The sequence below is a fragment of the Aotus nancymaae genome, unplaced genomic scaffold (assembly GCF_030222135.1).
Source record: "Aotus nancymaae isolate 86718 unplaced genomic scaffold, 86718_ANA_hifiasm-v0.15.2.pri h1tg000033l, whole genome shotgun sequence".
Taxonomy (NCBI): Eukaryota; Metazoa; Chordata; class Mammalia; order Primates; family Aotidae; genus Aotus; species Aotus nancymaae.
The window spans coordinates 9313628-9385716 of NW_026988447.1; the positions used below are offsets into that span (position 1 = coordinate 9313628).

Here is a 72089-nt window from a genome sequence, read left to right on the forward strand (position 1 = left end):
TTGCACAGGAATGGCAGGACAGCTCAGTCTGCTGATCCAGATGAGTGGTTGCTCTGAAATCCTGGAGATCTGTCTGGCCATGAAGTGAAGAGGGTCCCCAGGAACCAGGATCTCTGCACGGAAAGGGTAGGGTGCCTCAGGTTGCTAATCCATGTGAGCAGGTGCCCCAAATGCCTGGAGATCTGCCTAGGGTGAATTAGAGAAGGCCCTGTTGCACCATGCTCTATGCACAGGAAGGGTGGGGATGACTCAGGCTGCTGGTCCAGGGAAGTGTGTGCTCTGAATACCTGGAGTCCCTCCTGTGGGTGGTTTGGAAAGGGCCCCACTGCACAGCTATCTCAGGAGAGGAGGCTGGGACACTCAGCAAAGACACAGGACTGTGTGCAAGTCTCATAGCCCAGGAGAAAGCACAGCAGTAGCAGCTCTTCTTCTGCCCAAGGCACTGATGAGGCACTAAGAGATACATTCTTACACACATGCATGTAAAGTACCAGTGTTATTGGATGTAAAATGAAAATGTTAACAGAAGATATTTCTAGATGATAGAATTATATCATCTTGATTTTTCTCTTTCTATTTTGTGTTTTCTGCAATTTCTTTACTAAATACATATAAGAAAAAAATTAAGTGTGGCTTTTATTGAGGGAAGCTATTACAATCATTTACTTCTAATTTTAGTTCATCATCAATCATTGTTGCAAAATTATCAGACAAACCAGTAATTTATTGCATTAAATTTTGTAATACAGACGCTCAGTGAACGGTCACAGATTCACATATTTAGCATCTTATCTCTTCACTTCTTTTCCAGTGATTAGTTTCAAACTGCATTAGAAAACACTTGCATTGTGTTGAAGTCGGAAAGCAAAAGGGCTCTGCATCCCATTATATTGCTAAAAAATGTAGAATCAAGAAAAAGAAAATTATTTGTGGCATCCTTGGTAAGAAATAGTTAAATACATAGCAATCACAAAAAACACCACCAAGTACATTAATTGCATGAAACATATATAGAGAAGAATTTTCTCTTCAAATATACCATTTACTAAGAGTGTAATGGAAAATTAATGAGATCTGCAATTTTATGGAATTGTCTCACCAAAGTATTAAAGTGGTGAGAATTTTCTGTTCATTTATCAAAAGCAATGCTAATCTGAAGACTTGTTAAGCCTGGCCCTTGTGCCATCTCAGTTTGCATTGTCGGTGTGTGAGTGTGCTGTTGATGCTGCTTTATTAGCCACACGGGACTGGACTGAATGATTATTTCAAGACAGCACAGAAGATCTGGTAGGCCCAAGTAGACATCGCCTTGAACTGTTAACTCACTTTAGAACCGTCTGTGTAATGACAATGGGAATGATGAATCCGCAGAATCAGACCCATCTGCCTAAGTGGTTTGTAACCCGCCACACAAATTTGGGGGGTGGGGCGTTACCAAACTTCTCCAGAGTTTTGCAGGTACAGCACAAATATGCCTGATCTAATTCTTCTTTTGGAAATATTGTGAAATATAGACCATACCATTAGGATCTAAGTACGCTCTTGCAGCATTGCCAATTTTCATATCAAAAGTTTCTACGCCGTAGAATTTCGGACAGCCATCAATGGGTATTTATTTAATTAGCCATAATATTTAAAATTTTTTAAAGATTAAAAAATGCCCTTACAAGGACATTAGTAAAGACGTATATTTATTTACTTGACTGAACTTTTCACACTTAGAAGATGTTATTTTAAGGATCTCTGTGTGATTCCTTTTTTTTCTTAGAAGGACATGTATTGGCCACTGTCTGGTACTCTTGAAAACAGAACTTTTAGCTGACCGTCTTATAATTATGAGATAAAGGTGTATTTTCAGGTATAAATAAAATATTATCTAAAAATGAGCAGTCATTCAAAACATGTCAAGTTAATATTGAAAGTACAACATTCTCTTATAACTGATGTCTGAGAACTGTCAAATGTAAAGATCTCTTCATAGCAAGCTACAAAGTACATTTCCTGAATTATCCGATTGGTTTCATACAAATGAAACTCAGTTTACATTTATTTAATCTCCCAAATTATTGGGAATTTACTTGATTTGCAGCTGAAATAGTGGTAAGAATATTCATCTTATTTAGTTATTATTTAACTCATAACACTAATGCTGTATTAGCTGCTGTACGTAGCAAATTATAATATTCATTCAAGATTCTGCATTTAAAACCACATTTGTTTAATGTAGAAATTGAGATAATTGAATGTTTCTAACTTGCCTCATTTATCATGCAAGATTATAGTCATGGAATCTCAAGAAGATAATAGCCCCAAATAAATTTTTCATCAACTTAGCATTTACAGTCTCCAAAAATAAGATTTTTCTCTCCTAGTAATAATTCTTGCCATTTCAAAATTCAGTATACTAGATTTTAATAAAGAGTCTGATTCTGTTATTGATGTTTGACTGCAGATAGCTTTCAAGTTCCATCCCTGCCCTTCCCGTCCATCCTACATCTGGATAAGCTGATAAGAATATCTAGTTTAGCCCTCCTTTGGCACCAACTGCCAGAAATGCTGATAATTTTTTCTCTTTTCCACATATTTTAGTGTGTGTCTTCTAAAAAATATTTTTATGTAGTTTTAGGAATGAGCAAAATTAGATATGTATGTGGTCAATCTGCTATTTTTATCTGGCCATCTACCTCTTCAGCTGCTATTCTTGCATCAGGTCCTAATCTGAAGTCTACAAGAATACCCACAGCTAACAAAGATTCATTGACCCAAGACTGTGATACTTTCAGATACGCATTTGTGTATTATCAAGACTGGGAGGGGCTACTATAGGCCTAAAATTAACCTGGGAAGAAGAAATCTCTATTTATGACTCCTGTAATACTCAGAACTCATCAGGGAACTTACAATTCTGATTTAAAGTAGGATGTCCAAGTCAGTTGTTAGTTTTGACAACTTTGGAACTAACCATAGGGTGGCTGATATGGACTGAATAATTGTGTTCCCCCACTCCCTCAAATTCATACATTGAAACCCTAATTCTAAAAGTGATGGTATTTAGAGATGGGGTCTTAGGGAAGTAATTAGGATTAGATTAGGTCATGACTATAGGGCCTTCATGAAAGGATGAGTGACTTTATAAGAAGACGATTCTAGATCTCTCTTTCTCTTTTCTCTCTCTGCTTGTACTAATACAGGAAAGGCCATCTGAAAGTCAGGAGGAGGATCCTCATGAGAACTGAATCAGGCATGTACTTTGATCTTGGACTTACAGCCTCCAAAACTATAAGAAATAAATTTCTGTTGTTTAAGCCACTCAGTCGATGATATTTTGTGATGGTAGCCTGAGGAGAGTGATATAGTTGCCAACCTTGTTTGTGAGAATATTTATGATAAAATAAGTCCTTATAATTATTTTTTCTACTATTTCCAGCTCTTTGGCTGAGCTTGGCATGCTGTACTTTAAGAGATAAATACTTAACCATTAGAAACAACTGGAGATTAATTATTAGTAGAATGTGTACTCAGAAAGCCATGTAGGCTTGAGAGAGGAGTGAAAACATTTCTGTCTTGACTCTCTCAGCTGGTGGCATTTTACTGGAGCCATGTGCCTGAATAGTTTTAAGGAGGAGCTGAAAAAACTCATCAAGCAAAATCTTTATTTATGACACATTCCGACCCTTGAAAGAATGCCATGAGATGGACATTGCTTACAAAGGGGTGGGTATATAATTCTCATATCCCTAGTCAGAGAGTTGTACCAAAGAGCTGTGTTATTTGAAAGAACTCAAAGGAAGTGCGGGGCTGAAACCAGACCAAAATGAGTCATGGAATGAGTAGGAGAAAATAAAGCAAATGCATCCAGTAAAAATCATTCTGCCAAGCACTTTAGACTTGGCGGAAACGGGAAGGAAGCAGATTAAATGACAAGGAAAAGACTAGGGAAGGGTTATATTTTTTCTAAGATAAGGAATTTAAATTGTTTGTAAAAGGAAGGGAAAGGTCCAGAAGAGAAGGGAGGTATGAGGTAAAAATAAGTGAACATAATTAAGAGAGAAATTTCTTGGAGCAGACAAGAAGGGATGGGACTCAAAGTATAGGCGGAAGAGATTAACTTTGGACAAAAGTGGAGACAGAACGAAGTGAGATAACAATGCTTCAAGATAACATTGATGTGGAGGGGAGGGTATTTAAAGGAATTTATACCTGACAGCATTTTCTTTAAATTGGAGACTTTGTTTTCTGTTAAGTTTGAAAACTGACGTTTATATTAAATAAAATTAAAATAAAATTGTAACAACTAATATGGAATGGGATGACATGAGTAAGGTTGAATACTATCTGTGTGTAGCAGTATTGATGAACAATACTGAATCATCAGTATTGATGAACAATACCTAAGTCTTATCATCTTATTTTTTCAGACCTAGTTAAACCCTTGGTGGGACTAATCTGAACGTTTTTTTCACTATTTTTTTTTTTTTTGTTGTTGTTTGACACAAAATCTTACTGTGTCACCCAGGCTGGAGTGAAATGGCGTGATCTCTGCTCACCGCAACCTCCACCTCCGGGATTCAAGTGATTCTCCTGTCTCAGCCTCCTGAGTAGCTAGGATTATAGGTGCATGTCATCATGCTCGGCTAATTTTTTGTATTTTTAGTAGAGACGGAGTTTTAGCATGTTGGCCAGGCTGGTCTCAAACTCCTAACCTTGTAATCCACCTGCCTCAGCCTCCCAAAGTGCTGGGATTACAGGTGTGAGCTGCTGCACCTGGCCCTTCACCTTTTTCGTATCTGTGTGTGTGGGTCTAATGCTGAGCTCTCACCCAAAAGTACTATTGAGAAATAGAATTTTGTAATAAATAAGAACTCAGTGATGCACTGGCTATAATAGAGTGATTACTATAATGGAAAGCAATTAAAATTGGAAATAGATCTTTGTTTGCTGGTTACACTATTTGCAGTATGATCTTGAGCATGCCAAGTAGACTCTGAAGCTCAATTTGTGTTTTGTGTATGTGTATTTGTTAATAGTTTATTATTTTGGAATCCATTTTTATTAACAAATTCAGTAACTTTGTCATGTTTTAATATCAGAATAACAAAGGCTTCATAATATTGATTTGGAAAATTCTCTTTTATTCTAATTCCTGAAACAATTTTATTTAACTTATATTTTAAGTTCATGGGTACATGTGCCGGTTTGTTACATAGGTAAACTTGTGTGGTGGGAGTTTGCTACAAAGATTATTTAATCACACAGGTATTAAGCCTAATGCCAATTAGTTGTTTTTCCTGATTCTCTCCCTCCTCCCACCCTCCACCTTCTGATAGACTCCAGTGTGTGGTGTTCCCCTCTATGTGTCCATGTGTTTTTCTCATCATTTAGCTCCCACTTATAAGTGAGGACATGTGGTATTTGTTGGCTTACTAAGGATAATGGACTCCAGCTTCATCCATGTCCCTATAGAGAACATGATCTCACTCTTCGTTATGTTTGAACAGTATTTCATGGTGTATATGTACTACATTTTCTTTATCCAATCTGTTACTGATGGGCATTTAGGTTGATTCCATGTCTTTGCTATTGTGAATAGTGCTGCAATGAACATACACATGCATGTGTATGTAATAGAATGATTTTCATTCCTTTGGGTGTATACACAGGAATGGAATTGCTGAGTCGAATGGTATTTCTGTCTTTAGGTCTTTAAGGAATCACCACACTGTCTTCCACAATGGTTGAAGTAATTTACACTCCTACCAACAGTATGTCAGTGTTCCTTTCTCTCCACAACCTCTCCACATCTGTTACTTTTTGAGATTTTAATAATAGCCATTCTGACTAGTGTGAGATGGTATCTTATTGGGGTTCTATTCTCTAATAATCAGTGATATTGAGCTTTTATTCACCTACGTGTTGTCCGTATGTATGTCTTTGTTTGAGAAGTGTCTGTTCATGTCCTTTGCCCACATTTTGTATGGGGTTATTTGGTTTTTCCTTTTTGTAAGTGTAAGAAGATGCTGAACATTAGAGCTTTGTCAGATGCATAGTTTGCAACGATCCTCTCCCATTCTGTAGGTTGTCTGTTTACTCTTTGATCCTTTCTTTTGCTATGCAGAACCTCTTAAGTTTCATTAGACCCCATTTGTCAATTTTTGCTTTAGTTGACATTGTTTGTGGCATCTTTGTCATGAAATCTTTACCTGTGCCTATGTCCTGATTGGTATTGCCTCAGTTGTCTTCCAGGGTTTTTATAGTTTTGGATTTTACATTTAAGTCTTTAATCCATCTTGAGTTAATCTTGTATATGGTGAAAGGAAAGGGTTCAGTTTCAATCTTATGTGTATGGGTAGCCAGTTATCCCAGCATCATTTATCAAATAGGGAATTCTTTCCCCATTGCTTATTTTGTCAGGTTTCTCAAAAATCAGATGGTTACAGGTGTGTGGTGTTATTTCTGAGTTCTCTGTTCTGTTCCATTGGTCTGTGTGTCTGTTTTTGTACCCAGTACCATGCTGTTTGGTTAGTGTATCCCTGTAGTATAGTTTGAAGTCAGGCAGCATGATGTCTCCAACTTTGCTCTTTTTGCTTAGGATTGCCTTGGCCCTTCAGGCTCATATTTTGGTTCCATATGAATTTTAAAATAGCTTTCTCTAGTTCCGTGAAGAATAGCAGTGGTAGTTTAATAGGAAGAGCATTGAATCTCTAATTGGGCAGTATGACCATTTTCAGGTATTGATTCTTCATATCCATGTGCATAGAATGTTTTTCCATTTGTTTGTGTCATGTCTAATTTCTTTGAAAAATTGTTCGTAGTTTTAGTTGTAGAGTTATTTCATCTCCCTAGTTAGCTGTATTTCTAGGTATTTTACTCTTTTTGTGGCAATTGTGAATAAGAGTTTGCTCCTATTTTGCTCTTGGCTTGACTGTTGTTGGTATATAAGAATGCTAGTCATTTTTGGACATTGATTTTGTATCCTGAGATTTTGCTGAAGTTGTTTATCAGCTTAAAGTAGCTTTTGGGCTGAGATGATGGGTTTTTCTAGATATAAGACCACATTGTCTGCAAACAGAGACAGTTTGACTTCTACTCTTCCTATCCAAATGCTCTTTATTTCTTTCCTTTCCTGATTGCCTTTGCCAGGACTTCCAGTACTATGATGAATAGAAGTGGTGAGCAAGGGCATCCTTGTCTTGTGCCAGTTTTGAGGGGAATGCTTCTGGCTTTTGCCCATTCAGTATGATACTAGCTGTGGGTTTGTCATATATGGATCTTACTATTTTGAGGTATGTTCCTTCAATATCTAGTTTGCTGAGAGTTTTTTTTTTTTAACATAAATGGATGCTGAATTTTATGGAAAGCCTTTTCTGCATCTATTGAATTATCATATGGTTTTTGTCTTTAGTTCTGTTTATGTGATGATCTCATTTATTGATTTGCATATGTTGAATCAACCTTGCATCCCAGGAATAAAGCCTACTTGATTGCAGTGGATAAGCTTTTTGATGGTCTGAAGTTTTCTTTTGTGTGTGTTTGTCTCTGCTAGGTTTTAGTATCAGAATGATACTGGCCTCATAGAATGAGTTAGGGAGAAGTCCCTCCTCCTCAATCCTCAGTTTTTTAGAATAGTTTCAGGAGGTATGGTACCAGCTTTTTCTTTGCACATCTGTTAGAACTCAGCTGTGAATCCATCTGGTCCTGGGTTTGTTTTTTCTGTTGGTTTGTTTTTTGGTTTTGGTTGGTGGGCTACTTATTACTACCTCAATTTCAGAGTTCTTTATTGTTTTACTCAGTAATTCAATTTCTTCCTGGTTCAGTCTTGGGAGGTGTATGTGTCCAGGAATTTATTCATTTCTTCTAGATTCTCTAGCTTATATGCAAAGAGATGCTCATAATATTCTCCGATGGTTGGTTGTATTTCTGTGGGGTCAGTGGTAATATGCCCTTTGTTATTTCTGATTGTGTTTATTTGAATCTTCTTTCTTTTCTTCTTTATTCATCTAGCTAGTGGTGTATCTATTTTACAATTTTTTTTCAAAAAAACAACTACTGAATTTGTTAATCTTTTGAGTGGTTTTCATGGCTCAGTCTCCTTCAACGCTGATTTTGGTTATTTCTTGTCTTCTGTTAGCTTTGGGATTTGTTTGCTCTTGAATCTCTAGTTCTTTTAGTTGTATTGTTAAGTTATTAACTTGAGATCTTTACACCTTTCTGATGTGAGTATTTATGATATAAATATGCCTCTTAACACCTTCTCAGCTAGGTCCTGGAGATTCTGGGATGGTGTATCTTTGTTCTCATTAGTTTCAAAGAACTTCTTGATTTTTGACTTAATTTCATTAATTACCCAAAAGTAATTCAGGAGCAGGTTATTCAATTTACATGTAATTGTATGGTTTTCAGTGACTTTCTTAGTCTTGATTTCAAATTTGATTGCGCTATGGTCTGAGAGGCTGTTTTTATGATTTCAGTTCTTTTGCATTTGCTGAGGAGTGTTTTACTTTCAAGTATGTAATTGATTTTAGAATATGGACCATGTGGCTATGCAAAGAATATATATTCTGTTTGTTTTGGGTGGAAAGTTTTGTAGATGTCTATCAGGTCAATTTGATCCAGTGTTGAGTTCAGGTTCTGAATATCTTTGTTAATTTTCTGTTGCAATAATGTGTCTAATATTGTCAGTGGTGTATTAAAATCTACCACTATTATTGTGTGGGAGTGTAAGTCTCTTTGGAAGTCTCTAAGAACTTGCTTTATAAATCTGGGTGCTCCTGTATTGGGTTCATATACATTTAGGGGAGTTAGATCTTGTTGAATTAAATGCTTTACCATTATATAATGCTCTTCTTTGTCTTTTTTGATCTCTGTTGGTTTAAAGTCTGTTTTGTCAGAAACTAGTATTACAACCACACTTCTTTTCTGTTTTACATTTGCTTGGTAGATTTTCCTCCAAGAATATGTGTGTCATTACATGTGAGATGGGTCTCTTGAAGAAAGCAGACCCATGGGTCTTGGTTCTTTATCCAGTTTGCCACTCTGTGCCTTTTAATTGGGGCATTTAGCCCATTTACATTCAAGGATAGCATTGCTATGTGTGGATTTCACCCTGTCATCATGATGTTAGCTATGTGTGGATTTCACCCTGTCATCATGATGTTAGAAATGGGGCTGGGAAAACACTTAAAAAACCATATTCAGTGCTTCCTTCAGGAGCTCTTGTAAGGCAGGTCTGGTGGTAAAAAATACTTCAGCTTGTCTGAAAAGGATCTTATTTCTCTTTCACTTATGAAGCTTAGTTTGGCCAGATGTGAAATTCTTGGTTGGAATTTATTTTCTTTAAGAATGTTGCATGTTAGCCCACAATCTCTTACAGCTTGTAGAGTTTCTGCTGAGATGTCTGCTATTAGTATGATAGGCTTCCCTTTGTAGGTGATCTAACCTTTCTCTCCAGCTACCTTTAAAATCTTTTCTTTCATTTCAGCTCAGGGGAAGTTGCAGTATGGGAAGGGAACATGCAGGCTGGTGTGTGACCATAGGGACTGTCTTGCTGGAACTCTCCACCATTCAGGCACTGTCTGCCAGTGCAGAAGCTATGGTGTGGGTCCTGGGGGCACCTGAGACTGCCCTGTAAGCAGGCATGGCTAGGCTGGGGTACTGGGAGAGGCCAGCAGACAAAGGGTTGCTTAGGTTGGGCCAGCCCTGTTTGACATGCAAGACCACCCTGCAGAGAGCAGGTTTGATTGTTGCCCTGGGGCCAAAGTCTTTTATGGGAGCAAGTTGAGCCTAGAGGGATGGCAGTCTCTGGCAAGGCTCTGCTACAGACGCTCCTGAACCAAACCCTCTGGGCTCCATATCATCTGGCTTGCTGCTCCACCACTTTGCTTGTCTCCTGGCTGCTTGTTCCACCTCAGAGAGATGTGGGTCAGCAATTGCTCAGTGCAATCAGCCCAGGATGAAAGGTCTATGTCGTGGGCCCAAGACCGGGGTTCTCTGTCTGGTGATGAGCAGTGGGGGATGTGTGCAACCTGTGCAAGATGGACTGGCCTCTTCTGAGTTGACTGCAGCATGTTGGAGGTGTGGAAAAAGCACTTAAGGTCTTTGTTCCTTCATTAGTCTGAGGGTAGCAAGGACAGTTCCACTGCAGAGGCAGTGGCAGAGAGGCTTTCAGTTGCCTCAGGAGGCTCTGTCCAGGCCTCCTTCTGTGAGCTCCATCTCACGGAGATACAGACCTGTGGCTGGCCTGAATGCACCTGTAGGAGGCATCTGGAGATCCTGGTTGGGAGGTCTTGTCCAGTGAGGAGAAATGGGGTTGGGGAAACACTTAAAAAAGCAGTCTGACCATGTTTTTGTAGAGCGGCTGTGCTATGCTGGGGGTATGCATCTCTTCCCAGTCACCTTGGACACTCCAAAGCCTGAAGACTGGAATGACTAAGTCGTCCAAGCAGCAAAGATATTGCCTCCCCGCCCTCCACTGGGAGCTCAGTCCAGGGAAGTTTGAAACTTCTATCAGGTGAAGAACACCAGCAAATGTAGCTGGAGACCCCAGTTGGGAGGCTCCATCTGGTGATGAGGGATGGGATTGGGGACCTGCCTAAAAAATAGTCTGGCCACATTTTTACAGGGCAGCAGTGCTTTACTGGGGTGCCACTTCCACACCTGGTCAGGGCTCTCCAAAGCCTGAAGGTTGGCACAGCTAAGTTGCCCAAACAGCAAAAATGGCAGCCTGCTCTCCCTCTGGGAGCTTCATCCCAGGGAGCATTTAAAACTTTGTTGACTGGATAACACTGGTGAGGTTGGCTGGAGGGCCTGGTTGGGAGGTACCACCCAGTGAGGAGGAATGGGATTGGGAGCCTGCTTTAAAAAAGAGTCTGGCCACATTTTTGCAGAGTGGCTGTGCTTTGCTGGGGGAATCCCTTCTGCCCCTGGTTGCCTTGGACTCTTTAAAGCTGGAAGGCTGGAATGACTAAGTGGCCCAAAGAGCAAAGATGGTGGCCTGCCCTTCTCCCTGGGAGTTCTGTCTCAGGTAGGTGAAATTCTGCTACTGGTGGCTCACTGGAGTTCCAAGCCAGTAGGCCTTATCCTGTGAGGTGCTGTGGAAGTGGGGCCTACAGACTCTGCTGCTTGGCCCCCTGGATTCAGCCCATTTCCTAGGGGTATGTACAGGAGTCTAATCTCCCACTGCTTTTGCTGGGAAGCCTGGAAAGTCCTAGCATCTCAGGCTACCGGCTCTGTGTGCGTGCCTAAGCAGCTGCTCTGCTGAAATTCCACATCGCTCTGTGTGTCAGACTGAAGGCCCTGGTGGAGCCGGTTTGCAAGGGGATCTCCTGACTTGAGGGTTGCATAGATCCATAGCAGAAGCATGAGTTCCCAAGGTCACACATTCATTAATCACTTCCCTGCGTGGGGGAAGGTTTCCCTGGTGCCATGTTGCTCCTGGGCGAGCAGTCATCCTGCTTCATTTTTCTCTGTTCTCTGTGGGTTGAATTGTTTCCTTATTACCGATGTGAGTACCTAGTTGTTTCAGTTGAAGGTGCTGTATTTACTTGCCCCTTCTGTTTCTCTCCGTGAGAGTCACGCACACTAGCTGCATCTATTGGCCATCTTGGCCACCTCCCCAGTTTTTGAAACTATAAAGTGAAAGGGTAATGATGGAATTAAATGAGATATTATCTTATATTTATTGCCATATTATTGTCTTTATTTTTGCTTTAATCTACTACAAAAATGCTTGTAACATATTTGTGACAGATTACACTTTCCAAAGATGGTCACAGACTTATCTCCCATTTCACATGATCTTTTTACAATACATCTTTCACACTCCAATTAAAGGTAAGATTTATATCCCATACTCATGAAACGAAGAAGGTATCTGGGGCTGTTTGATTGACAAAGTTTGGCAAAAGTGATGTTGGATGACTTCCAAGGCTAGGTCATAGTAGGAGACTCAGCTTCTATCTTAATCACTGAAACATGCACTTTGGGGTCCTGAGCTGCAATGTGCCTAATGCTACCGCCTTGAGGCCACCATACTGTGAGGAAGCCTAAACTGTCCTAATGTGAAGAGGTCACATGGAAAAGCTATGGGACTATGTGAAGAGAGGGATGGTTGGGCATCTTTACTTTCCCCTGTCTGCATCTTCACCTACAATCTGTTACTTCATAAGATCCCAAGACACATCTGCCCAGTCAAGCTATTTATGCATAGACAGAATTATGAGAAACCATAACACTATTATAGTTTTATGGTATTAAGTTCTTGGAGATTTGGTTTACAACACTAGTAACTGATAAGATTGTTTGTCAAGCTTTTCTCAAGTTTATTTTTTAAAAAGTTTCTTTAATAAATGGAAAGATTACATTTATTGTCCTAAGAATGAGCTACATAATTTCAAGAGCTGACAATTTTTCCTTCTCATATTTATTGCTTGAAATTTGTTTTCTTTGATATGAGAGGGTTATAATTCTCACTTCTTTTTCTCTTCCTTACTTCTATCTCTTTTGGGAGAAATAAATTTAAATTTCATACGTGAGAGTGACAGCAAGATGATGATGCATTACTTTCTGGTTCAGTACAGTTATTAGAATCAACAGCATCTTCCTTCAGCATAAGTTTATTGAATTTACCTTTATATTATGCATAACGTATCTTTAATGTGTTTCAGAAATCTATCATTTGGAGATAATCGTGGTTTTCTGTTTATTCTCTATTTCTGTAAATGTCATTATTTTGACCTACTTTTCATACGCGGTTGATTCTTCACATAGTTTGCAGTATAGTTCTCTTCTTTAGTGTGTTCAATGGCTTGTATCATTTACACCAATATAGTTCTTAGTATAGTTCTTGTTTGCAATCTTGCATTTTGTTATCAAATTTCTTAAAACACCTGATCTCAGTGGTTATTGAGCTAAATTGATGAGGGTGACAATGATAATAATAATGTGAGTCTCTTGTTCTCTTCTTCTTCGCTGATCTTTTTTAAGGATATCCATTTACTTATTTTCAAATTTAGTTCTGTGCTAAAGAGGTTACCAATAATTTAAATACCTTTACTCTCTTTTGATATTGTGAAATCCAGTCTTTATTGTAAGTTAGCCTTAGGAAATGTGCATCATCAAGGAACAAATGAAAAGCAGTTTTTCTAGTTTCCCTTCCCAGATATCTCTTGAGTCCTTATGAAAGTGTTTCCAACACAGATTTGTGAAATGGTTCAATTTGCCTTCAGTGTTGCTAGAGTTCATGCACTTTCTCGTTATCTTATTCCAGATATCTGCTCTTCTCTCCACCCTTCCCAGGTCTCAGGAGCCACATGTTCTCTTTCCTAAGACCATAAAAAAGCTTATTCTCAAATTGTAGTTCACATAGAAGTATGAATGACTATTAATGACATACATTTAACCTTTTCAGAAACTCATTCTTTCTTTTTCATTTGTATAAATATAAGTGGTACATGTGCAATTTTGTTATGTGGATATACTGAGGAGTGTTGAAGTCTTGGCCTTTACTGTATCCATCGCCAGATAATACACATTGGATTCATTAAGTAATTTCTTATCAGTGCCTCTTCCGGGTCTCCAGTGTTTACCATTCCACACTCTACATCCATGTGTTCATGTTATTTAGCTCCTGGTTACAGGTGAGAACATACAGTAGTTGATTTTCTGTTTCTTAGTTGTTTCACTTAAGATAATGAATGGCCTTCAGTTCCATTCATGATACTGCAAAAGGCATGATTTCATACTTTTTTATAGCTGAATAGTATTCCATTGTGTGTATATACATCACGTTTTCTTTAATCCAGTCATCTGATGATGGACACTTAGGTTGACACTAGTTTTGCTGTTGTAAATAGTGTTGTGATAAACATATAAGTGCAGGTGTGTTTTTGATGTAATGATTTCCTTTCCTCTGGGTAAGATACCCAGTAGTGGGATTGCTGGGTCAAGTGGTAGATCTATTTTTAGTTATTTGAGAAGTCTCCACACTGTTTTATATAGAGGTTGTACTATTTTACATTCCCACTTACAGTATATAAGTATTCCTTTTTCTCCAACATCTGTTATTTCTTGACTTTTTAATAATTGCCATTCTGACTGGTGTGAGGTGATATGTCATTGTGGTTTTAGTTTATATTCCTCTGATGTTTAGTGATGTTGAACATGTTTTTATATGCTTTTCAACCATTAATAATATACTCTTTTTAGTGGTAATAAAGCTAAAGAAATGATTACCCCATTGCATATTTGCCAATAGATGAGGAAAGTTTTTGAAAGTAGCATCAGTTCTTTTTAATAGCCCTGAAACAATACTTGTAGGTGATCCCTGGATCAAAGACTTGGTTAATTTCAAATTTATGTTTATTAATTTGCTGACACTTATGTATAAGATCATTTTTGCTCAGATGTGGACATAAATCTGTTTGTTTCTTACATTTTACCTTTCCATTTTACCATGTTTTTTTTTTTACAATGGATTTAAACACACATGTAAAAGCAGCAATTGATAATTAGGTGCTTTTGTGGTTGTTTTTTTGTTTTGTTTTGTTTTTTGATACAAAGTCTTGCTGTGCCACCCAGGCTGAAGTGCAGTGCTGTAATCTTGGCTCACTGAAGCCTCCACCTCCTGGGTTCAAGGGATTCTCCTGCCTCAGACTCCTGAGTATCTGGAATTATGGGCATGTGCCATCATGTCTTGCTAATTTTTGTATTTTTTAGTAGAGATGGAGTTTCACTATGTTGGCTAGGCTGGTCTCAAACCCTTGACCTTCAATGATCTGCCCACCTTGGCCTCCCAAAATGCTAGGATTATAGGCTTGAGCCACCATGCCCAACCAAGTCATAACATTTAGTATTGTATATAAACAATAAATAATTGTTCAATAAATATTGCTGTGTAATAAAATGCCTGGGATTAAATCTTCTTTCTACCATTCTTAGTTGTATGATATCTTTGTTTCCTCATTTGCACAAATGGTGCTGAGAGCAATAGTTTCTACCCATTAGAGTGGATGAAACGTGTTAATACAGGCAAAGCACTTAAGAAGGTACCAATGCATGTTAATAGTAAGCCCGGCCTTAAGAATCGCTTGAACCTGGGAGGCTGAGGTTGCAGTGAGCCAAGATCGCACCACTGCACTCTAGCCTGGGCAACAGAGCAAGATTCTGTCAAAAAAAGAGAAAAATAGTAAGCCCTGACTTTAGTTATCCACCTCTCACCAACATGTCTAAAGATAGTTCCTTCACTTTTGGCCATACCACCAGACTCTAACCAGAGCCGTGGTTCTTAACCTTGTATAGGAAAGTCAGAGTTAGAGGACTTTCAAAACATACTGACATCTAGGTTTCCACTCCTAGTGTGTTTGATTTATGGGTTAAGGTTTGACCTGAGCATAGAGATTTTTAAAGGCTCCACAGGTAATCCTAAGGTGCAGGTAAAGCTGAAGAAAAACTGGACTAGATGTGATCAGTAAGGCTTGTCTACCACTAAATCTTATAGCTTTTACTCAGGGTATCTAGAAATCAGAATCACTCTTCTTAGATTTACAACTCCTTTTATGCTAGATGAAATCCAGACAGGTAATATCTTTATAATGTTAGCATATTTTTAGTTCTGGATTAATGCATCTTTGGCCCAGGGTGTGTGAGTCGTTAAATTTGTTTCTGTCACTTTAGTGTTATCTTTGTGAGAAATGAACATACTGATTAATATTAATTTTACATATTTATATACTTTAGACGTGGCATCTTTCAAAGCTTCTTCGTAGAAACTACTGCTTTGACTTAGTATCAAGGAATAGAATGGCTAATGCTCTCTGAATAGGCATTTGTTTTGCTGTAAGAATTCCTTAAGCATGATGTTGGCGACTGAAAAGATGAAAAATGGTTCTATGATTCATTTCCAGCCTCAGGCTTATAGAACCATTTAAATATTTTGCGATGTCCTCCTACGTCCTGTAATTGTACTAAATCAGAACTGAAAGGATTGCAACAGTCTACGATTGATCCAAGGGTTAAAATATCAGGCTCGATTTCTTTTCCAAAATACACTAATGCTATAAAAATAAAGTTTACTAAGAAAGATTAAATATGATTAACAGGCAAATTTGAGCTTGAGACTTACTATCGTGCTCCATTATAATTTGTCTGAACAAGTTAAAAAAAAAGTTACATGACCCTCTCCTACTCCTAAACATCAGACGCTCATAATGAAATAACATATCCATGGATTTTTGAAAGCATTTGCAATTCCAGACCATTTTGAGCCAGTCATTAAAATCTTTTGTTCTCTTAATGCCTTGTAAAGTTATTCTCAAGCAATGTTCTGTCTGACTATGACTCATAGTCAGGGGACCAGGCCAGTGGAACTTAGCATGAAGTGCTTTCTGTGGCATAAAGCGGCTTGTAATGTATTTCAATGTATGGACTTTGAAAGCAACACACGGTAAAGTCAGATGGTAATCACATGTTGAACACATTTAGAAAACATGGTCCTGAGATTCAACATAAGCTTTATCTCAAGAAAGAATGCAAGGTTGTTAAAGAATAACAGACTCTCACTGAAATAGATAAACAATAGTATAAGGGCCTACAAAAATAATTCAACTGAAACACTTCCTTGTTGGTTTTAGCAAAAAGAGAGTATCCTTCAAATTTTCAGATGAGTGACTATATTCATGTATCAGATTTCATTTTTAGACACAGCCTCTTGACTGTAATGTTTATTATAGATTTATTCATTCAACAAATACATAGAGAGTGTCTACCATGTGTCAGGTATAGTGATAGAAGATGAGACTAAGTAGTGAAGAAGATTAGCATGAAACTTGTTAGGAGCACTAGAGAAGCACCCAGAGGAAAAGATTATTATTTCTATATTTATAATGCTCACATGAAGTCCACCAAAATCTGGAATAGTACAACACATATAGAACTTAGCATGTGTGAGATTCTCTTCTAAATGTTTACACATAATAGCTCATTTAATCTTACAACAATCTGTGAAGTGGTTTCTATTACTATCCCACTTTAACGTGTGAGGAAAGTGAAACAAAGAGGGGTTAAGTAGCTTGCTTAGTGCGACCCTGCTAGCAATGTCAGAGCTGGGGTTCCCTGCTTACCAGGTAGTCTGGTGTCTGTTTTACATTTTGAACTATATTATGAGCTGGTGATACAATTACTTGATACTAATGATACTTTAAAATAAAGCATATTAATTCCGGTAGTTTTAATACAGTAATCCTTTGATGTTTATTACCTGAATGAACAGTATAGGTTAAGACAGAACAGCCAGAAAACTTGAACAGTAAAATAAAGACATACCAGGGAGAAAGCATTACTTTATGTATTATGCCCTAACATTTAAAATACTTTTAGTAACATTAATTTTCTTTTTTAAATATAAAAATAATTAACACTCATTGTAGAAAATATAGAAAAGTAAAAACCATCATACACTATCTCATTTTCCAAAGGGAATATTTTATTGCTATTCTTTTTCTATATGTAAGATTTATAGAATTATAATATCATAGTGAGTAAAATAAAATTGTATGCTACTTGTTGCATCCATTAGTATAATATAAACATACCAGAGTAAAATCGTTATTTCTAAACCTTATTTTCAAAAGTAGCTCCCCATCTCATCTTTTTAGGAAAAGAGGATTATCTTTCATGTTATTCCTTGATACCAATGTTATCCAGAGTTTGATATTTATCTAAGCCAGTCTAGTGGCTTGGGAGTTCTTTAATATGTGCAGAAGGATGGTCTGGAAAAACCTAAGTTATTGTTCAACAGCTGAATAAACTATCAGTATCAAGAGAGCAGTCCAAATCTCTCTAACTAAATGGCCATTCTTTTAAAGAGGAAGCCATCTCAATGGAAGTGGGTGAATATTTATCCTTTATAATATTATGATGCTAATTTCCAATTACTGAACCCAATGTCTGCTCCTGAACAAGTGAGATAAATGCCTTAGTTCATAGTTACTTTTGACTCCCAAGACATGCCACTCTAAAGCCTCATGTTCATTTATTTCACCAACATTTAATACCACAGCACATGATTTATCTGGTATGATTCCAATGCATTGGTGGAGAAAATAAATAATAGTTCTCTGCATACAATTATCCAGGAGACTAGGTCCTTGACAGGGGAATTACCCATTTAAAGATGGATGCAAATGCTGCTAGTCATTGGAGAATGTCTGAAAGCATTTTCTTGTTCTGAAATGAGTCTTTAAAGAAGGCATCTGTAGAACAAACCATTACAGAGGTCACATAGTTTAAATGCCCAATTCTGCTAAAAAAGCAAGGCTCCTGTGTATTACAAATGGGCACTTTTGCTTCTTAGATCCTGGAAAGAAAAAAATAAAGAGATAGCGAGAGAAGGAAAAGCAATTGTTCCCAAAACCACCACTATCACCAGCACTACCACCATTGATAACAACAAAATCACCAAAACCAATTGCAGCAGAGAGTAGATAAAGTTGAAGGGAGAGAGCAAAGGAGGAAAAAGGGAAGTGAAATCCAGAAAAAGGTACACATGGTAAGAATTATGGAGAAATTCTACCAGTGGTATTAATTGAATAAACTGTCAAATTTAATCTAATATATGGTTCAGAGGACTGACAGCTGAATTTCAGGTATCTTCATTAACTACTGTGCACCATTAAATTAGGGCATATCTTTATTTTTCCATCTTGAAATAAAACAATAGAATACCAAGAAACTCCACTTACCTATAAGGCCCTAAGAATGAAATGCTGTTTATTAGATAATGTTCTGGACATGATTTCAAATATAAAGATCCTTGATTTTCATTTGTTTTATGATGAATAGATATTTTTGTGATATTCTCTGATCTAATTTCCATCCTTTATATTTCTGTATGATTGGCATACTCATCATAAATGTAAAAAACAGAGCTATTTACCAGTATCCAGTGAAAAGTCTCATAATACTGAACAATTACTAACTGATTACAACACTAACCTAAAAGATCAATGTGGATTTTCTCATAATTCTCATGAATTTATTTGAGACAGGTGGTATTGTCATACTTTTTTTAGAGCTGGGGAAGCTGAGTAGCAAAACAGTTATGTAACTTCTTAATAGTGGAGCCATGACTTATAACCCAGGTGGTCTGATTCTCGAAGCTGATTAACTACCGCATGAAGTAAAAGCAAAGGAAAAGAAAAACAATCCAGGAATAAATGAGGTTTATTTAAGCATACTTTATGATTTTTACTTAATATTTTCAACATTGATTTAGCCAATATTTACCAAGCACCTTCTAGACCATGCTGCATCGTATTATTGTGATGAATGATATGAGTGGTGCCTGCCATATGGAATATATAATCTACAGAGATAATAAAATACAAATGATTTGTCCATTTTCATTTGTTGCAAACATAGATCTGGGTGTTTTGGGGCCATTTTAATTTTTGCAATATAATTATTACTAAAGATTAAACAGCTTGGAATATATATGTATACATATACATATCAAAGTATACATATACAATATATACATATTATATACATATATGGTTTGTGAGGCTTTTATTCTGATATTCACTTTCTTAAAAATGTTGACTGTGTTATTAGGCAAGTTATAACTACTTTTTACATCAAGTATCCCATTCACCAAGTGATGTTTCCACAGATGCAGGAAAAAAATGATGACATAATTTTTGGGTAGAGTTCTCAGCTCTGTGGTAGGGCAAAAAAAAAAACAAACAAAACCTTCATTGTCCACCTTGAATAATTACTGTACAGTGAAGACTAATCCTTGATCTCAAGTTAATAAGGGGAAGCTACCCGAAGGTGCTTAAGGTTACAGGCTTAAGTGGATATAGGGGGATCAGAAATAGCAGACATATTGTGAAATAAAATTTTACTCCAGGAGTACTAAGAAAGTTTTTCTAAGGATGTTGAAATAATGGGTTGAAACCATGGAGACTGAGTTATGCATTGGATCAGCCGTTTATACATTGTGCCAGAGGTGAAAGGATGAAGGTGAAGGATGAAGCTACGGAGCTATGAGAAGGTCATAAGTATACTAAAATGTGGACTGAAAGATAAATGAGTCACTGTTTCTGGAAGGAGCTTCCCAAGCCAAAAAACTTTTCCTGGCATACCCGTAGGACATCTTGTTTTTATGCTGAAAAGAGAGTCCACATTAAAATAGTTTAGTTGTGTTCGCATCTTATGATTTTCTGAAGCTCATAATAAGTGTGCTAGGAATAGCTTAATTGTTGTAGTTTACATCATAAAGTAATTACCACCATCATAGTGGTCAGGAGAGATCGTCTGAGGATAAAATATGTGCTAGTGTTTTTTAAACTTTGTATCTTTTTTTTTTTTTTGACTATGATTTCTTGGGAATAGCATAGAGATGACAAATGCTGTCTTAAATTCATAGTTCTTACTCTTCTCCCTCTTAACCTCTTTTTTTCCTATAACTATCCCTCAGTTGGAATAGGATTTTCTACCTTTAGAATATGTGTATTAAAAACTGAATTTGTGGCCGGGCATGGTGGCTCACGCCTGTAATCCCAGCACTTTGGGGAGGCAGATCACTTGAAGTCAGGAGTTTGAGACCAGCCTGGTCAATGTAGTGAAACCCCGTTTCTGCTAAAAATACAAAAATTAGCCAGGCATGGTGTCATGGGCCTGTAATCCCAACTACTTGGGAGACTGAGGCAGGAGAATCACTTGAACCCGGGGGAGAATCACTTGAACCTGGTGGGAGAATCACTTGAACCCGGCAGGAGAATCACTCGAACCCGGGGGGCGGAGATTGCGGTGAGCTGAGAATGTGCCACTGCACTCCATCCTGGGCAACGAAAAGACAATGACAACAACAACAACAACAAAACTGAATTTGTAATTGTCCACAACAAAAATTGATTATAGTAGATAATACAACCAGTTGTACCTACTTGTAAATATATGGCTACTTTTTTTGTTTACCCATAACATAGAAATAATGCTATTATTAAAAAATCTCCTTTTTTTTTTTACTGGATATGGGCAAAGTAGTAGTGACATATTATCAGTGTGTGAGTCATTGGCTGCTAGCATCAGCACTACCTGCTAACCAGCCTTTCCTCAGATGCACTAAATTAGAAACTGTCCGTAGAGTTCAGGAATAGATGGTTTAACTAGTTTCTCAGGTGGTCTTTATGAAAACTAAAAGTTGAAAAGTCCTAGTTCATGTCATTTTCATTCACATTCTATTGGCCAGAACCCAATCATATGACCCCAATTTCATGCAAGGCTGTGAGAGCAGCCAGTTTCCAGAGCAACTGTACCCTTTGGTACACAGAAATACTCAACTCTATCTAGTCTTTAGCAAACAACTAGTTATCTCTAGCTAGCATTAATCTTTCGGAAGAAAAGTTATATCACAAGAAAATAAATTTTCGAAGACACTGGAAGTGTTGTTTAATCAATAGTCAACCCTATTTATTTGTATTGCTTTACATCTAAAATGTGGTGATAATTATATTTTGTATTTGTGGCACTTTGAAAAAAATTCAGCTAAAAGCCTTGTTTAAAAAAAAGTTTTAATGAAAAAGACATATTCTGAGCAGAGCCAAATTTCTATTTATTTCACCAATTGCTAACCAAGTGACAATGGGAAAATTGAACCTGTTTTAAGAAATTCACATTAAAATAAAAGATTGAACATTGAGGTTACTTGAGATTTGACAGTTTTATGTTTTCTAAGTTAATATTTTGGGATTATAATGAAATCCAATGATTAATATGTATTTGATTATTTTATGCTTTGCAAAGGTAGTTACTGAGGATTAAAACTCAGTCTATTGATAGGAGAATTAGATATGTAAATAAATAAAAACAGTACATGTGTGATTTTATTGTCCTTTTATAAGTTTCATGTTTCAGCTTTAAAAACAAATCTACCAAAATAGTTAATTCACAATTTAGGACTATTTCTAGTGGTACTATGAGGCAAACCATGAAACAGTTATTTTTAAAATTTTTGAGACAGTCTTTCTCTGTCACCCAGGCTGGAGTGCAGTGGCATAATCTTGGCTCATTGCAACCTCCCCTTCCTGAGTTCAAGCAATTCTCCTGCCTCAGCCTTCCGAGTAGCTGGGATTATAGGCATGCACCACCACGCCCAACTAATACTGCTTTCTTAGTAGAGATGGGGTTTCACCATGTTGGCCAAGCTCATCTAGAACTCCTGGCCTCAAGTGATCTGCCTGTCTTGGCCTCCCAAGGTGCTGTGATTACAGACTTGAGCCACTGCATCTGGCCCCATATAGCATTTATTAATTATATGTTTTAAATTTTTCCTCATTACTGTATAAACAATAATTCTTTATTACTGTATTCCCAGTTCCTGGAAGTGTATATACTTAGTAGAATAGCATGTACTATGTATTTGTTAAATGAATGCAACAAAATATTAATATTTTAAAGACCATAGTTTGGTTATGACTCAGAGTATCTTCCTTACCATTCCCTAGTGTATTGTGGCCAACGATTTTCATGCTTTATATATCTATCAAGCAATGTGATCCATGGCGATCACCAGTGTAACTAAAGACAAATAAAAAGAGCTTAGTGTGGTCATTTCTAAAAAGTGAAGTGAGTCGTGGTCACTGTAGTTTATGTGGAATTTTAAAGCTTTGTGCTGATAATAAGACCAATTTGTAAAGGAAAAAAAGACACATAGCAAAAGGAGAAGCCTTCTGTTCGAGTTTGTGAATAGGCAAGAGAAATAAAATATATGTAAATAGGAAAATTATATAGCAATTCAATAAAAAGAATAAAACTAAAATATGTTAGATTCTTTCAAAAGAAATAAATGCTCAGGGTAAATTCAGGTTTTTTGTTGTTGTTGTTGTTGTTGTTGTTTTTTGTTCCTTATTGTTAATTTCTTTGTCAACCCAACCCTAGCAGCACTTTCTAGAGATCTTTGGTTTATTTCTTAGGAGTGGGCTTTTTTCTTTGTTTCAAAGCAAACAGCCATCTATTTCCTTTCCCAGGCTCTAAAAATGAATCACAGAATGTGTTATTTGTTCAGAGCAAAGATAGCCTCTTCTATATTCAACAGGACCATATCAGGTAATGTACATGAACAGGCCTCATATAGCTTGTTTTGGCTTTTGTTTTTAGAATCTAGAGGACAATCATCCAACTGCAGAGTGGGGGTGCTGCTGCTGCTGCTCTCTCTCTCTCTCTCTCTCTCTCTCTCTCTCTCACTGTGTCTTTTAAGCGAATGAGTAAAATCGCCCATTTTAAAGGACAGAACAGAGACATTTAAACAAAACTGTATGTGGAGTTTGGACGAAAATTCAGTTCATTTTCTTACAAAAATCAAACTAAAACCATGTTTTCATTTTGATCATCATCCATTGAAAACATTACGGATTTTTTTATCTGTTTTCTAAATTTTATTACCATATATGAAAATTTGGTTTTAAAGTTGGTTTCCTTGTTTTCAGATGAGATTGGGTGCGTTCAAAGGTTCTATGACTGTAGCCTGGTTTTTTATTTTCAGAAGCGATGCCTTTGGTCTTTTAATTTCTTCTCTCTTTGCTCATCTGACATGTGTTCATTGCACTCATTCTCCTGCTTCTCCAAATATTAAGTAACAGAAAATGTGCTATTCAAGAAAATTAAGATGAAGTTTATTAGCATATTTTTCAGGATACTATAGGTATTCTTTTTTCTTTATATATATATATATATATATATATATATATTTGCACTTTAGGTTATGGGGTACATGTGAAGAACATGCAGGATTGTTGCACAGGTACATACATGGCAATGTGGTTTGCTGCCTCCATCCCCCATCACCTATATCTGGCATTTCTTCCTATGTTATCCCTCCCCAACCTCCCTAACCCCCACTGTCCCTCCACTATTTCCACCCAACAGACCCCAGTGTGTGATGTTCCTCTCCCTGAGTCCATGTGTTCTCATTGCCTGTGAGTGAGAACTTGCAGTGTTTGATTTTCTGTTCTTGTGTGAGTTTGCTGAGAATGATAGTTTCCAGAATCATCAATGTCCCTACAAAGGACATGAACTCATTGTTTTTTATGGTTGCATAGTATTACATGGTGTACATCTGCCACATTTTCCTTGTCCAATCTATCACCAATGGGCATTTGGGTTGGTTCCAGGTCTTTGCTATTGTAAACAGTGCCACAATGAACATATGTGTGCATGTGTCTTTATAATAGAATGATTTATATTCCTTTGGATATATACCCAGTATGGGATTGTTGGGTCAAAAGGAATTTCTATTTCTAGGTCCTTGAGGAAGCACCACACTGTCTTCCACAGTGGTTGAACTAATTTGCACTCCCACTAACAGTGTAAAAGTGCTCCTATTTCTCCACATCCTCTTCAGTATCTGTTGTTTCCAGGTTTTTTAATGATCGTCATTCTAACTGGCGTGAGGTGGTATCTCAATGTGGTTTTGATTTGCATTTCCCTAATGACCAGTGATGATGAGCATTTTTTCATATGTTTGTTAGCCTCATATATGTCTTCTTTTGAAAAGTGTCTGTTCATGTCCTTCGTCTACTTTTGAATGGGTTTGTTTTTTTCTTGTAAATCTGTTTTTGTTCTTTGTAGATCTAGATATTAGCTCTTTGTCAGATGGGTAGATTGTGAATTTTTTTTTACCATTCTGTTGGTTGCCGATTCACTCTAATGACTGTTTCTTTCGCTGTGCAGAAGCTGTGGAGTTTGATTAGGTCCCATTTGTCTATTTTGGCTTTTGTTGCCAATGCTTTTGGTGTTTTGGTCATAAAGTGCTTGCTTAAGCCTATGTCCTGAATGATTTTGCCTAGATTTTCTTCTAGGGTTTTTATGGTGTTAGGTCTTACATTTAAGTCTTTAAGCCATCTGGAGTTAATTTTAGTGTAAGCTATCAGGAAGGGGTCAAGTTTCTGCTTTCTGCACATGGCTAGCCAGTTTTTCCAAAGCCATCTATTAAACAGGGAATCCTTTCCCCATTGCTTGTTTTTGTCAGGTTTGTCAAAGATCATCAAAGATCAGATGGTTGTAGATCTGTGGTGTTGCCTCTGAGGCCTCTGTTCTGTTCGATTGGTTTATATCTCTATTTTGGTACCAGTATCATCCTGTTTTGATTACTGTAGACTTGTAGTATAGTTTGAAGTCAGGTAGGGTGATGCCTCAAGCTTTATTCTTTTTGCTGAGGATTGTCTTGATTATGTCAGTTCTCTTTTGGTTCCATATGAAGTTTAAGGTGGTTTTTTCCAGTTCTGTGAAGTGGGTCATAGGTAGCTTGATGGGGATAGCATTGAATCTATAAATTACTTTGGACAGTATGGCCATTTTCATGATATTGATTCTTCCTAACCATGAGCATGGAATGTTTTTCCATCTGTTTGTGTCCTCCCTTATTTCCTTGAGTAGTGATTTGTAGTTCTCCTTGAAGAGGTCCTTTATATCTTTTGTTAGTTGTATTCCTAGATAATCTATTCTCTTTGTGGCAATCGTGAATGGCAGTTCATTCTTGATTTGGCTCTCTTTAAGTCTATTATTGGTGTATAGGAATGCTTGTGATTTTTGCACATTGATTTTTTATCCTGAGACTTTGCTGAAGTTGCTTATCAGTTTAAGGAGATTTTGGGCTGAGATGATGGGGTCTTCTAAATATACAATCGTGTCATCTGCAAATAGAGACAATTTGACTTCCTCCTTTCCTAATTGAATGCTTTATATTTCTTTTTCTTGCCTGACTGCTCTGGCTAGAACTTCCAATACTATGTTGAATAGGAGTGGTGAGAGAGGGCATCCTTGTCTAGTGCCGGATTTCAAAGGGAATGCTTCCAGTTTTTGCCCATTCAGTATGATATTGGCTGTTGGTTTGTCATAAATAGCTTTTATAATTTTGAGATACGTTCCATTGATACCTAGTTTATTGAGAGTTTTTAGAATAAAGGGCTGTTGAATTTTGTCAAAGGCCTTTTCTGCATCTGTTGGGATAATCATGTGGTTTTTGTCTTTGGTTTTAGTTATGTGGTGGATTACGTTTACAGACTTGCATATGTTGAACCAGCCTTGCATCCCGGAATGAAGTCTACTTGATGGTGATGGATAAACTTTTTGATGTGCTGTTGCAATGGATTTGCCAGTATTTTATTGAAGATTTTTGCATCTATGTTCATCATGGATATTGGCCTGAAGTCTCTGTTGGGTTTTGGCATCAGGATGATGTTGGTCTCATAAAATGATTTGGGAAGGATTTCCTCTTTTTGGATTGTTTGGATTAGTTTCAGGAGTGGTACCAGCTCCTCTTTGTATGTCTGGTAGAATTCGACTGTGAAGCCATCTGGGCCTGGGCTTTTTGTTTGTTGGTAGGCTATTAATTGCTTCCTCAACTTCAGCCCTTGTTATTGGTCTATTCAGGGTTTCAACTTCTTCCTGGTTTAGGTTTGGGAGGGTGCAAGTGTCCAGGAATTTATCCATTTCTTCCAGGTTTACTGGTTTATGTGCATAGAGTTGTTTGCAGTAATCTTTGATGGTAGTTTGTATTTCTGTGGAATTGGTGGTGATATCCCCTTTATCGTTTTTTTATTGCATCTGTTTGATTATTCTCTCTTTTCTTTCTATTAATCTGGTAGTGGTCTGTCTCTTTTGTTGATCTTTTCAAAAAACCAGCTCCTGGATTTATTGATTTTTTGAAGGGTTTTTTGTGTCTCTATCTCCTTCAGTTCTGCTCTGATCTTAGTTATTTCTTGTCTTCTGCTAGCTTGTGAGAGTTTTTGATCTTGCTTCTGTAGCTCTTTCAATTTTGATGACAGGTTGTCGATTTTAGATCTTTCCTTGCTTCTCTTTTGGGCATTTATTGCTATTAAATTCCCTCTAGACACTGCTTTAAATGTGTCCCAGAGATTCTGGTATGTTGTGTCTTCATTTTTGTTGGTTTCAAAGAACATCTTTACATCTGCCTTCATTTCATTGTTTATTCCGTCAACATTCAAGAGTCAGTTGGTCAGTTTCCATGAAGCTGTGCGGTTCTGAGTTAGTTTCTTAATCCTGAGTTCTAATTTGATTGCACTGTGGTCTGAGAGACTGTTTGTTATGATTTCTGTTCTTTTGTACTGCTGAGGAGTACTTCCAATTATGTGGTCAATATTAGAGTAGGTGCAATGTGGTGCTGAGAAGAATGTATATTCTGTGGATTTGAGTGGAGAATTCTGTAAATGTCTATTAGGTTTGCTTGGTCCTGATCTGAGTTCACGTCCTGGATATCCTTGTTAATTTTTTGTCTTCTTGTTCTGTCTAATATTGACAGTGGAGTGTTAAAGTCTCCTACTATTATTGTGTGGGAGTCTAGGTTTCTTTGTAGGTTGTTAAGAACTTGCTTTATGTATCTGGGTGCTCCTGTACTGGGTACATATATATTTAGGACCTTTAGCTCTTCTTGTTGCATTAATCCTTTTATCATTATGCAATGCTCTTCTTTGTCTCTTTTGATCTTTGTTGGTTTAAAGTCTATTTTATCAGAGACTAGGATTGCAGCACCTGCTTCTTTTTGCTCTGCATCTGCTTGGTAAATCTTCCTCCATCCCTTTATTTTGAACCTATGTGTGTCATTGCACATGAGATGAGTTTCCTGGATACAGCAAACCAATAGGTTTTGACTTTTTATCCAATTTGCGAGTCTGTGTCTTTTGATTGGGGCATTTAGCCCATTTACATTTAAGGCTAATATTGTTATGTGTGAATTTGATCCTGCCATTTTGATGCTAGCTGGTTGTTTTGCCCATTAGTTGACACAGTTTTTTCATTGTCTTGATGCTCTATACCATTTGGTATGTTTTTGGAGTGACTGGTAATGGTTGTTCCTTTCTATGTTTAGTGCTTCTTTCAGGAGCTCTTGTAAGGCAGGCCTACAAAATCTCTCAGCAATTGCTTGTTCATAAAGGACTGTATTTCTCCTTTGCTTATGAAGCTTAGTTTGGCTGGATATGAAATTCTAGGTTGAAAGTTCTTTTCTTTAAAGATGTTAAATATTGGCCCCCACTCTCTGCTGAGAGATCTGCTGTGAGTCTGATGGGCTTCCCTTTGTGGGTAACCTGACCTTTCTCTCTGGCTGCCCTTAGCACTTTTTCCTTCATTTCAACCCTGGTGAATCTGACAATTATGTGCCTTGTGGTTGCTCTTCTTGAGATATATCTTTGTGGTATTCTCTGTATTTCCTGGACTTGAACATTGGCCTGCCTTGCTAGGTTGGGGAAGTTCTCCTGGGTAATATCCTGAAGAGTGTTTTACAGCTTGGATTCATTCTCCTTGTCACATTCAGGTACACCTATCAAATGTAGATTAGGTCTTTTCACATTACTCCTTATTTCTTGGAGGCTTTGTTCATTTCTTTTCACTCTTTTTTCTCTAATCTTGCCTTCTTGTTTTATTTCATTGAGTTGATCTTCAATCTCTGATATCCTTTCTTCTGCTTGCTCAATTCAGCTACTGAAACCTGTGTATGCTCCATGCAGTTCTCGTGTTTTGTTGTTCAGCTCCATCAGGTTATTTATATTCTTCCCTAAGCAGTTTATTCTTATTAGCATTTTGTCAAGCCTTTTTCAACATTCTTAGTTTCTTTGCATTGGGTTAGAACATGTTCTTTTAGCTCTGAGAAGTTGGTTATTACCCACCTTCTGAAGACTATTTCTGTCAATTCATCAGACTATTCTCTATCCAGCTTTGTTCCCTTGCTGGTGAGGAGTTGTGATCCCTTGGAAGAGGAGAGGCATTCTGGTTTTTAGTGTTTTCATCCTTTTTGTGCTGGTTTATTCCCATCTTTGTGGATTTATCTATCTGTGATCTTTGTAGTTGGTGACTTTTAAATGGGGTTTCTGAGGGGATGTCCTTTTTGTTGATGTTGAAGTCATTTCTTTCTGTTTTATAGTTTTCCTTCTAACATTCAGGCCCCTCTGTTGTAGGACTGCTGGAGGTCCACTCCAGACCCTGCTTGCCTGGGGATCACCTGCAGCAGCTGCAGAACAGTAAGGGTTGCTGCCAGTTTCTTCTTCTGTTATCTTCATCCCAGAAGGATACCTGCCAGATGTCAGACTGAGCTCTCCTTTATGAGGTGTCTCTTTGGATATACGGGAGTCAGGAGCTGCTTGAGGCAACAGTCTGTCCCTTATAGGAGCTCAAGTGCTGAGCTGTGAGCACCATTGTTCTGTTCAGAGCTGTTGGGAAGGTACATTTAAGTCTACTCCAATCGAACTCATAACTGCCTTTTTTCTCAGGTGCTCTGTCCTGGGAAGGTGGGGCTTTATTTATAAGTTCCTGATGTGCTGCTGCCCCTTTTCTGAGATGCCTTTCCCAAAAAGGAGGTAGCCTAGTTACAGTCTGCCAGCAGTGGCATTGCTGAGCTGTCGTGGGCTCTTCCCAGCTGCTGTGTGATCTTCCTTGCAGTTTTGTTTATAGAGATATAGTTAGAATGGGCTCAGCAATGGCAGACTGCCTCTGTAATGGTGGACTGCCTCTGTAATGGTGGACTGCCTCAGTAATGTCAGATGCCCTTTCCCCCACAGAGCTGGACTGTCCCGTGTCCAGCTGTGCTTGCTGTGAAACTCTCGATCCAGAGCATTTCAGATTGCTGCTCTTTGTGGGAGTGGGACCCACCCAGCCAGATTACCTGGCTCCCTGTTTCAGTCCCTTTTTTTTCAGTTGAATGGGCAGCTCTGTCTCCCAGGCATTCCAGGCGCCGATTGAAATGGCAGCCTAGATTTGTGTGAATTTTTGTGTGGAGACCCGCTGCATTGTCTGAAACAGCTATGCTGGAAACTCATGGCACTTTTCAGCCTGTGAATCTCCTGGTCTGTGGGCAGTAATAACTCGTTTGGAAATGCAGTGATCATTCACCCTGTGTGTTGTTCTCACTGGGAACTGCACTCCAGAGGTGTTCCTATTCTGTTGTCTTCGATCCTCTTCATGTATTCTTAATATTTGTTTATGTCCAGAGAATTTTCACTTTAATGTAATATAAACCTTAGGACTAATAAAATTGGAAGTACATTCTAAAGGCTATTTACTCCATTATTCTATGTTAACTTACAAACTATACAATAGAAAAAAATCATTATTTCCCTCTATGGTAAATCTTAGATTAATTTTGACAAGCTCAGCATGATAATCTAACTTGCTTTACAACTTTATGTCAAGATTTATGTCAAAACACACACACACACACACACACACACACACACACACACAAAACCCCTATCCATCAACTCTTAAAAATTTCTTCTGATTGATTGGTTAGAAAATGAAAGATTTACACAACATATTAGACAAAAGAACAAGCTATGAAGCTAAAATACTGATTACTAATGACAGAAGGGCAACAACATTTATGGGGAAAAGTATCTCTTCCCCTGAAGCATCTTAAAAGTCATCTATTAAAGATTGCTTCAGTGCTTCTCAAGGGTTAAACAAGACAATCAAATTAAATTCATATTTGCATATGTGTATATATGGTTGAGCAGTATAAATACCACCTTTATGTCTAATAAATTATAATACATGAAAAAGACAGACTGCTCATCTTCAACACATTCTAATTAAATCTTCTCTGTGAACTGAAGTACCCAGTTCACAGTGTGCATGATAGCTTTCCAGGCTTTTAGTTTCTTAAAGCATTTGAGAAGGATCATAAATCTGTAAACAAACAGAGTCCTCTCTAAATAACCAAATTAAGTCCCCTATCATAATTAAAATAAAGCTCATGATCCAAATCAAGTCCAAGAATCAATTGAAAATAGAAATAGAAAATAAAGAATATTAAATATAAAACTTAAACTACAAAATCCCCTTACATACAAAAATATGTTATATGATGATAGCGAAGGTAACATATTTGCTAGAAACATATTGTTTACATATTTGTTACACTTTGCTAGAAATCAGTGCTTGTAGGGGTAGAAAATTTGAGAATTATTGGGATGATGTTTCTTCTTACTTCACCAGGTACATGTTAACAGCTCAGTTTTCCTAAACTACATATATGCATTTTTCATTATAAAGTAACTTTACTCACTTAAAGCTTCCAGTTAGCAGAAAGTTCATTTCTCTGTGGCTTTGGGATTGTACTCTTTACTTGGGCCAAAATCTTGTGAAGCAAAGACAGCTGAAGGGAAAGGACAAGAAACTACATGGAAGTCTTTACCTTAAGGCTGGAGCCAGAGAGGAAGGGAGCACCAGTGGCCTCAGACGTGTGTCAAGACGTTCCCCTCCCAGAGACTTGGAGCCAACTCCAGCCACTAGCTGGTGAGATAGTGTACTGTCACTGCAACAGAACCATCTCCAGGATCCACTTCACTTCTTTACAACAGCTTTCTCTATGACAAACCCCAGTGCCCAATCCTACCTCCCTGCACAAAGAAGAAGATTCAGGTGCACACTTCTTTGCCAAAAACTTTAATATTGACAGTAGTCTTTATGTTGTGTTTCAGTCCCACTGATAAGTGCAGGAGGCAACTTGAGAAGCGATGATTGCGTATAAAATAGAGTCTTGGTAAATATATCAGAATATCAACACTGTATATAGCTGGAAGTCACTGGTTTCCAGGAGTCTTGGCCAAATCCCCTAGAGGGGCACAGGAATGATGTGGAGTAGGGGAGCTTTAGGGTGGGGACCATGGAGAGTTCCACATGTCAAACAAGCACCAGCTACAAATGACTGTTCCAAAAGACTCAGCATTGGTATGCTGGAAAATACTCAATAAATGTGGTAGACATAAAAAATGTAAAATTTGGCACTTTATCAATGTTATTTGTGATTACCAAAACAAAACCCCCAAAATCTGAAGTGATGATATTTAAACCACAGACTGTAGTGACTGTACAGGCTGTAATGATAGCGAATGAATACTTTAAATTCAGTTCTGGTGGCAACTATGACCCAAGGTGATATTTTCTAAATTTATTACTTTAGAAAATAAATGATACAGTTTCATTTGTTTAATTTTTACAAAGATAGAATCCTTTATAACCGAGAAATACTATTGGCTTTTATTCTCTAAGAGTTTAGCAATGGTTTTAACTTCAGTTCTATTTGATCAAGTGTTCACATCTCCATGTTAACAGGTTGGCTTGTGAGAACGATACTCAGCTAAAGCTGCTGAATTACTGCAATATAGGGAAAACCAAACCATACAGTGTTTTTAGTGGGCTGTCAAGATATTTGACGTTTCCCAAGCATTTTCTACTGCATTATATAAAGTTTCCTCTAGATATTTCAAATGTTGCACAGTTTAATATCCCCATATTCACTCTTCTCAAAGCAGACATTGGCAGGCCAGACATGATGGCTCATGACTATAGTTCCAGCACTGTGGGAGGCTGAGATGGAGGGATTGCTTGAGTCAGGGAGGTCAAGGTTGCAGTAAGTCATGACCACACCATTGCACTCCAGTCTGGGAGACAAAATGAGACACCATCTCAAAAGAAGCCCCCCAAAAACAAAAAAGTGAAAAGAAGACATTGGCCATCATCTCTCTTTAGAAAACTAAACCTTAACCTCCAAAGAAATGCCATTGCCTTATTTATACTCTCCTGTGTACTTCTCTCAAAGCATTTACAGTGATTCATTAAATCTATTATCTATCTATCTGCCTATCTATCATCTACATATCTCTGCCTATCTATCATCTATCTATCTATCTATCTATCTATCAATCTATCTATCTATCTATCTATCTATCTATCTATCTATCTATCTATCATCTACACATATCTATCTATCTATCTATCTATCTATCTACCTATCTTGCTTGGTTATTAACTTACCCTATTTATTCCCTCACACAGACTTATGGACCTTATGCTCCGAGGGCTTAGGCCGTATTCATTTTTGCACATTCAGCTCTCTATTCCAAATGTAACATACCTAGTTTTTTGTTTAACAACTATGTATTAGGTGCTTACTTAGAGGTAGACTGGTGTAGTGGAAGAGCTCATTAGCTGTGCGATTGTCAGAGGTGTTGAACCAGAGCAACTTCATCTTGAATAGGGGCTGGGTAAAATAAGGCTGAGACCTACTGGGTTGCATTTCCAGGAGGTTAAGGCATTCTTAATCACAGGATGAGACAGGAGGTCCACACAAGATAAAAGTCAAACAGATCTTGCTGATAAAACAGGTTGCAGTAAAGAAGTTGGCTACAATCCACCAAAACCAAGATGGCCATGACAGAGACCTCTGGTCATCTTCACTACTAGTTATACGTTAATTATAATGCATTAGCATGGTAAAATACACTCCCACCAGCACTATGACAGTTTACAGATGCCATGGTAACATTAAGAAGTTATCCTGTAAGGTCTAAAAAGGGGGAAACCCTCAGTTCAGGGAATTACCCACCCCTTTCCTGGAAAACTCATAAACAGCCTACATTTTCTTTGCCATATAATCAAGAAATAACTATAAATATTCTTAGTTGAGCAGCCCATGCCACTGCTGTACCTATGGAGTAGCCATTTTTTTATTCCTTTACTTTCTTGCTAAACTTATTTTCACTTTATGGATTCACCCAAATACTTTCTTGCATGATATCCAAGAATCCTCTTCGGGGTCTAGATCTGGACCCCTTTCCGGTAACATCATCATGGGTAGTCACTTTATCACTCTTTATTTCCCTTTCTTCATTTGTAAAATGACTGTAATATGGCATTTAGCTTGCAAGATTGAAAGGATTTAGAGCACAAACCTTATCAACAAGGCTGATGGACTTGCCCTCAGGGTTGTCAAGGAGCGAGGCTACAGCTGACAAATGGAGCCACTCTTCTCTGTTTCTCTGCTGTGTCAAGTTCCAAACTGATAAAACAAGAATGGGGCTCATCAATTTTAAAAGGAAATAATTCTATGCTTTTTTTAGTGTCAGAGGATAAATGTTTCTTGTGATACTTCTGACATGGCAGCATGCCCATGCATGTCAGCAGTAAATAGATGGGGTTGATGGATGGAAATGGCAAACAGACTGGACAGACCTCACCCAAAGCTTACAGCAGTGTGCCCTCAGAGGGCCAGTGAATCTCTCCATGATCCTTGGTTAATGGTCAATCTGAAGCTTTTCCTACCAAAATAAATAAAGATATGTCTACAACAACTGATCCTGACCGAGAAGCATATCAGACAGGGGTAGCTGCATGAGCTCTGAAAGGGGCAGAGAGGAGGCACAGTGAAGACAAAGAGGTAATGTGTATTAGGGGGTGAGGAGGCTACAGAACCATATGGAAACACTAAGTCAGTTGCTTAGGAGGGAGAAGCTGGAAGGAAAGTTTGTTGTTCTTGGCAGATGGGTGTGGAGGTTGGAATGAGTGAAGTCCTTTTAAGTTTTGTTTTGCTTTCTTTCCAGAATATCAGTGACGTTTCCTCCCAATCTAAGAATTTAACTTAAGAGAATATATTGTTTGTAAGCTTGGGTCAGTAAGGGCAACACAAAACAGCAGCAACAAGGCAATAGCATCTGCTAATATTTACCTGTCAGCTGAAATACACAGCATTTGTAAAGATGTCTGTCTCCAAGCAAGTACTCACAATTGATAATTACTGCTGTTGTTGATGTTTAGTGGCAGATCTGTTATGAGTGCCATTTATCTGTTGTGTCACTAGGCTTTTGTTTATGTGCTATTCATTTTCTCTAATAGATTCATAACAAATTTATATGAAAAGTATCAATGGAATTTTAGAAAAGTTAGATTAACTGAATAACGTCACATAGACAGGAAGTCAGAAATCAAACTCAGATTAGTGTATGTCTAGGTTCTTTCTTTTAAATGGCATTGCAAATATTTAATATACAAAGTGTGAGGTTGTAACCAATACAAAAACAAACAACGGAGGAGCAAATAAATGGCAATTGAAGTATGAATACGCTAAAGCTCTATTTTCTATTAATTCATACTTTTCCTTATTTTGACAGTGTTTCTATCCCAAACACAAGTAAGTATTTCCATTTGGATGCTAATAGCTGCAAGCTCTCCAGCTTCACTTTTAAGACTTGTTAAAAGAAAAACTTTAGCTGAATTAAATTTAAAAGAATTTAATTGAGCAAAGAACTATTCGTGAATCATGAATCAGCAGCCCCTCGCAGAGCCAGAGTAGACTCAGAGACTCCAGCACAGCCACATGTCAGAAGATCTAGGGACAGAAAAAGCAAAGTGATGTACAGAAAACAGAAGTGAGGTACAGAAACATCTGGATTGGTTACAGCTTGGCATTTGCCTTATTTGAACATGGTTTCTGCAGTTGGCCACATCTGATTGGCCCAAACTCGGTAATTGGCACGAAAGTAGGTCACAACTCCTCTTAGGTTATAGTTTAGGATGTACAGAGAAACCTTTAGGGTGAACTTAAAATATGGAAGGAGATAGCCTTAGGCAAAACATAATTGAACCAACTTAAGGGATTTGAATTGTTCCCATAAATTGTGAGAAACATCAATAATTTAAAGATGATTACTTACATAAACTTTCACCAAACTATAGTGTATTCAAAAAGCAAGAAACCATTGAAAAGAGAAAAACAAGAAGTTTACAGGTTATTAATAGCCTAAGTCGCAGCTTTGGAAGAGAACGTTTTTAAAGACAATGATAAAACTTATGAACATGGTTTCCATAGTACCCACTGTTTGCTATTTAATTTGGATATTCTTAAAATTCTGTTATAAAATAAAACACTTCCAGCAATTGTCAAGATATAAAAAGGTTCATGCTGTTTTATGCATGGTAAGGGTTTTCCAGAATTAATGAGGAAGTGTGAACTTGTCGGTTTGCTGTTCTGCTACAGCTGAGGGAAAATGCTGTAATACAATGAGTGGGCACTCAGCCAGGGAGCCATTTCCTAATAAAAACCGTGAGCATTGTGCCGTAAGCATATGAAAAACAGCTTATAAAACACCGGTATGAAACTTGAACTCAAGGAAACAGAGGATATGATTTTTTTTTGTAACATCCTAACTTAAAAATAAATGTTCTGTCTATTGGCCACAGTATAATACCTAAAATAGTTTGATAATCATTCCTACAGTTGTGCCACTTTTTCTCTCGAGCATTAAAGTAGTTGGCACATCATCCAAAGTCAGGCATTTAAAACATGCACCTTAAAAATCAAGTGTTGTCAGCCTTAAAATACTTCTGTTTATAAGCCTTCAGTGAAGTGTTAATTTTAGCCAACTGAAATACTGATATTGGAGTAAATGAACAGAAAAAAAGAAATTCTGGTGGAATTCAACAAAGTACACAAAATTGGAATATATTTAGGTTCCTAACACTGGAGTTTCTAGTCTGTATGAAAATATTACAAATAAGCATAATTATTCAAGAGTTACAACTTTCTTGTTTAGAAAAGAAGTAGTATGCTTGAAAAACGATTTTTGAAAAGACCACACGTTTTGGAAATAACAATGTAACTGATGTTGCCAATGTCTTGTAACAAATTATTTTAAATCCTGTGTAGTAATTTTCTGCATAAAGCCAAAATAACCAATAGAGTGTGAAAAACAAAACCCTACCATTGTTTGACCAAACCTCTGTATCATGTGTAAGAAACATACACAGCAGATCACATGTTTTAGTTGTAGTCTAAGAAATGATAATGACGTTGGAAACATATGAATCTATTTAGAAGGTTGGAGAGGTCTTTACAGAGGAAGAAAACAGATAGCTGAGACTTACTGGGTAAACAGGAGTTTTCCAGGGAGGCAAGAGAAATGAACATCCAGTCAGAAGCCTAAGAAGTCTTTAAAATGTGAAAATATTGGTTATGCTTGGTGGGGATATAGTATAAAATTGTGCAATGGGAGGGAGAAATAAATTCAGAAAATTAGTTGGGATTTTTTTTTTCTGTTGGAAGTGAATGCAAATTCAATCTCAAATGTCTCTAACTAAAAAGATAAATAGCTTATGTGACTGAAAAACCTAGGGTTAGATAAATGGAAGCTTTCAGTCTCTTAATTGAGGGTGTGATGCAATTCATTAGACTCAGTTTCTTTCTCTTCATCGTGGAGCTCTGTCTCCCCTCTGTTGAATTCATATTCAGCTAGAGACTCCTCATCATAAAATGGGCTTTTACCTGATATTCTCTCTGGTACATATCAGAACCAGGTCCCTTCCACATTTGACCAGTAATTTCTTCTCATTTAATCAATTTGGTCACTTGCCCATTCCTGATCCAATGCTGCTGTGCACCATTTGGCCAGGTGTGTGGTGCCACTTTACCATTGAAGTTGAGAATAGAGCTACATTTGTATAATATAGGGGGCATGGATCCTGGCAACTTAAAAAAACAACTATAGTCCATCCCTTTGGCCAGCTGTACAAACAGAAACTTATCCTTAAATTTCTTTTTCCCCGTTACTACATTCACTCCAAGTCTGTGGCCTCTGGTCAATATTAATTCCTACTCATCAGGTCTGGCTGTAGTTCCTCATAGTCATCAAATGAATAGAGAGTTTATCTTTGTCATATGCAAAACACTTTGATAGAAAATACAAACATCTACCACAAAACTTCCATTGGATGGAAAGAATGGGAAACAAAATATGGTGGCCAAGAATCCATACCATATGTCATAACTGGCTCAAAAAGAATAGGAAGAATTGGTCAGGTGCTGTGGCTCATACCTGTAATCCCAGCACTTTGGGAGGCCAAGGTAGGTGGGGCACCTGAGGTCAGGAGTTCGAGACCAGCCTGGCCAACATCGTGAAACCCTGTCTCTACTAAAACTACAAAAATCAGCCAGGCATGGTGGCACATGCCTGTAATTCCAGCTACTCAGGAAGTGGAGACAGGAGAATTGCTTGAACCCAGGAGGCAGAGGTTGCAGTGCAGTGAGCTGAGATTGTGCCACTGCACTCCAGCCTGGGTGACAGAGCGAGACTCAGTCTCAAAAAAAAAAAAAGGATTATTTGCTCCATTTGCCCTGACACTGTAAGTTCTTTTGTCAGCAGACCTGAATTAGTTGCCCTAGTTCTGTTGCACTCTATAGTTTTCCTTGTTTTTGTCCTCAGTGGTCGTGTGGGAGATGTGCATGTTGGGTATGCCCCATCTGTTTCCCTTGCTATCCCATTAGGAATTTGGGGTGTGCTTTAGTGGTTGTACTTGCAGCCTGTTTTATGCCAGCATTGATAGGACAATTCCATTAAAACTTAAGTGAATTTTCCATCTGTGTTCTAGACAATTCCATGGGCAGGTGCCAAAGGCCAGAAATCTCCTCAAGCTGGTCTTTGTATGAGAACTAGGCCCCGTATTTTCCTTAATTAATACCAGCCTGACACATTGCTCTGCCTGTCTTCCTTACCCCGAGAATCTGCATCTTGCCCCCTGCCTTGGGCCTGTTGACATAAGGACTGGGGCTGATGTGGATCTTTACGTTGAGGTGACCATCCCTCTAAGTAGAGTTTAAAATAGGAGCTTTTCGGAGGAGTCTGAAGAGAATGGCTTCTCTCTGGTTTTAATGTTGTCTACTGTGACTGTTTCTACTTCCCTGCTTTTGCTGGCAATAACTTTGGTTTGGAGGAGAGAACCCAGCTGTCTGTACTTTCAAATTTCTCTGCGACCTCAAGTGGAAAGTCTCAGGCAAGAAAGGTATTTTTTAATAAAGCCATATATATTTTTTCTTCCTGTCTTTACTTAGAGGAACAGATTTCAATGTCAGCTTCTATTTAAAAATAGGACTTACAGTGAACCATAAGAACTAGCAAGCACATGCCACAATTCTATATTTTTATATGTCAAGGTTATTAGTTCTATAGTCTCAGTAAGGATAACTTCTGAACACCATGCTAAAACAGGTGTAAATTTACCTATTTGTAACCTCCGTTACCAAATTACAAGTGTTACCATCTTCCCAGCACGGAAGTGTTAGAATCTTTCTCCCTCCTTGATTCTTCCAGTTATGAATTTGCTGTCATTTGCAATGTTCCATTCTTAGTACCAGCTTTTATACGTTCTGATGGCGTGTGAGACAAAAGACAATCCAGAGTGCATTGTCACAAAGGGAGTTTATAGACTCACACAACTGAAAAGACCAGGGTTTGCTTGATCCAGGGGGAAGTTAACAGGATCAAGTTTTTCTTTGTTTATGTTTAAGATTCAAATCTTCTTTGTTGACTTGTTTTTCAGAGAGTGTGCTTGTTTGAGTTGTGACGATTTTTTAAAAGATGGTCAGATACTGTGTGAGGATAGATGGGTGAGAAGTAATTGAATCAGAATTATGGATTTGCCTAGACAGGAAAATACAGATGAAAAGAGGACACCAGGCTAGAATTCTGGAATACACCAATGCTTACTGCAAAGGAAAAAGTGATGATAAAGGAGGTTGAGAAACAGCAGTAAAAATGTAGTTAAAATACTGTGGTAAGTCTTTTTATGACTTCCTTAGACTGGTATATAAACTAGTACTCCTCAAGAAAAATTGAACGTTTAAAAGCTTTGGCAATTTTTTAATGCATTTTTGGTAGCACATGATTCTGAAAAAAGAAATGAGAAGTTGGTGTTTTGAAAAGAAAGAATAAATTGGGAATAATAACCAAACATAACAGGCTGTTCTTTTATTTGAGAATAAAACAACTCTAAAGACAGGAATTTAGTAAAAAGTAATCTGTTCTTTGAAAAAAGATTTTGACTATTTATCTAAGTTTATCATAGAGTATCCATATAAGTACAATATTTAGTAAGTGCTTTAACATTTTGGAATATTCCAATTTTGTTATTTATCAATAACCCTTTCAAATGTCTCCTAATAAGAAACATATTTACTATATATGAATCTGCTGTTCTTCTACAGTTACCTCTAATTTGTAGAATTATTCTTTTCAGATCAATTCTTGAGTGTTCATTTCACCAGGGCCAACACCTAAACAGAGAACCCCAGGGAAATTCAGGTTTTGCGGTTTGCATTGCAGCTTCTCAGGAAGGTAGCATGAAGTTGTGTAAGAATATCTTTCTATCATCTATTCTTTATGGATATAGTGAACTATTTTCTCATGACTAGACTCCATAATTACAGACATTTAATAACAAATCATGTCATGATTGGTCTAGGAATTTCAGCCATAAAATTAGCACTTGCCAAGTATCAATTATAACATTCAAAGCATTATATAGATATTGGTAGTATTGTTCTGTTCTCAGGCCATCAGCACATATGCATAACAATTATTGTCATTGCTACATGGATTTTAAATCCCTTTGGGAAGATAATGCCTGCCTCGGTGATAATAGTATTTATCCTTTGATCTTTCTGCCTAAGGTATTATAAGTTACTAACTCCCAGAATCTTTTGAGTACATTTTTGTTAAAAAAAAAAAAAAAAGCCAACAACACACAAAAAAACCAACCATAGCGAAGCACAATTAGAAGAAAAGGTAAACTGCTAGTTAGGGACTGCCCATGAACTGGGACAGTGAGTGAGCTATTTCAGTGTCAAGTATATCAAGGGACTTGAAATCACTAGACTCTTCTCATAAGACTTTCAGTTCAGTGTTTTTTAATTGACAAAATAAAAAAATTATATATTCATGATATACAGTATGACGTTTTGAAATAGATATACATTGCGAAATGGCTAAATCAAATTGATTAGCATATGTATTACCTCACATAATGATCTTTTTTTGTGGTAAGAAAGAACACTTGAAATATAATCTCTTAGCAATTTTCAAGTATACAGTGTATTGCTGTTAACTATAGTCACTGTCTCTTGAACTTATTCCTTCTATCTGAAATTTTGTATCTTTTGACCAACATCTCTGCAACCTCAACCCCTATCTCCCCCGCTCTCTTCACCACCATACAGCACCTGGTAACCACCATTCTACTTTCTGCTTCTATGAGTTCAACTTATTTAGATTCCACATGTAAGTGAGATCATGCAATATTTGCCTTTCTGTGCCTGGCTTATTTCAATTCACATAATGTCCTCTGGTTCATCTATGTTGTTGCAAATGATAGGTTGTTGTAACACACATATAAAAATAAAACTCTGCTGCTATGTAAGACAAAATTCAAAGAAAGAACAAAGTTTGTAAAGTAAAAGCCATAAACAGAAAGTTCAAATTGTCGTTTAAATGATGTTTGAGATTAGAGCAATAAAAATGAGAACTCTAAATTAAAACTAATGTAATTGGTTCAAAGCTAAACTCAAATGTGATTTCGTGGTTAAACAACAACACAGAAGTAAACTAAATCTTCAACTTAGAATGGTCCAGAAAAAATTAAAAGGACACACACACACACACACACACACACACACAGAAGAGAGGAATAAAAGAAACAGGAAAGAAAGAATTAAAGTAAGGAAATCAGAGAACAACAAAAAAACAGTCGAACTGCAAGGGAAATATGAGAGTTGATTCTTTGGGGAAAAATAGTAAAGCTAAACTTGTGGAAACTATAATCATGAGATAAAAATTTTTCAAGAGAGAAAAGGAATGTAGCAATGTTTAAGTAGGACATTAAAATTATGAGACTGTTGTATACTCAATGCTAATATATTTAAATATTGTTTAATTGAAATAATTGTTTCATTAAATATGAAATAATTGTTTTGTAGAAGATAATAAACTTCTAAAATATATCAAGAATAGAAAATTAAAAATACATTTTGAAAAATTATTTCCACATAAAACTCTAAACAAAAACAGATGACATATTACACATTTACAAGGAATGGATTTAACATTTCCATGCCAAATTGTGTGGCCAAGAGTATAGAAAAACATGGAAAGTGATCTAATTAGGTTTTTGAAGGTAGTACAGTTCTGAAAGTCTCATCACTTATATAATTGTAAACACGAACATTCAAAATAAAAGTGATTATTAAGAAAATAATCACTATTTTCAAGTAGTTTTATTCCATGAAACAATGGTTAAATATTAGAAAATATATAATCTAACACAAATTATATGTCCAATAATAAAAAACTTATTTTCAAAGAGATTGAATTATATTTGATAAAATTAATACTTTGACTACATGTAACAGGTCTCAGAAAATGAGGGTAGAGAAGCCCTCCTTTGATTGCAGTCTTTTCCCCTGTTCCACACCACGCACCCACTTTTGTGTTCTTACTTTGTGCTCTTTCACCAAATTTTTATTTCATACATTCCTCTTAGCCCTACTTTTTAATTCTCTGGGCCACTTTCTCTACTAATTCATAGGATGATCATGGTTTGAATTAATACAGATCTTCAATATATTTTTCCTACCACATGACTTTTTACCAACCCCCTCCTACCGCCTATCTTTACTTACCTTTCAGCCTAGTCTAAATTCCAAGATGAACCATCATAATCACTCCCTTGCAAACAGATTCATCTCCTTTGTTATCTTACCCCCTTGTAACAATTGTTAATATCTGAGCTTCAATTAACCCAGCTACCCACCTGCATCATGCTTGCAACTTAGTGGCTTACCAGGGGAAAAGTCCAACTGATACTCCTTTAACTTGTTGACCAAAAGCCTCAAAACACGCTCAGTCCTGCCAGACACTCCTACTCCGTTTCCCTTTATCTGAGATGACTGTGTTATCCTTAATCTTCTTGTCTCCAAGTTCTTCCACCACCTCTCGCAAGCCTGGCTCTCTGAAGATTATTTAGTCTTATAATTCATGGGTTAATTAGATGCAGGATATCAGAACATCCTCTACTTACCTAAAATTATAAAAACTTAGCTATGTTTATATCCATAATGCTACATTCTACTTGTTAACATGGAAGACGTGCCCCTTTTCCAAGAAGGCCAAGTTCTCCATTAAAGATTCATCACTTTCACACAAAAGAAATCTAACAACTTTCTTCATTCTACTTGTTAAAATGGAGGTGCCCCTGCGCTAAGCACAGGTGATCCTTGCTGTTCACCTGAATTTTATCCCTTGGGGCTTCTGCAGACTTCTTTATCTGCCTCCATTTGAATCACGTCTCCCTCTCTCAGATTGGTTCAATCTGACTGATATGTAGTCAGACTCTCAGAGTGTCCTCTAACTTTTTGTCTTTAAAGAGCAAGGAACAGTTCCAACACAAATAATAAAATTTGGATCACACATTAATTTAATTTCTCTGTATCCTTCTCAGCGACAGGACATATAGTCGTCCTCTCATTGCCTTCATTTTATTACTTCACATTCACTTTTTGTCCTTCTTAAAGAACTTTAATGTAGTTTTTTGAGAAGGCTATATATGACTGTCTTACAAAATTTGAGCAGTACAGAATGTTAGCACCCTTCTATCATCAATCCCTAATACTCAGGTTTCTCCAAGTTGAAGTTTTTTTTTTTTTTTTTTTTTGCACAGATTATAGCATGACTCGCTTTTCCACTTATCAAGGAGACCTTTCATGTAAGTGTACACAGGTATGTCTCATTCCTTTTAACCAGTTCTTGGCTTGCTGTCACATAAATGTATTTACACAGTTCTTTACAGTGAAGATTCAGAATACTTGTAATCTCTTCTAATACAGAAACTACTGCTCTGCAAATCTTTGTAGTTATATTTTTATGGCATGTATTTATAGGATAAACTCTTAAAAGTGGGATTATTGACTCCAAAGAACATGTTTTTTGTAATTTTGATAAATGTTGGAAAACTGCCTTCTAGATGTTATACAAACTTAAATTTGTACTGATGCTGTATAAGAGTGATTGATTCTCCACACCTTCACTAACACAATGTAGTAAGAGAATTTTGCCTTTTGCCAAATGAAGTATTTGAAAACTTGATATCCAAATGTAGTTATAGTTTACATTCATTTTATTATGATTAAGGCTGATCATATTTTCAAATTTTAAAAGACTTTGCATTTCTTTTTATTTCCGAATTCATGTCTCTACCCATTTTTTTTTCCCATTGGTTTGTTGATAATTTTCCCATTGGTTAGTATGGGCAATGTACATATATTAAGAAAATTAACATTTCAGCAGCCATATTACTAAAATATTTAAGCTAGTAAGTTTGTAAATTATTATTTTTTTAAATTTATTAAGTTTAAAACTTAAATTTGATGAACTAAAATTTATAGATTTCTAAATAGTTTTCCACCATGTTTTGAAAGGTTTTACATCACGCTTATAAATACCTTACACAATCAAGTATTTGAGATTTTCCAATGTTTTTCTTTCATTTCCTTTCAATTTTATAGTTCAGTTTTTACGCTTTGAAAACATTGGTTCTTCTGAAATGTATTTGTTTTAAGAAGTGAGAGAGAAGCTAGCTCATTCGTTTTCCCTAGATGCTATCCAATTATTCCAGAATCATTTAGGCCACACAGCTCCCCTGTCTGCCTCTCAATACTCACTGATTTGGAATGACTTTCACCAGTAACTAAAAACCCATATGTATTTAAGACTATATCTGACTTCTTGGTTATATTGACCATTTGTGGTCAGTATTTACTATTGTTTTATAACATTTTTTTCTGGTATAGCTAGTCTATGTCTATTATTCTTCTGCTTCATATTTTCTTGGATATTATTGTAAGTTTATTTTTTCTTTGTAGACTTTAGAATCAACTCATAATATTGCTAATCATCAGAGAAATACAAATCAAAACCACAACAAGATACCATCTCCCACCAGTCAGAATGGTTATTATTAAAAAGTCAAAAATCAACAGATACTGACTAGGATGTGGAGAAAAGTGAATGCTTATTCACTGCTGGTGGAAAGATAAATTAGTTTAGCCCCTTTGGAAAGCAGTTTGGAGATTTATCAAAGAACTAAAAATGAAAACTCCATTCAACTCAGCAATCCCCTTACTGGGTGTTGACTCAAAGGAAAATAAATTGTTCTGCCAAAATTGACACCAGTGCTCATATGTTCACCACAGCAGTATTCACAGTAGCAAAATCATGGAACATCCTAGGTGCCCATCAACAGTGGATTGGATAAAGAATTTGTGGTACGTATACACAATAGAATACTATGCAGCCATAAAAAAGAATGAAATAATGTCCTTTGCAGCAACATGGCTGCAGCTAGAGGCCATTATCCTAAGTGAATTCAAGTGGGAACAGAAAATCAAATACCACGTGTTCTCACTTGTAAGTGGGAGCTGAACATTGGGTTCATGGGAACACAAAGATGGAAGCAATAGACACTGAGGACTCCAAAAGGAGGGAGGGAGGAGAGGTGGTAAGGATTGAAAATTGCCTATTGGGTACTGTGTTCACTATTTAGGTAATGGGTTCAATAGAAGCCCAACCTCCAGCATCATGCAACATATCCATGTAACAAACCCATACATATCCCCACCCATACATGTAACCCTGAAACTAAAATTAAAAACAATAACTACTACCATCGAGTTTCATGAAAAACTCTGGAATACATTCATTTGTATTGAGTTAAATGAATACATTATCTTAGGGTAATAGATATATTTATAATGAGTCATTTCATCAAAGAACAATCACAATCAAAATTTTAAACTGTTTTCTCTTTTAAAACTTAGGTAGTTTTATTATTATTTTATGAGTCTAGACTTCATGGAGTTCTTTTTTTTTTTTTTTTTTTTTTTTGAGATGGAGTCTTGCTCTGTCACCCAGGCTGGAGTGTGCAGTGGCGTGATCTTGGCTCACTGAAACCTCTGCCTCCCAGATTCAAGTGATTCTCATGCCTCAGCCTTCCGAGTAGCTGGGATTACAGGCATGTGCCACAATGCCCAGCTACTTTTTATATATTTAGTAGAGACGGAGTTTCACCATGTTGGTTGGCCAGGCTGGTCTTGAACTCCTGACTTCAGGTGATTCACCCACCTCTGCCTCCCAAAGTGCTGGAATTACAGGCGTGAGCCACTGTGTCCAGCTTGGAGTTCTTACTAGACTCATTTGTGATTTAATGCTACCTGGAATTTTTAAAAATTACATTTTTTAGCTGCTTATTTTTCCAATCACTCAAGAGTAGCTTTTGTTACCACAAGTCCACTGAAATGTCTGTTGTTAAAGTGACCAATGATTTTTCTTTTGCGGAACCTAGTGGCCTCTTCTGTATTCTTCCTTATTTTGATATTGAGCAGCATTTGACCCTACACTCAATCTATCTTCCTTGAGAATCTTTCCTTCTGTGGTTTCTTGGGCACCATATCCTCCTGATTTATTTATTTATTTTTCCTCTACCTACGTTGCTGTCCCTTCCTCCTTACCTAACTGAAATATTGAAATGCCCTTGAGTCCTTTTGTCTTGTCTAGCTACATTCTCTCCCTAGGTGATGCCATTCAGTTTGCTACATATTAACTTATATGATCTATTTCATGAGATAATCATGAGAGACTTCCAGGTATTTAAAACCAACCTCCTGCGAGCAGTTCATATAGCCCTGGATGAAAAGTTGTTTATCACCCTTCAAAAGGAGGTACATATATGCTTTTTAAAGAAACTTTTGGAAGGGGTAACTGACTCCTTCATACAGATTATCTGAGCTATGATTTTCACATTTGGAATAATACAACTGGCAACATGGCGCAAAGCTTTACTTTGACCCCAGCAAAAGCCAAAAATAGTATAACTTACACTCTGAATGCCCAACAAACTAGTCTCAATTCATTAGCAAAGGTTAGGAACAATTTGCAGTGTTCTTGCTTTCCTTGTAATTAACCAAGGGAAAATTTATACTACACCTGTGGACCACAAGACAAATACATAAACACATGAAGAAATTACACACAAAAAAAACCCTGACTTTCTAAACAAACACAAAAGGATTTATTTCCTAGATTTTATGATCTAGAACCCTGGCTTCAAGACTTGTGTCAAGGACTAATAATCATCTTGCATCTGATAATTGCTTACATTGCGGTTGGCAGATGTAGGCCATTCTGAATTTCTGTATAGCAATGATCATGCCAGCACATTTAATAACTCATTCGGCAACGAAAGACCAAGTGACTAATTTTAATTCCACTACAGACTATGTTCTCTAGAAACACTCTTCTTAGCAGCAAAATCTTAATGATAGTCAAATATAAATGTTATGGATTAATGTCCCGTGGCCTTACTATGTCTACCCTTGACCCAGATGGGAAAATGAGAAAGAGAAAAGCAGTCCTTGACATGTGGGACTGGCCTGGTCCTATCAGCCACACTGGTATGAGGAACTGGCCTGGCACTTGCAGTTAGGCCTTGTGTATTTCTTTTGATCATAAACAATTTCACAGGACATCAACATCAGACAAGGTCATTCCATGAACAAGATAAATCAAGACAAAAGCAAGATCACTTGTAACCAGGTCTGAACACAGACAAAACATAAACACTGCTCCAGCTACAAAATACCAAGCACCCCCATAACCTGGCAAATGCGAGTGCCTGCTGCTTCTTTCCCTCTTACAGCTGTATTCTGACTCTAGTCTTCCCTCCTTCCAGATGAGATTTATTAAGATAAACAATCATAGACCTGTCCTTGCTTCCTGTCGGCGTCTACTCCAGAGCAAGGCTCTGAAACCCTGAGGGCTCCTGAGCCCTCCCCAGAATCATTTCATGTGAACCCAAATTTTTTTTTAGTGAATTTTAGGGATAAAATTTTTAAAGTAATATACTATGGAAACAGAAAGATTTAAAAATTCTTAATGTGTCTAATTAGGTAGCACCTTACTAAGAAAAGTGAGAGCAGTCATCTCATATTCAATAGTAGAAAGGGAAAATGATATCATTTTATATGGAAATAAGCATGATCAAGTTCTAAAATCGTTTACCATTGTATGGAATGAATGAAATTTAGGAGAAAGACAAAAGTGATGACGCTTTGGGTATGAACTCTAGATTTTAATTATAATTTTCAATATCAACTGACTTTCTATCAACCAATTTGCCACTGCTTTGTGATAGTCTTATGACAAAGGTATCACAAAGGCATAAAACACAGATATGTTTTATAGCATTGGATAATTTTTCACATGTTGATTTCTCTTTACTAACCATATCTAAGTGTGGAAGCCCAGTACTTCATCGTAATTTTTATTGAATTTCTTACCAAATGTAGGGATTTTTACACTGATATGTTTTAATATTTAAGGACTCATTTTAGTATCTTTTAGATTTAAATGTAGCCAAATCAGCAATGTTTTTGGACGCATAATAGACAAATATGGTATCAAATTATGAAATGGAAAGAGAGCACTAAGGTTGTTCTCTCTTGTTTCACGCATCAAATAGCAGAAATATAAAGTACTTTATGGTTGGGCCAACTGAAGGTCATTCTGTCATTAAGAATTTACTCGTATACGAATTGAAAATCAAGCAAGACATGTAAATTTTTATTTAATTTCACGTATATATGTATATATAGAGTCAGAAGTCCAGGATCCACCAAGAGCCAAGAAGATGATCCTTTCCTTTATCATTTTTAAAGATAGAATGACGGATTAGTTTGTTTGGCTTTGTTCTTTCCTGGCTTGCCAGCAGCTTTCTCGTTTATGCTCAGGCCATTTTAATTAATCTCCACCAGTTGCAACAGCTTGATTTTTCTGGAATAAGAGATGAGCTGTTTTGCTCTGTAAACATTTTCTATGCGCATTCAGACACATGAGGAGACGAATGAACAAATAAAACGTCTTTCCTAACACTGGTAGTTTACCAAGCGCAAACAGAAGATGAAAGTGCCTTTGTTTGGGTTTATCTCTTTTCTTCGGAGGAAATGCCCAGCTATGACTGTTCTTTGTTTACAAAAGTCTCAAGGATTTCAGTTTTTTTGAAAGGGAAATGTGAGAAAAATGGAATGCAACTAAGAAACAGAAATACCATCTTTGGGCTGCTGTACTGTTGGGTTTTAATCTATAAATCTCCAACACAGTTTCATTGTTCTCTACATTGTTTCTGGCAAAAATGTAAACAATATTTGTTTCATCAATTTTTGTCCTAACTACTGCCTACTCTGCTTGTTTTTGCTAGGTTTTCCTCCAAAGCTGAAGAATATATTCAACTGACATGTGTGAGTGTGTGTGTGTATATACACACACATATATACACAAATATAAATATATAGACAAGTACATAAACCCATGATGAAGTTAAAAAATAGATTTATATGTCAGTTTAATATATTTTTATCCTTATTATTTTTATTTTTTTGAGACGGAGTCTTGATCTGTCACCCAGGATGGAGTGCAGTGGCTCAATCTCGGCTCACTGCAACCTCTACATTCTGGGTTCAAGCAATTCTCCTGCCTCAGCCTCCCGAGTAGCTGGGACTACAGGCATGTGCCACAATGCCCGGCTAATTTTTCTATTTTTAATAGAGACAGGTTTCACCATGTTGGCCAGGCTGGTCTCGAACTCCTGACCTGAAGTGATCCACCTGCCTCAGTCTCTCAAAGTGCTGGGATTACAGATGTGGTCACCACACCTGGCAGTTTAATATATTTTTAATATTTATTATATATATATATGTACACACACATATTTAATTTTCTCACTTATTTTCTCACTTTAAATACTTTGATATAACCCCAACAATATTCTGGTTTTGTGTCAACACCCTGTGTAAACATAGAAATACTGAATATTTGATTCTTTTGGAGTCAACAAATATTTGCCAAGAATATGCTTTAAATGCAAAAGCAATGGCTATTTTTATGCCATAGTAGGACATTTGGACTCTATTGTACATATGAATGGAGGCTTGTAGGTATTTGGGCAATCTAGTGAGGTAATGGCATCTGTGAAAGCGTTCTGATAGTATAGGTAATGTTTTTGAGAGATTCAGGGTAGAGTTCAGTTAAGTTACTATAGGTCTCTAAAGTGAGTAAGGATCTGAGAAATATCTATAAAATAAATATAAGATAGTTGGTTTGAGGACTTACAGGAGAGGATACAGTCAAGGATGATTTTTGGTTTCTTTGCTTGGGTGAAGTGGTTGGATGTGGAATCCCCACACTTTGCAGAGAAAGTAAGAGGATGAGCAGCTTTATTTGAGAAGGTCACGAGTTAGCTTTAAATACATTGATCTTCAGGTACTTCAAAGGTATTTGAACACTGGTAGAAACATTCAACTATTTGGTTATAGGGGCTGGAAAATAGATTTGTAAGTCATTAGCTTTTAGGTTAAAATGTAAGCTTTTGTAGTCACACTAAAAGGGGTTTACATGCACTTTACCTTCTTTATATTTATTTTATTTTATGTCTTCTTAACACTTCAAACCAATACCTTTTTCCTTCTACAGATAAATGGGAAACTTGTAATGATATTGAGAGGTCTTTACTTTAACATTTTTATGTTTTGATCAATTCCCAAATGGACCAGCCACTTCTCAGCTTCAGACACATCTTCTTGTTTGGTAAGTACACTTTGTTTCTCCTTTCATTTCTTTCTTTCTTTTTTTTTTTTTTTTTTGAGACGGAGTTTCGCTCTTGATACCCAGGCTGGAGCGCAATGGCGCGATCTTGGCTCACCGCAATCTCCGCCTCCTGGGTTCAGGCAATTCTCCTGCCTCAGCCTCCTGAGTAGCTGGGATCACAGGCACGCGCCACCGTGCCCAGCTAATTTTTTGTATTAGTAGAGATGGGGTTTCACCATGTTGACCAGGATGGTCTCGATCTCTTGACCTCGTGATCCACCCGCCTCGGCCTCCCAAAGTGCTGGGATTACAGGCTTGAGCCACCGCGCCCGGCCGTTTCTCCTTTCATTTCTAACCTCCAAGGAAACAAACTATAATTTTGTGAGAATGTTCAATAGGCAATAAACAAAGTCAACATTTATGGCTAAGGTCAATATTACAAAAGTGACATTATAAAACAAACTCTTTTATTTTGTTAGTTGACAATTCTAGCATTGTGTTATTTTGTGGGTTTTATTTCCAAATAACACCTACAAAGTTTGATGTTTCCTTAGATCTGGAAACCCACCAGAATGAATGCTAATAAAATCAGGACTTTCAATGCATTTTAATATGAATTTGAAAAGGTCCAGCAAAAGTAAGATATATTACTTATAAGCAACATTTTTTATAAGTTTAGAGTCCCTTCTGGTATTAAAATAATGGCTGTTCATTTAATAAAATTGTAAATATGTGTATAATAAGTTGAGAATTCAAAAAGGAAAAGGCAGATGATTGACTTTTCCTATTAAGCTATTTTAAAAATATTTTAAAGTAATTTCTATTAGTAGTAATGACCATTTAAAGTACAATTGATGCAATATTTTTGCCTTTATAAACACTTGTGTGTTTCCTAAAAACTCAGAAAATAACACTGTATTTAAAGTTGTAAATCTGAGAGCCCGCATAGCCAAGACAATCCTAAGCAAAAAGATCAAAGCTGGAGGCATCATGCTACCAGATTTCAAACTATACTACAAAACTACAGTAATCAAAACAACAGGGTACTGGTGCCAAAACAGATATATAGACCAATGGAACAGAACGGAGGTCTTGGAGGCAACGCCACACATCTACAACCATCTGATCTTTGACAAACCTGACAAAAACAAGCAATGGGGAAAGGATTCCCTGTTTAATAAATAATGTTGGGAAAACTGCTAGCAGTGTGCAGAAAGCAGAAACTGGACCCCTTCTTGACACTTTACACTAAAAATTAACCCCAGATGGATTAAAGACTTAAACATAAGCCCTAACACCATAAAAACCCTAGAAGAAAACCTAAGCAAAACGATTCAGGACATAGGCATAGGCAAGGACTTCATGACTAAAACACGAAAAGCATTGGCAACAAAAGCCAAAATAGACAAATGGGACCTAATTAAACTCCAGAACTTCTGTACAGCAAAAGAAACAATCATTAGAGTGAACCAGCAACAACGGAAAGGGAAAAAATTTTTGCAATCTACCCATCTGACAAAGGGCTAATATCCAGAATCTACAAAGAACTAAAATAGATTTACAAGAAACGATGAGTTCGTGTCCTTTGTAGGGACGTGGATGAATCTGGAAACCATCATTCTCAGCAAACTGACACAAGAACAGAAAATCAAACACCATATGTTCTCACTCATAGGCGGGTGTTGAACAATGAGAACACATTGACACAGGGAGGGGAGCATCACACACTGGGGTCTGTTGAGAGGGGCCAAGGGAGGGACAGCTGGGGAGTGGGGATGTTGGGGAGGGATACCATGGGAAGAAATGCCAGATGTAGGTGATGTGGGGATGGAGGCAGCAAACCACATTGCCATGTATGTACCTATGCAACAGTCCTGCATGATCTGCACAAATACCCTAGAACCTAAAGTATAATTTTTAAAAAAAGTGATAAATCTCTTTCATTTGTACTGCTCAAGATGGGGAAACAAAAATTATGAGGAAACATCTGGTCTTTTTGGAGAAGCAGAAATCCCACAGAAAATCTCAGTGACCTATTTCATAACCTTCTTAAAGAATTGGAACTACCATAATTGTCGGGAAGTTACGCAGTTTTCAATTTTGAGAAAGCCTTAACATGTTCATTGTTTGCTGATAACCAAATTAAAATGGCAGTCAATTTTCCAAAAGGTGGCAGGGTAGTGCAGCTTTTCATTCCAAGATGTTATATAGATAAGACTGTAAGATTCAGGAAAACATTTGGGACAAGCACTGGCCCTTTGATATCTCTAGATCACACAATGTTTTTATTATCTTGGATTAAGAATCAGCATTTGAATTCATGCCCTTTTTCTGATCTTTGCTGCCCCCTAGTGACTCACATTACTGCATCTCGCCTGTTTACTTAGTCTATGTCTAATTAATGTTGTAATTATTGTGCTGAATTAAATATTTATGAGAAACAAATATTTAAAGATTTCTAATGTTTAGGTAAAAACACTAACCTTCCCTCAAGGTTGACCCACTAGTTTCAAGAAATAAATTGGTTAGATTACCTATAACAGATGAAATAGTTGAAAAGAGAAACACTATTCCAGATATTAAAATAGTACTGCTGAAAATGTGATTTGATAGAATATTTTTGATGGGAAAACCACAAGACTTGATGAAATAATATAAATTTTCACATCTTTAAGCCAACTAATGCCATATTGGGTCCAATTACTACCTAAGAAAGTAACAAAAAATATAAATTAAAATAAATGCAACTATTTTTACAAAGTTGTTGATAATTTTGATATAAATGGTAACACAAAACTGGGAATGCATTATATGACCTAAAGTTGAGAAATGCTTTAAAAAGTGTGTGCATATATACATTCGCATACACATGTGTGTATAAAATTGTATGTCCTCGTGTTGCCATTAAAATTAGAAAATGTACAGATTATATAATAACATGTATATTTTCAACTTTCAGCCATATAGAATACAGAATTCCTGTAAATAATAATGCTTTCAACAATTTGGAATGCAGGATGTATAACTAAAGTGGTTAGTATGCAAAAGTGAAGAACAACAAACTTCACAAGGGGTTTTCTACTTGTAAATGAAAACTGGATTTGTATTTTGTGTGTTTACTGACTTGTTTTTTTTTTGTATGGATGAATAATTATGCATGAAAAATAAATTAAAGGAAGTGACATGTGCATGCATGATAGGGCTTGGTGAAATATTGTCAAGTATTATTTTCATTTAACCTTGCTTGGATCACAGCTGGGGCTTATAGATTTAGAGTGCTTAGCTGAATAACCACCTATTATGAAAAATTCATAGTTTCAGGCAAGATTTCAATCACTGCCACTTTTCTAAAGGTGAAAAATAAAAATCCCATCTTTATTCACATAGATGCCCTAAATGGTAACATCTGTAATGTGATACCTACAGTAATTTTAGGAAAAGGGCGATAAAAGCTTATCTTTTGTATAACTCCTTAGAATTCCAAATATTCTGTTTTAATTTGGTTTACTATCAACATTTCCTAATTGTTTAAGTTCAAAGGTCATTTTTGAATTCATAAGACCGTCAAACCCTTCATACTATTCTTTTTTGTTTGTTTTTGTTTGTTTTTGTTTTTGAGCCTTTTCCGTTGCCCAGGCTGGAGTGCCGTGTCGCAATCCTGGCTCACTGCAACCTCTGCCTCCTGGGTTCAAGCAATTCTCCTGCCTCAGCCTCCAGAGCAGCTGAGCCAACAGCCTGGCTAATTTTTTTGTATTTTTAGTAGAGACGAGGTTTCACCGTGTTAGCCAGGATGGTCTCAATCTCCTGACCTCGTGATCCACCTGCCTCGGCCTCCCAAAGTCCTGGGATTACAGGTGTGAGCCACCATGCCCAGCTACCCTTCATATGATTCTAAAGCCAAATGGACATATAGCTGATCTGTCCTGATATATATATATATATGTTTCAACTCACACCTTCACTATTCTAGTTTTCCCCTAAGGTGGGCATTATCTGAAGTTTAGTCCTATCTTTTCATTTCTGTCTCTACGTGTTGTGCTTTGGAGATTTACTCTCTCCAGCTGTGAACGCATCTCCATGTAGATACCTCTACAATCTGCCTCTCCAGCTGGGACTACTTGTCTCAACTTGTGTCCTACATTTCCAGCAGTCTCCTGCGTATAAGTAACTTGGTTGTCCTACAGTTAATACCCACACAAGTGTAAGTGTAAGTTCGTCTCAAACAAGATGGAAGAAAGGTAGCCATCACAGAGTTCAAAACCTTTTCTTTAAAGATAACAGAACAGAAGCTATAGAAGTAAATTTACTTGACCAATCTCACAAGTAAATTGGCGGTGGAACAAGGTTTAGAAATCCTGTTGTCTGACTGCCAATCAGTTAGGCATACATCCTTCTTCACCAAACTCTTCATTCCATGGCTAATTTCTGATTTCTCTCCTATATGATTGTTTCCAAAATTCTCTTCAATCATCCACACAAGATGTCATAGGGTTATTTAAAAATTTGTCCTTATTTGCTCCAAAATTTGGTCATTCTGCTTTTTTTCCCCATAGATTCTTCTTTGCAACAACTTCTGCACTTTCCTCTTTTTTCAAAAAATTATTTTAATCAAAACAATTCATACCCACTGTTTAAAATGTAACGGAGTTCAACAAGACTTGTAACAAAAAATACTAGACCATTTCCATATTTCTTTCCTGAATTCCATTCCAAGATATAGACATCTTTGGATCTTTTACCTGTCTTTGGAGATTCCCATCCACGTCTCTAAAAAGAAGGCATATGTTTTATTTTGTCTTTTCTGATTTTTTAGGTAATAGCACTTTGCTTTCTTTCTTGGAAGATATTTCCCTAAAATGTTCACCTTCTTCTCTTCTTATCCTTTCCTGATCATCTTAGTATAATTATGTCAGTTTTTGGTTAAATACTCAGTATTTTCATCATAGTATTTATATTGATATTATCCACACCTGAGGCACCCAAGTATGCTATGGTTACATATTCTTCCTTGTAATTTTTCTTCCTCAGGAGTTAGTAATAACTGATGTATTTTTGCTTTTAAGTGTACTATGGAACTCTCATCATTTCATCTACAAATCCTTGGAGAGCACAGTAACTCTGTCCTTAACACACTAAACATCAGTTGATGTATCAATTCTGTTTTATTTTTAGAGACTTCCTTGCTGGAAACCTTCTATAAAACTTTGATCTAGATGGATCCTTCTCTAGAACTGCTGCACAGCTGTTTTCTCGAGCTTTTCCTTCACTGTCATTGTGGGAGTTCTATAGATGCCTCTTCTTTTTACACTTATTCTTTGTATTCCAGGTTTCTGGCATCTTGGTTAACTTTGATTCTTTTTTTCTTTTCTGAGACAGAGTCTCACTCTGTCACGCAGGCTGGAGTGCAATGGCGCGATCTTGGCTCACTGCAACTTCTGCCTCCTGGGTTCAAACAATTCTCCTTCCTCAACCTCCGAGCAGCTAGGATAACAGGCGTGCACCACAATGCCCAGTTAATTTTGGTATTTTTAGTAGAGGTGGGTTTTCACCATGTTGGTCAGGCTGGTCTTGAACTCCTGACTTCATGTGATTCACTTGCCTCAGCCTCCCAAAGTGCTGGGATTACAGGCATGGGCCACTGTACCATGCCTATTCTTTGATTCTTAACAAGGATTATCTTCTTGTAATTTCTTGAGCAGAAGTGTGTGAGAAGTATTTTTTTTTTAAGAACTTGTGCATATGAAAAATTAAAAATGTTTGCTTTTAACTTCTCATTTGATTGGTAGTTTGTCTGGGTTCAGAATTCTATGTTGAAAATTATTTTTCATAAGGTATTGAAGGCATGAAATTCAATCTTCTTTCTGCTCTAAAGGCCTGTTTTTTCTCCGTATCTCAATTCCCTGAAATTTAACAGTACTATGCTTTGCTATGAATTATCTTTTCATTCATTGTGGTAGATACTAATCCACCCTTTCAATGTGTAAATCCGGAAGTTTCAATCCTAGATGTTTTTTTGGTTGTTTCTGCATAATTTACTTCCTTTCATTTTCTTCTCTGTCTTTTTCTGAGACTCTTATTTGACTGTTTGAACTTTAGTAACAAACCTCTTAAATTTTATCTAGTCTTACTTATTTTTCACTTTGTATTTTGGCTACACTTTCTGGAAAATTCTGTCATGTTTATTTTAACCATATTTTTATTTTCTAGGAGCATTTATTGTTTGAATGCTCCTCCTTCATTTTAGAATAATATTCTAAATATTCTAATTTATGGATATATTATATACTTTAATCTCTTTAAGGTGACTGATAATAGAGTTTCTTTGCCTTCTTTCTTCTAGTTTCTGCATTGCTTCAGGTCTTCGGTGCTGCTTATGCTCTTCGTTTGGCTTCTGTGTTTTGAGTTAGTGGTATGACTTTCTTCATCCTTGGCTGTTATTTGGCATATAAGAGTAAAACCCTAGAAATATATTAGAAGGTTTGTATCCAGTTTCAGGGCTTGTTGACCAGTGTGCTTTTCTGTAGGATAGTTAGACAGAAACGCAGTTGTTTTCTCAAAGACACTCTTTCCCCAAATGTCAAGAGTTTTTCCTTAAGCTAGTGAGGTTCCAAAGAGACGAACCCTCCAGTCTTCCTCTTGTGAGGGAAGCTGGTTGCTCATGTTATGGGAAAGCGAGAGAGTATAATATGGATCTCACTGTTAGTGTGTAGACCTTCATGCAGTGTCTTGACTGTATTTGGTGTCTCTAGGTTCAAAGTGTCTCCGGTGCGTAAAACCTCAACCACGTTCTTCTGTTCAGTGGGGAAAATTTTGGACCTGATTTCTTCTCCTATAGAATTTTAGGAAATGCAAAGGTCTAAATGCCTTTGGAGAGTTGCAACCAATCTTCACGTTGTCTGCTTAATTATACCTCAGCCGTCAGAGGAACATGATGCTTCTAACTTGTAGGCTCTCCCTGGATTCCAGGGCATGAAGTGACGAGTGTCTTGACTCTACTCTGCAGACACTATTTTTCTTCTTCCCCTGGCCTTAATTTTCTGTCGTATGTCTTCCATTTTTTTCTTTGCATCTCATCTTTTTTGTTCCCATTTTTGTTTTTGCTTATGTAATTTTATGCATTTTAAAAATCCTTTTGATGAATTTTTATGGGCTTGTAAGAAGTGAGAGTAAATCCCACATGATACACCAAAATTTGGTTCCTTTTTTTTTTAATTCTATTGCTATTAACTTATATCATAATTCAGTCATTTAATGCTAGGATAAATAAATTGTTTCCTAATGAATTTCCTCCTCTCAATTTTTTTCCTTGACTAAAATATCTTGTTAACTGCCACCTTAGAAACAACTCTAAGATACCACTCTAATTAGATCACTTACCTACTCAAAAGACTCCAGATACTTTCAATGCCTAAAAAAGTAAATTTCTGACTGATTCATGATCTACCCAGATTTCTAGGCTTATCTTTTACCATGCTTCAATATGCATAGTCTCCTTACACAAAGGACTTTACTCATTGTCTCCGGAAAATATCTGCCTGTTTTCCCACTATTCTTGACAAAGCCTTTTCTTTTCATTTAATCTTACCCATTCTTATCAACTCCTGTCAGAAGTCTTTTTGATCCCTCTAGTAGGAAAAAAATGTTTATGCCAGGTTTGCTGTCTTTTTGGTTTCATTATAACATCTGTAACACTTAGTATTTGTATTTTTATCTTTCTCTTCTAGACTCTAAGTTGCATTGAAGGCCAACATCTTGTTATACTTCTTGTTGTGTACCGATTTTCAATTAATATTGAATACTGCTATGTGCCAGGACCTGTGCTAAAACTGCTTTAGGCTTTCATTGGGTAAGAAAAAGACATATAAGCAGTAGTTTTCAAAAACAGTGAAACCTGAGAATGGGATCTCAGTGGCAACCTGGAGTTCAGAAAGAGGACTCCAGTTCTGAGAGGATGGATATAAACCAGCCTCATCTCAAGCCTTACAGGAAACAAAAGTAAAGACTCAATGCTGTCCTAGGTATCCAAGATGGATGAAGAACAGGGAAATTGTTTTCTTGATGGCCAATAGATAGGGGATTGGAGCAGGACTCATAGCAGGGATGAGTTGCTTAATGTTATCTTCTTCCCACCCATTTTTCTCAGGCAAGGTTGGCCCACAAGCTTCAGGAGCCAGTGACCCTGACTGCCAAGTGATTTGCCAAAGGGAGTTATGGTAAGTTAATAAAACACCGGAATTGTGAAAGACTAGATTTCTCTGAACTTTCTAGAAGGCTTTGACTCCATGAAGTGCATGTTACGTTCATCCCAGAATGAGTTCTATATTTTTCTCTTCATGGTTTTCAAGGACAGATTTCACATGCTTAATAAAGTTACCCTGCTGTTAACTTTTAAGTTACATTTACATGATAAAGTTCTTCCCTATGTGTAATCACAGTAGTTCTTAATTTATGCTAATTATAAAGATCTTTACATCTTTATGTTATTCAACATCATGTTGACTGTAATTCCTGAAAGTAATACTCATATGTGTTACAGAATTTCACCCTCCTGTAAGTAGTTGGAGTGTAGGAACCATGGTTACACATCTTTGAGACTCAATTACATTTAGCATATTAGCAATGCTAAGGTAAAGCATTGTGGGAAACTAACACTTTTTAAAAAAAAATTTTTATTATACTTTAGGTTCTGGGGTACATGTGCAGATCATGCAGGATTGTTGCATAGGTACACACATGGCAATGTAGTTTGCTGCCTCCATCCCCCTGTCACCTACATCTGGCATTTCTTCCCATGTTATCCCTCCCCAACCTCCCCACCACCCTGCTGTCCATCCCGTGGCCCCCCTAACTGAACCCAGTGTGTGATGTTCCCCTCCCTGAGCTGATGTGTTCTCATTGTTCAACACCCACCTATGAGTGAGAACATGTGGTGTTTGATTTTCTGTTCTTTTGTCAGTTTACTGAGAATGATGGTTTCCAGATTCATCCATGTCTCTATGAGGACACAAACTCATCACTTTTTATGGATGCGTAGTATTCCATGGTGTATATGTGCCACATTTTCCCTGTCTAGTCTATCATCGATGGGCATTTGGGTTGGTTCAAGGTCTTTGCTATTGTAAACAGTGCTGCAATGAACATACGTGTGCATGTGTCTTTATAATAGAATGATTTATAATCCTTTGGGTATATACCCAGTAATGAGATTTCTGTGTCAAATGGAATTTCTATGTCTAGGTCCTTGAGGAAGTGCCACACTGTCTTCCACAATGGTTGAACTAGTTTACACTCCCACCAACAGTGTAAAAGTGTTCCTATTTCTCTACATCCTCTCCAGCATCTGTTTTCAGATTTTTTAATGATTGCCATTCTAACTGGCATGAGATGGTATCTCAATGAGATTTTGATTTGCATTTCTCTAATAACCAGTGATGATGAGCATTTTTTCATATGTTTGTTGGTCTCATACATGTCTTCTTATGAAAGGTGCCTGTTCATATCCGTCTCCCACTTTTGGATGGGTTTGTGTGTTTTTTTCTTGTAAATCTGGTTTAGTTCTTTGTAGATTCTAGATATTAGCCCTTTGTCAGATGGGTAGATTGCAATAATTTTTTCCCATTCTCTTGGTTGCTGGTTTGCTCTAATGATTGTTTCTTTCGCTGTACAAAAGCTCTGGAGTTTAATTAGGTCCCATTTGTCTATTTTGGCTTTTGTTGCCAATGCTTTCGCTGTTTAAGTCATGAAGTCCTTGCCTATGCCTATGTCCTGAATGGTTTTGCCTAGATTTTCTTCTAGGGTTTTATGGTGTTAGGTCTTATGTTTAAGTCTTTAATCCATCTAGAGTTAATTTTAGTGTAAGCTATCAGAAAGGGGTCCAGTTTCTGCTTTCTGCACACTGCTAGCCAGTTTTCCCAACACCATTTATTAAACAGGGAATCTTTTCCTCATTGCTTGTTTGTGTCAGGTTTATGAAAATAAGATGACTGTAGATGTGTGGTATTGCCTCTGGGGCCTCTGTTCTGTTCCATTGGTCTATATCTCTGTTTTCATACCAGTACCTTGCTGTTTTGATTACCGTAGCCTTGTAGTATAGTTTGAGGTAAGGTAGCATGATGCCTCCGGCTTTGTTCTTTTTGCTTTGGATTGTCTTGGCTATGTGGGATCTCTTTTGGTTCCATATGAAGTTTAAGGTGGTTTTTTCCAGTTCTGTGAAGAAGGTCACTGGTAGTATGATGGGGATAGCATTGAATCTATAAATTACTTTGGGTAGTATGGTCATTTTCACAATATTGATTTTTCCTAGCCATAAGCATGGAATATTTCTCCATCTGTTTGTGTCCTCCCTTATTTCCTTGAGCAGTGGTTTGTAGTTCTCCTTGAAGAGGTCCTTTACATCCTTTGTTAATTGTATTCCTAGATATTTTATTCTCTTTGTAGCAATTGTAAATGGGAGTTCACTCATGATTTGGCACTCTGTTAGTCTGTTATTGGTGTATAGAAATGCTTGTGATTTTTGCACATTGATTTTGTATCCTGAGACTTTGCTGAAGTTGCTTATCAGTTTCAGGAGATTTTGGGCTGAGACGATAGGGTCTTCTAAATATACAATCATGTCCTCTGCAAATAGAGACAATGTGACTTCCTCTTTTCCTAATTGAATACCCTTTATTTTTTTTTCTTGCCTAATTGTTCTGGCTAGAACTTCCAATACTATATTGAACAGGAGTGGTGAGAGAGGCCATCCTTGTCTCATGCCTGATTTCAAAGGGAATGCTTCCAGTTTTAATCCATTCGGTATGAATACTGGCTGTAATTTTGTCATAAATAGCTTTTATTGTTTTGAGATATGTTCCTTCAATACCTAGTTTATTGAGAGTTTTTAGCATAAAGTGCTGTTGAATTTTGTTGAAAGCCTTTTCTGCATCTATTGAGATAATCATATGGTTTTTGTCTTTGGTTCTGTTTATGTGGTGGATTATGTTCATAGATTTATATTTGTTGAACCAGCCTTGCATCCCTGGAATGAAGCCTACTTGATTGTGATGGATAAGCTTTTTGATGTACTGTTGTAGTCGGTTTGCCAGTATTTTATTGAAGGTTTTTGCATCTATGTTGGCCTCCCTTGCTAGGTTGGGGAAGTTCTCCTGGATAATATCTGAAGAGTGTTTTCCAGCTTGGATTCTTTCTCTCCATCACATTCAGGTATACCTATCAAACATCGATTAGGTCTTTTCACATAGTCCCATATTTCTTTCAGGGTTTGTTCATTCCTTTGCACTCTCTTCTCTCTGTTCTTGCCTTCTTGTTTTATTTCATTGAGTTGATCTTCAGTCTCTGATATCCTTTCTTTTGCTTGGTAGATTCAACTATTGAAACTTGTGTATGCTTCGCGAAGTTCTTGTGCTGTGTTTTTCAGCTCCATCAAGCGGTTTATATTCTTCTCTAAGCTGTTTATTCTAGTTAGCATCTCATCTAACCTTTTTTCTAGGTTCTTAGTTTCTTTGCATTGGGTTAGCACATGTTCTTTTAGCACGAGAAGTTTGTTATTACCCACCTTCTGAAGCCTGTTTCTGTCAATTCATCAGATTCATTCTCCATCCATCTTTGATCCCTAGCTGGTGAGGAGTTGTGTTCCTTTGGAGGAAGAAGCATTCTGATTTTTGATGTTTTCATCCTTTTTGTGCTGGTTTCTTCCCATCTTGGTGGCTTTATTTACCCGTGGTCTTTGTAGTTGGTGACTTTAGGATGGAGTCTCTGAGTGGATGTCCTTATTTTTGATGATGAAGTTATCTCTTTCTGTTTCTTAGTTTTCCTTCTAACAGTCGAGCCCCTCTGCTGCAGGACTACTGAAGGTCTGCTCCAGACCCTGCTTGCCTGGGGATCACCTGTGAGGGCTGCAGAACAGTAAGGGTTGCTGCCAGTTTCTTCTTCTGTTATCTTCGTCCCAGAAGGGTACCTTCCAGATGTTGTCCTGAGCTCTCCTTTATGAGGTGTCTCTTTGGTTACACGGGGGTCAGGGAGCTGCTTGAGGAGACAGTCTGTCCCTTATAGGAGCTCAAGTGCTGTGCTGGAAGCTCTGTTGTTCCATGCAGAGATGCTGGGCAGGTACTTTTAAGTCTGCTGCAGTGGAACTCATAACCGCCTCTTTTTCAGGTGCTTTGTCCTAGGAAGGTCAGCTTTATTTATAAGATCCTGTCATGCTGCTGCCTTTTTTCATAGATGCCCTGCCCTGCATGGAGTAGTCTTGTCACAGTCTGCCAGAAGAGGTGTTCCTGAGCTGTCGCAGGCCCTGCCCAGCTGCTGTGTGAACTGCCTCGGTAGTGGTGGACTGCCTCGGTAGTGGGGGATGCTCTTCCCCCCACTGAGCTGGACTGTCTTGGGTCCAGCTGCGCTTGCTGCGAAAATCTCAGTCCAGAGCATTTCAGATTGCTTGCTTTGTGGGGGTGGTACCTGCTAAGCCAGATTGCCTGGCTCCGTCTCTGCCCCATCCCTTTCAGTTGAATGGGTGGCTCTGTCTCCCAGGTGTTCCAGGCACCAGTTGTAACTGCTGCCCAGATTTGTATGAGTTTCTGTGCACCAAGCTGGCACCGGCACAAACTGCCATGTTGGACACTTGTGGTGCTTTTTGGCCCAGGATTCTCCTGGTCTGTGGGCAGTGAAAAGTTGTTTGGACATGAGGTGGGCACTCACCTTCTGCGTTGTTCTTGCTGGGAACTGCACTCTGAAATGGTGTGCAATGATGATTAAACTATTTCTTAATGAAATTAAACAAAAAGTTTATCAAAATAGATGAAATCAAAATAAACACAAATACATTTCACAGTTTTATGTAATTTATTATTTATGTTATATAACTTAAAATTTTTGAAAGATATATAAAACCTGTACAGTTTTCAATATTTTTTAATATGTGTAAACTCAAGGAATAAAAATTGTAGCTAGCCTGGTGAGGTGACTTATGCCTGTAATCCCAGCACTTTGGTAGGTGAAGGCAGGCAGATCACTTGAGGTCAGTTCAAGACCAGCCTGGCCAACATGGTGAAATGCCATCCCTACTAAAAATACAAAAATTAGCTGGGCATGGTGGCATGCAGCTGCAATCCCAGTTACTTGGGAGGCTGAGGCAAGGGAATCACTTGAATCTGGGAGGTGGAGGTGGCAGTGAGCTGAGATCGGGCCACTGCACTCCAGTCTGGGTAACAGAGCCAGACTCCATCACAAATAAACAAACAAAAAATTGTAGCCATTCCTGGATTCTGATCCACTACATTGCTGATCTCACAGTCAGTATGCATGCAATGAAGTAAGTACACTGTATATAATATCATCTCTAGATGGAATTGTTTAAAAATACAAGTCAACTACCATTTGTTAAGCACCTGGTAAATGTAAAACACTCTGAAATATCTGTTGGTGTAACGGTGTGTATGTATGTGGGAAGAGGGTGGGGTATGAGGGTGCACAGATCTCTCTTCAAACATTTTGTGAGCACTCATCATGTACTTGACCCTCTAATGGGTACTGAGGTAGTCAGAGCTTACATAATAGTGGAGAGAAAGACAAGCAAGAAAATTAAGTACATCATGCTAGATGAGGATAAGTGCTATGGAGAAAAATAAAGGAGACAGGTACATATGAGACCAGAGTGGGAGCTGCAGTTCCAACCTATGCGGTTATGAATGATTTCTCAGGAGTTGGTGTAGAACCAAAACCTAACAAGGTGAAAGAGCCAGCCATGAGGCTGTCTGTGGAAAGCCATTTCAGCCAGCGTAGCCAAGTGCCAAGGCCCTGAGGCCAGAGCATGGCCCAGATTCATGGAACTGCAACATGGTCTACACGACTGGGATAGGAAGGAAATAACAGGAATGATTTTAATGAGAAAAGGGAAGAGTAGATCATGTGGATTCTACAGACCGTTATAAAGACCTTGGCTTTCATTTTGGATAATATGAAAAGTCATCAGAGGTTTTAAGTGGCGGAATGACATAATATGACTCATTTTAAACAAGAAAAATAAGATGGGAGATGGGAATTTCTTCTGGTTTATTTATTTATATATTTATATTTTAGACAGGCCTCACTCTGTCACCCAGACTGGGGTGCAGTTGCACAAGCATGGCTCATTGCAGCCTCAAACTCTTGGGGTCAAGCTATCCTCATGCCTCAGCCTCCTGAGTAGCTGGGACTACAGGTGTGCACCACTGTTCCTGGCTAAAATTTTTAGTTTTTGTAGGGAAGAGGTCCCATTACATTGCCAGGCTTGTCTCAAACTGTCTTGGATCACCACCCAAAGTATTGGGATTAAAAGCATGAGCCATTGCACCCAGCCATGATTCACTTACAAATTTTAGATAGACCTAGAAGAAGAAAGTGTAAAAGCAGGAGGTGATCCTTTATCTTGCTATTAATAACTCAGTTAAGAGTGGATATTGGATTGGACCAAGGTGGCAGGGATTAGTTAAGATATGGTTGGGTTTTATAATAGATGAAGGTCTGTCTTACAAGATTTGCAAATGAAATAGATGTGGGTGTGAAAGAGAGAAATTAAAAATAACTCTAGAATAACTTTTTTTGGCATATATATATTTTATTTTACTTTATTAAATCTTACTTATATTCTTTAAGGGACAAACCGTCAGACAAGTAGGCTATAGTGGAGAAATCTTATTTTAGAGAGTTAAGAAACCACTATGATACTTCCAGGTATTATATTCAGTGATGCTTCTTATCTTTATTCAGGGACTCCAGGTAAGATTCAGCTCCAGCAGCTACCACAAATGCAGCAAATCCCCATTTGAATCCTTTAAAGAATACATCAAAAAAGGTAATCTTTTTTTGCAAAGCCACTCATGTATCTCCAAGCATCATTGCGGCCCCATGGATCCCTTAGCTCTTGTGCAGCCAGCCTCTCCTGGACAGTTTCTAACGGTGTCCCTTCTATCTTCCATTGTCTATAATCTGGAAGTTCCATTTTACCATGTCCATGTCCATGGGCCATGTCTGTGTCTGAAGTGAATCTAAAAGTCTGATGAAGATCAACCTCCACTTAAAGCATTAACTCTATGCTTTAGGGCCTGATAAACTGTAAGTATGGGGTTGCCGTCTACAGCAGTGAGGAAGGAAATAAATGCATCAAGAAGAAAAGTTAGGATTTTGGTTTTGAAGATTTTGTGTTGGTGATTAGACTTCCAAGTGGAATGCTGGGTAAGCAATTGAGTATTTGAAGCTGGAGTTGAGAAGAGCAGTCTGAGCTAGAGTCAAATGAAAATATAATACTTGGGAATTGTATATTTAAGGAATATTTACTATCAAAGATAAGATGATATCACCAAAGGAAAGAGTGTACTTAGGGCAGAGAAACACTCTTAGGTTTGAGGCTTTCCAATGTTAAGAGTTTGGGTAGAAAGATAAAGTAGCAAAAAATACTAAGAGGGCGAGCAGAGCAGGGAAAGGAAAACCAGGAGAGCGTGGCATCCTGGAAGAAGGAGTTTCCAGGCAGTGGATTCCACATCAACTACGTTAAATGCTTTTGTTAGGCGGCCTAATATTCATATAAAGTATTGTCCTTTGAATTTAACAATGGAGAGCTCATTGGTAATATTTCCATTAGTAAATTGCATGAAGAGGAGTGGCTAAGAGTTCGACTGATATTGCCTCAAGAGAGAATAAGAGAGGAAGAATTAAGAGGGAAGAAGTAAAACATGTATTTTATGTGCATGGAAATGATTTAGCGGAAAAGAAAAGGATGCAGCAGGAGAGAGAATTGCTGAAGTCACGTCTTTGAGCCAGTTAGTGGTGTGGCATCTCACGCACAAGTGTAGGATCTGGCTTTCTTCACTCAAATTAGGAGAGATGGAGGGTTAGGTAAAAAGTCCAGCTGAAATAAAGGGAAAAGTTGCGGAGGTGGGAGCTGGTGGAATTTCTCTTGCAATTGCTTCTATTTTCTCTGTAAAATAGAAAGCAAGGTAGCCCATACGCTCAAGGAGTTTAAAACTCAGTGAAAGAGACAGAGGAACATACTCTATCAAGGCTGAATATTATCAACGTTAAAGCAGATATATCTTGTATTGAACAAATGGGACTCATGTGATGTTATAAATACTTTTATTTTTGTCCTCCTTTCATTATTCTATGCAGCCAGCCTTACCTTTCACTGGATGAAATTTAGGACAAATCACCACATTTTTTTCCAGTCATATTCATTAGTAAAAATATCTTAAGAAGCAATTAATATGTCCAGTGTAACAATCAAAACTTTATAAATATTATTCAAAGATAAAAATACTTTACTTTAGCAGTTCTGGCCGTTTACAAGTTGGTTTCCTTAATGAGAAAGAGGCATATTAATCTGTTTTTTTTCCTTTTCTATTTTCAGTCATTTCCCTGCAACTGTTGCCATTTTGAACCCCTCTAGTGTTTGACACTGTGTGGTTAGTACAGGAGATTGAGCAAAGAGCAGGACAGTTCTCACTTAGTAAACAGGACAGTTCTCACTTAGTTAACACCACATGAGCTGGCATTATATACTGTGGGTCTGCAAGGTTTAAAGCTGACTTTAACTTCTCTTGGAGACTTGTAGTAGTTACGACGTGTGTGATACATCTTGTCCGGTTGGCTTATTGTCATCTCATACAGAAAGAAGAAATCAAGTTTTGACTTCAGCTGAAGCTGAGGCTGTGTTAGTTCCATTTCAGCATTCATTGTATAAATGAAAATCGACTGTTACTGGTATGTAGAGGAGAAAGGAGAGAGAGAAAGAGAGAGAGAGACAGACAGAGAGAGACAGAGAAAGAGAGAGCACACACTGATTTTTACTTAGGAGCTTGAGGGCAAAATGAAGAAGACTTTGAGTTTGGTGATAGGATTTAACAGACTGATGTTTTTAGCAATTGCCACTCATGTTGTCTCGCTCTCTCTAAAAAACAAAAGCAGCTGTTGGTTTCCTGTGGATCACCATGTGCTTTACCATGTAACTTCAGTACCTTGGGTACGTGTGACTGAAGCAGAGATCAGATATTGAAAGGAGAGCCACTACCTCTGAGGTTGCCTTTTATGCATTATCTGTCCAATAGAAATTATTTTATGGGATGCTATGACCAATCAAACTTACCTTCAAAATATTAAAATAAGAATATTCAGAGTAGGTCAGCAACCAGGAAGAAGAGAAGGGGAAAAAGAAGTGAGACAGAAAGAAGTATGGAGTAGAAGACATGGGACAAAGTAAGCCCTGAGCAACTGGTATCATAAAATGGAAAGCAAGTAAAGAGAGGTGTTGGCAGGTGGCTCATTAGAAGGACCAACACAACGGAAGATTGAGTGTAGCTGAATCATCAAAATGAGGGCGCGCTAGACTCTAGAGTCATATTTGTAAAGTGACCCTGGGTTTCTAGATGTTCAGAGACACCATTGACATCTAAAAGCAGCTTGAGTTAATTACATGATGGCTCGAGACAATCACAGAGTGGGAGCCGAGTGCTCGGTCTCATTCTCCACCCAGATTGAGCTCATCCATTATTCCGTCCGGGACTGGTAAAGGCACCACCAACCAGCAGGTTCCTAACTCTGAAATCATGGACTTTAGTCTTTGTTCTTCTTTCTTCCCTCCCATGCGTCTAATTCGTCAGTTTTAATTCTGCACAAGTCTCAGTGGAGAAGTCTTCTTTTCTTCTCCACTGCTACACTCTGTCATAAATCACAATAATTTCTCACCCATAAAATTCTACTTTTACTTCTCCTCTCACCCACTTCCAATTCATTCTCCATTCAGCAACGTGATTCTCATAACAATGTAAGTTAAATGATTTTATTCATCTTTTAAAACCCTCTGAAGGCTTCCTATTGCACTTAGAATAAAATGCAGTTTCCTGGCCCTCACCAGAAATCCTTGGCTCATCTTACGCTATGACCAAACTGGCCTGCTTTTTGCCACTCAAACTTGCCAGGATTCTCTCTGTCATTGAGCCTTTGCATGCCCATTCCCTTTACCTGGACTGATCTTCCTTCTAGCCTTAGCATGACTGGATCCCTCTTGACATTCAGCTGTCAACCTAAATGTCACCTCCTCAGAGATGCCTTAACATTCACCCAACTTCAAGTAACCATCCATTTGTGATCTAGACCTCACTTTTAAATTTCTGGCATAGCACTGATGATTTTGGGTGGCTTTTTGTTAGTGGATTTGATTGTGTGAGTGTGTGTGGTTTATTGATCTATTTTTGCTTGATAGGAATGTCTGCCTCTATTGGAAGCCCAGAGAAGTAGGTTAAGTAAAATGCCCACATTTACAGGTTAGACAGCTATTATTTTCACTTAGTCTCTAAGTTTTGATTTTTCGATCCAGCAGAAAATTTGCTCTCAAAATCGCTTCCTAGGGTAAGAGTATAATTAGTCTGAAAACTATTTGTCTTAATGAAAAACTGACACCAGTTAAGATAAAAAAACTTGAGAGACATCTTCAACAAATTTATGTCTCTTTTGGTTAAAAAAAATCTATCCTGACATATACTCAATATTGGCACCGTCACTATTCCTTCCATTAATTTATTTATTGGATTTATGAAGAGCTTTCTCCTCCACTAACTCAATTTAATTTTATTCAGCTTTGTGGCTGTCATAGTTCATATTTGTCTATGTGAAAGTATCAAATCTGGTCAGGTTTGATTGTGTAAGAACATAATTCCCTGTTTTCCCTACTCGTACAAATATTAATAAGTGGAAGGTAATGAAGAATTAATGTATTTCCAAACAATTCTGAACTCATATTCAAAGACATTTACATTCTAATTGATTAATGGTTCCAATCAGCAATGTCCCAAAGTGGATTTGGATTATAAACTTAAGGTATTTAGACCCCTGATTTGCATTTTCTTCTTTTTCCTTTCTGTTAAATCTGTTTATAATCGCAAGTGTCATTGCTGCATACACCTGTGAACAAAAATCTGCAAGGCAAAAATACAAGATTTCCTAATTGGTAACTTACTTATTTTCTGTAGTTAAAAGTTATGTTTTATATTCTCTGACGTGAAGTGACAATATTTGATTTTCTGCTCTAAACAGATGAAGCAGAGGCAGCCAGGCAGCCCATTCTCAGCTCTCCATGGTGTAAGTGAGCAGGGCTGAAGCTCTAGAAGTTCCCATTTACAGGTGGGAGGATGAGACGAGCTGAGAGAGCCAATGAAAAGGCAGCGGTCTGAGTGAGAATGAGGAGAGAGAGTGTATGGCAACTTTATAACAGGAAGCAAATGGCTAGAGCCATGGGCTCTGACAGTAGGTGCCAGTCGATGAGGGGGCCAACCTGTTCAGATGCCATGGGTTAACATCACAAGGCCACTCTGCAGCAGAGGCCAGAGAGTATCCTGATGATAATCCTGGGTTTCTAGTTCCCAGGGATGGTGGCTTCTCAGAAAACATGTCAGAATTTATGAAAGTATGGCTGTCTGATTAATGGAGAGATAGTGGTGATGCTTGGGAGCACTCCATTTCTGGGAGCAGGTGACATGCTCTTGAATGAGAAATGGTCCCTGCTGTCATGTATATCTCAAGTCGGCTGAACTTAGATCAATGCAATTACAGAAATATGGATAACCTACAAAGCCCACTATACTCTAGCCCTGCCTACTCCCTATTTACCCCCATCTTTTCAAGCTCATCTGCTACTTAAAGGTATAAGATGAAAGTTTATACTGCTTACAATAGGTCACTGATTTATATAAAAGAATTTTACATTGCTTATAATCAGGTGGTGCTTTATGTTACATACTGTTAAAGCATCAATTCTGGGGTTCTTACCCAAGAGTAATGGAATGTTTTCATAAAGAATATTTTAGTGTAGAACAGTAAAATTAATTAAATAACCATGTTTGTTAATCAGTTTTTTAATTGTATTAATTTTTTTTATTGTCTTAGTATTTTAATCAATTTTTTTCTTGTCTTAGTATTTGTTACTTTCAAAATGTCCAGAGGGAAAAAAAGGGAAAATTATCTGCTATTAGGATATTAGGGTATTTAAATAGTAAGATCTGAGAGTTGCTAACCAGGGTGACAATATAACTTATCAAACAAACCAATTCCCTTTAAAAAGGGGGTGCTGCTAAAATCTCAACAAAAGAATTTTAAACTAGCCTTTCTTTTATAAAATGGAGTATATTCTTCTTACCACTTTGTCTTTTGGTTTTCAGGTTATTTTTACAGAAATAATAAGTCCACAAATAGGAGTTTTTTTTTTTTTTTTTTTTTTTTATTAGTAGAGAAGTGACTGATGGGCTTTAAAATTTCATCCCAGTGATTGTATTCACAGACTGTCCAACTTGATGTCTAGATGTGATATGTCAGTTGAAATTTTTGTGGGGAGAAATTTGAAGTTACTATGAGCAATGCAATTTTGTAATTAATTATGGATTTTAAATATCCACATTCTACAAGTCTTCCTTTTGCTAAATAAAATTATGTTGGCTGTTGAAAGAAGGAAGAAAGGCAGGAAGGGAATACAGAAAGTAGTGAAAAACAAAGCATACAATAAAAATATTCAGGTGCCTTTTAATGGTTTAAGCAGAAAGCATATAAAATTTGGCTAAATTCAGAGGCTGTGTTTTCTCATGGTGAGACAAAAATCACTATGTTAGCAGCGGGGATATCCCTGTCTCTCAGTGAAGCATAAAATGGTGTCTTGCTTTGCAGATGATGGAAGCTTCCAGATATTTAGCTCTAAGCCACTAGAGGGCAATGGAGTATTGGGAAGAAAACAGTCTTTAACAAAGAACATTCTCTTACCCATGCGCACCTCTCCACTGCCCCCATTAGCTACTCACTGTTAAAAGAGAAGGACAGAAGGCATAGAGACAATCAGGATTGAAGAAAACACATTATAGTGTGAATAGACATTTCATTTCAGTATTAAGGTGAGGGAAAAAAGGAAGGATTGTTTCAACATGCCTCAAAATTGCAGTGAAATGGGAATTCTTGCATTTCATAGAGTGAATTATAGGGACTGAAACAAATTATTTAAGTCAATAATTTTAAGAAGTTTCTTTTTTTTTTTTTCTAATTTTTGGAAATGCTCAACTGTGCAAAATGAATTTCTGAAAATCTACAAAAAATTGAGAAAATATAAATAAATAGTTAAGTAGTTTGCAATCACTGATTTCCAGTCACATAGTTCCAATCTTTTGAATTGTTTCCTCTTGCACTTTTTGCTGTAATAAGAGTCTAGGTATGGGATTCAGATAATTAAAGGATTTTTTTTTCCTTTTTTCCCCGATGAATAGTTCAAAGATTTAATTATTTAACTTTTGGTTGAACAAGTCATTAGCAACTGAGTTTCTACTGTTTTAAGTGATTTTGTTTTAATTCACCACTTAAAACAAGAAGAAGTCATATAGGTTAATAAAAATGCTTTATTTCCTTTTTTTTCCCCTAAGGTACGAGTCATTTTGTAACTGATATGTTATACTGTATCACTGTTAAAATTCAGAAATTTCTCAGTTTCTAAATGTATATTTAACATCAAGACTTGCATTTTTTAGTACAGCATATGTACATAAAGATGACTTATTTTGGGGGCTTATAAAGGAATCTGGTGAAAAGATTTGTATTGTTAGAAATAAATAGCAGCTCCTATCATTAGTATTTAAACCATTTCTATGTTTGCAGTTTTAATTCAGTCATTACTTAAAAATCAAGATACTGTGGGGCATTATTGAAAAAATGGGTTAGAAAATTTTTCCAGAATGTTTCAAATTTAAGAAGAAGCAAGACTAAAAAGGAATCTGACTATATGTGATCCTTGCTTTA

At 37.2% G+C, this 72089-nt stretch overlaps 1 long non-coding RNA gene across 1 annotated transcript; it reads left to right on the forward strand.

The window, feature by feature from the left end:
- The first annotated feature begins 3610 nt into the window (after positions 1-3610).
- Positions 3611-58513, forward strand: LOC105714581 (uncharacterized). The gene is made up of 4 exons (XR_010345319.1): positions 3611-3714; positions 43327-43385; positions 50187-50300; positions 58444-58513. It is a non-coding gene; the product is annotated as an uncharacterized LOC105714581 (long non-coding RNA).
- Positions 58514-72089: the final 13576 nt, after the last annotated feature.